General features: G+C 39.4%; 5 protein-coding genes and 1 pseudogene across 9 annotated transcripts in view; 2 read left to right on the forward strand and 4 right to left on the reverse strand.

The window, feature by feature from the left end:
* Positions 1-1,620: 1,620 nt before the first annotated feature.
* LOC149114176 (uncharacterized) lies at positions 1,621-3,760 on the reverse strand. Its single transcript, XM_089286034.1, has 2 exons — positions 3,756-3,760; positions 1,621-2,518 (listed from the first exon to the last, which is right to left on the reverse strand). Exons 1-2 carry the CDS (start codon positions 3,758-3,760, stop codon positions 1,825-1,827), a joined length of 699 nt encoding a protein of 232 aa, XP_089142160.1. The 3' UTR covers positions 1,621-1,824.
* Positions 3,761-4,133: 373 nt separating this feature from the next.
* LOC149114177 (uncharacterized) lies at positions 4,134-5,599 on the reverse strand (annotated as a pseudogene).
* A 3,537-nt stretch (positions 5,600-9,136) lies between these two features.
* Positions 9,137-24,534, forward strand: LOC110063192 (von Willebrand factor D and EGF domain-containing protein-like). Of its 3 annotated transcripts, XR_016206585.1 has the most exons (6): positions 9,137-9,836; positions 11,592-11,648; positions 19,629-21,904; positions 22,204-22,277; positions 23,190-23,343; positions 24,045-24,534. XR_016206585.1 is itself a non-coding variant. In XM_089287607.1 (4 exons), the coding sequence occupies exons 1-4, from the start codon at positions 9,359-9,361 to the stop codon at positions 19,740-19,742; spliced, it is 948 nt and encodes a 315-aa protein (XP_089143733.1). In that variant the 5' UTR covers positions 9,137-9,358; the 3' UTR covers positions 19,743-19,830. The 3 variants fall into 3 exon arrangements, 1 of the variants encoding a protein (XP_089143733.1); XR_016206584.1 differs by having other exon boundaries at positions 19,629-22,277; XM_089287607.1 differs by lacking the exons at positions 22,204-22,277; positions 23,190-23,343; positions 24,045-24,534 and adding an exon at positions 11,893-12,191 and having other exon boundaries at positions 19,629-19,830.
* Positions 24,535-35,180: 10,646 nt separating this feature from the next.
* Positions 35,181-59,764, reverse strand: LOC110063182 (NPC intracellular cholesterol transporter 1-like). 2 transcript variants are annotated; one of them, XM_089287561.1, is made up of 23 exons: positions 59,553-59,764; positions 56,628-56,874; positions 55,740-55,813; positions 54,689-54,808; positions 53,248-53,395; positions 52,311-52,411; positions 51,228-51,348; positions 50,508-50,631; positions 49,332-49,444; positions 48,783-48,845; positions 47,761-47,803; positions 47,056-47,122; positions 46,435-46,576; positions 45,206-45,343; positions 44,575-44,614; positions 43,491-43,658; positions 42,643-42,764; positions 41,540-41,695; positions 41,222-41,347; positions 40,460-40,604; positions 39,342-39,463; positions 37,862-38,153; positions 35,181-37,165 (listed from the first exon to the last, which is right to left on the reverse strand). In XM_089287561.1, exons 1-23 carry the CDS (start codon positions 59,657-59,659, stop codon positions 37,083-37,085), a joined length of 2,862 nt encoding a protein of 953 aa, XP_089143687.1. In that variant the 5' UTR covers positions 59,660-59,764; the 3' UTR covers positions 35,181-37,082. The 2 variants fall into 2 exon arrangements, with proteins under 2 accessions (XP_089143687.1, XP_089143688.1); XM_089287562.1 differs by lacking the exon at positions 59,553-59,764 and adding an exon at positions 58,804-59,153.
* A 1,203-nt stretch (positions 59,765-60,967) lies between these two features.
* LOC110063185 (centlein-like) lies at positions 60,968-67,235 on the forward strand. 2 transcript variants are annotated; one of them, XM_020770142.2, is made up of 2 exons: positions 60,968-64,440; positions 64,632-64,797. In XM_020770142.2, exons 1-2 carry the CDS (start codon positions 61,236-61,238, stop codon positions 64,661-64,663), a joined length of 3,237 nt encoding a protein of 1,078 aa, XP_020625801.1. In that variant the 5' UTR covers positions 60,968-61,235; the 3' UTR covers positions 64,664-64,797. The 2 variants fall into 2 exon arrangements, with proteins under 2 accessions (XP_020625801.1, XP_020625800.1); XM_020770141.2 differs by having other exon boundaries at positions 60,969-64,444; positions 64,632-67,235.
* Positions 67,038-71,243, reverse strand: part of LOC110063183 (phospholipid-transporting ATPase ABCA1-like) — a 43,362-nt gene continuing 39,156 nt past the window's right edge. Inside the window, exons 45-49 of the mRNA XM_089287543.1 lie at positions 71,049-71,152; positions 70,576-70,668; positions 70,297-70,402; positions 69,555-69,692; positions 67,038-69,125 (exon numbers count right to left, since the gene is read on the reverse strand). Of these exons, the coding sequence (XP_089143669.1) occupies positions 68,961-69,125; positions 69,555-69,692; positions 70,297-70,402; positions 70,576-70,668; positions 71,049-71,152 (606 nt within the window). The 3' untranslated portion in view covers positions 67,038-68,960. The remainder of the gene's footprint in view (positions 69,126-69,554; positions 69,693-70,296; positions 70,403-70,575; positions 70,669-71,048; positions 71,153-71,243) is intronic.

Here is a 71,243-nt window from a genome sequence, read left to right on the forward strand (position 1 = left end):
CTTGCCCTCAGGGAGAAGCATTTCCACGGCGTACTGGTGCCCGAACAAGCGCTCCGCCTGGGTGCGGTTGAAACCTTCAACAATGGCCTGATCGCGGTGAATGTCAACCCGCCCGCGACGGATGAAGGTTTTGTGCTTGCCCATCTCTTGTGTGACAGCGCCCATGAATTCGCGCCCGGGGTCAACCTGCAGCATTTCAGGCCATTCCAGAGGCGAGCGCTTGTAAATCTTCTGAAAAGCCTGGGCGACCTCATCAGAATTTTTCGAAGTCAGGGGTTCGGCCTCTTTGTAGCGGCTGGCCACGTCGACAACGGTGAGAGCAGATTTGAAAACTTTGCGGCCGCGAGGGAGCTTCTCGTGTGGCAGAAAAAGAAGGTCCGCCTGGTGGACCTTGTTGGACGTGGGAACGTCGAATTTCGGCCGAGGAATCCGCTTCGGCGCGGGGAGGAATATCTGCCAGAGCGCTTGCCTGATGAGCCACTTTTTTGCGTTTCTTCAGGTACCTTGGCGGCTTCGGATAATTTTTTGATCGCGGCGATTCCTTTCCAGTAGCCACCGGGGCTGTAGTAAATCTTTGAGAGTTTGGCGTCCATATAAGTAAGGCGTCAAAAAGTTTAAAGGAACCGGAAGGCTGCGTAGCCCAGAGCGAGAGCGCCGGCGCCCACGAACGCGAGTTCGCCCTTTTCTGCTGCTCGCTTGGCTGATAGAAATCTGAGAACTTGGGCTCCTTGGGGTGTACCATCTGTTCGTCAGGATGCGCCTGGTTGTAGAGTTTGAAGGCATAGTCGTTGTTGGTGAAGTTCTGCTTGGCCTGCTCCTTTGTTTGCGCGTTGGTCGCGATCCAGTCGAGAAGTTGTGTTCGGTCGCGCGTGTATTTGGCGTAAGCCGCTTGATAATCTTCGAGAGCTTTGTCGTGGCGCTTTTTTTCTTCAAGCGCGGCTTTGCCGCCCCCGCCGAGCGCCCTCACCAGATAATTGCCACCGATAAAAGCCGTGGCGTTCAAGACAGCCCCGCCAATCATGATCGCGATGCTCGCCATTGTATATCTTGTAATCTATTTTTAATTGTTCTCGTATGGCGGCGGAGGGGGTTCGTAGGGAGGAGGCACAGCGCATTTCTCCGGTAATGGGAATTCCTCAGTATCAAGATTCTCAAAATCGGAGTCTTGATTCTCAGAACCGGAGTCTTCGCGGGGGATGATCTGAACCCTCCAAACAAAATCTATGGCTTCAGTGGCAAAATAGAGCATACTGTATCCAAAAAACACCAGCGCAACCGTTGTGAAGGGAAAATGCGTGCTTTTCACCGCAAAGATTTGTTTTAACGTATTTGCGGTCGAAAATGGCGTGTCTCCATCTGGTACCTTTTGGTTCTTCAGTGGAGTCTTCGAACTCCCCACAGTACTGTTTAGTACACTTGTAGTACTTTAGGTCTATCGTGCGAAATGATAGCTGTTTTTATCGAAAATATTAAGCTTATAAGTTACCAGCTAATCATAAGAGCTTTACGACCGCTTTATTTTGACTAAAATCTCTACATAGATTTGGAACTTCACTTACTTGCATAGAGAAGAAAACATTTATTTATATTAAGCTGAATACGGCACTTGAAATAATTTAACCAGCATACATGTTCACTTGAAATGTGTTGCAAATCTTGCATTTTACTCACAATGTGTATGCCTTAAACCATGTTTTTGCAAATTATTTCACCAATAAATAAAACACCTGCTGAGCAACTTACTTGGAAAATGTAGCACAATTATAATATTCAAGTTTTCAGAGTAACATAGCTGTATTAGGTCTAAAGTAAAGTTTTCAGAGTTTACTTTAGACCTAGTACAGCTATGATTGATCCCTGCAACTGTGTTTCCCAGTCTCTCACTACCATCCTTGCTACGTATCGCACAAAATTGCGGGCATTACCAGAAGAGCTTGAGGCTATAATGCCTCCTTGGCGGCCATGTCTGTGACTTTCAAGGAGACAAATACCTGCATTCCTGACGCATAACACCATCGTCTTGTCTGGGGGCACAATCAGGACTGCAGCAAATATTGGATGCTGGCAATGGTAGCGTGCAAGATAAGATTCAAGGTCTTCAACAGTGAAAAAGCCCAAGACTGCAATTAGTTCAATTTTCTGAAATTCTTCATTGTTGTATTGAAGGACCTCTTCGACTTCCAGGTTTGGTTCTTGCACAGGCACATGAAACAAGCTGTAAATATGGTTTCCTTTGAGAACTAGCTGGCTGTAGAGACGAATTACCTGCGTAAGATCTTGAAGTCGTTGAGGAATGAAAATTTTACCTTCAAGAAAATGACATGCGGTTAGCATAGCAATAACTGTATAGGCATTACCTCCAATCAGACTCCCTGCTATGGTTGATTGGCAAATATTTGGAGGCAAGAGCCACTCAGTCACATCCACATGCTGGTTCGTGGTTACAGTTATTTGGTATGTTGGAGCTGGTGGAGTGTTACTCTGTGTGTGGTTTTCCCTGTGCCATGAACAGTTGCATCTAACCTTGAGTCAGATCCTTCATTTCCATTGTCCTGGCTAACAGCTGGTACTTCAGTGCTTGAATTAGGATTAAGAATTGCTTGCTTTGCAGTTTGACCAAGTTCTTGAACTTTCTCTTTCACGAAGTCCCTACATAAGGGGCATGAATTTAAGCCATTCAAGCAGGTATTGTGAAAGGAATGAAAGCTACCTTCTAAGAGACTGTCCGCGTAAGAACGGATGAGACAAATTTCGGACCTTCACCGATTGGTTTAACTTTTTCAGTGAAAGTCAAATATTATATCCAATGTATAAATATCGCATTTATTTGAATCAATTCGATTTTTTTCATTTTTTACGACACGGTTTCCAAAGTGACCTCGAAACTGGTTAATTTGCCTTGGCAGACTCTGAAATGTTTTGTTATAAACGTCGTACGCCGCCAAAACGAAGTTTTTTATTCTAACAAGCTGAATATTTTACATACAAAAGTTTCATCTTTCCTCGATATTTTAACGGTTTAACAATTTTGTTCTGTCAAAGTTGGCCGGAGTTATGAATTTTCTAAAATACCTCCTACCAAACTCTGGAATGTGTGAGGCGTAACATACCTAAAGTTAAAAGCTATTTTCTCAAATGTGGGACCTGGTCTAGAAACGAATCTATGATAACTCAAAAGTACTAACATCAATGTAAAAACTTATGGAATAAAATTTGTGGGCACTCTGCACTGCGCGTTGTACGGAGCTCCACTTTGCCAAATATTCGCCATTTTGACGGTAAACAAAGACAACGGCGGTCCTGCCTGTAACCAAAAAACATGAACTGTAAACGCTTGGAAATGAAATAATCATCACTACTGGTCAAATTGTGGATTTTAAATTAGATTAGCGCGGTTTAGCCGTTGTTTCGGAAACAATCTACCCTCATTTGGTATTGTAAACAATAGAAACGAATATTTTTTTTTCAATTCATATGCAAATTACATGTACTGTAGCCGGGTGAGTTTTTGTTGCAATGAGACGACCAAATGCTTAAACTGATTTCTTTTACATATTTTTAAAGGCAAAAACTTGTTTCGTACCCGGGGGAAAAAAACTGTCTCGGTCTCCTTGCAAGCTATTCCTCCCGGTTAGCGAGCTCTTTTCATTTCTCACGATGCAGTAGCGCAATGTTTGCTTTCAAGGCTTCACTTGTTTGTTTCATTTAATTGAATTAAGCCGCCAAGCCAGGTTGGCTCTTTTGTCCAAAACTACCTCATCTCGAGAAATTTCGTAGTACACAAAAAATTTCTGCTGCTGAAGTTAATTTAGTTCAAAAGGTTTTGCATGAGTTTATTTTCGCTGGGGTACAATCGGAAACAATTCTCATTCAAAATTCAACATGTCAATGTGGAAAAATGTTACTGCGCAAAAGAAATTCTCAAAAATATTTAGAAAATCAGAACAAGTTTCATGTCTGAGCAAATAATTTTTTCCTACCCGAGGAAAAAAATGCCTCAGCGTCTTTGCAAAAGCTACTCTTATGGTCCCGCGAAATCCGGCCTTAACTGATCTTGGAAAGGGTGTCTTAAACGTCTCTGAACCATCTCGACGGCGTAAAATAACAAACAGTCCCAAGAGCTTTATAATGTTGAGAAATTGTATTATTATTTGTTCAGAATACTTCGATTTACTGAATAATTCTTTTGATTATTTAACTAAAAGGCAGTTCATTCATCATTAGACCTGATTTTCAATTGACTCAGTTCAATTGGAGGGGGAAGGGGGGGTTGCAGGTGAGCATGTACGTTAATTTTTATTTTCTCCTGGTATGCACCAATACAAGCTTTGATTTGATGTTACAATTATAATGGATATATAACGAGGAGCTTGCACTCTGACTAGTATTCATTCCACTTCATTGAAAATTAACTTCGGCAATCACATTCTTGTAAAAAGCTCATTAGTTGCTCAATCAAGTCTCTCTTCTTGTCTCTTGATTTAAATGGAGTTTCAAAATGGCGCAAGATTTGTTTAAGCATTGGTACATTAAATTGGCTCAATTTATTTTCTTTCGCGCACTCGCACAGGTTGAAGGCATCGTAAGACAGAGCTAGAGGGTGTTGTGGCCTCAGTTCCTGAGTAACCTCTTCTATGAGGTACTGTCTATCAGCTTCTTCTTCCTCCCGCAACAAGTCTCTAGAATTAGGATCGACTTCTGTGGAATCTTGCTGCCTTCTTCTGGTCGCTGCAAGGCGGGAAAAGATACCCTACACTTGGCTTTTGGTCAGCCATTTTTTTCTATCAAAGAGCCGATTGTTTTGCTCGTCTGTTGCTTTCCGCATATCATTGGACACCTGCTGAGGGTCAGCTTTACGCCCAGTCTGCTCTCCAAGGTCAAATCTGGCCGTAAGGTAGTTTTTTTAACCTTCTCGGTGAACCTCGAAGGTCCTGCACGTGGCCTGGGTAAGGCCCAGCCCATACTGACAGCTTGGTCTGACGGCGGCGACGTGCTCACACTCTGCTGGTAACCAGGTGTACATGACACATCTTTAGTTATGTTGACTGACGTAGTGAACATGTCTGCCCAATCTCTACGAAGCTTGTCATAGAGAGTTTCAGACTGCCTCTCCTCTTTCACACAATGGTCTCCGATGTCCAAATGTGACTCGAGGTCTGAAAAGGTTTTGAAACTCTTAATACATCCGGGCTCCGAACACTCAAACATAACTTTTTCCGAATCGGACGAAACTGAGCTCTCGGCAGTAGTGTCTTTGCATTTATAAACGCGTGTATCTCTACAATCGAAAAACTCTTCACTTACAACGAGGCCAGTGTTCCCTTGGCTCAGTGATACAAGCTCGTCAAAAAGAACCTCCTTACCGAGGCCCTCTCCATACGACCTCCAGACACGAATATCCTTTTCCTCAAACTGGATGTTGGGTAGCTTGCTGAATCCTTCTACCTTGTTCACGTCTAAGGTCCTCTTGCTCTCGTCAACAACGCAGACACATACGGATGTACGTTTTACTGCTCTCTCTGAAAGCGCCCTTCTCATGTCTGCCGCTGTCAGGATATCATGGCCCTTCGTTGCAGTACCGTCGGATACATGTCTTCATCAGACATAAGGTTCGATCACATACGTCCTTGCCATACTGTGGCTCTGAGTAGTCGTAAGGACACACGGTTATACCCACTAGCTGACCGATATCTTTTGCTGCAGCAGTCAGAGAGTTGTTATGATAACTGCCTGCTTCATCCGAGCGCAAGTAAACCTGGGTGACGTGCGGCTTTTGGGTCTTGATCGTTTCTAGTGTGTTCTCTATGATCGAACAGACGGCGAACCAATCCTGCTGACATTTGTCGAACAGATGAGCGTAGCTATAGGACTGTGGTTCCAGGCTACCTGCTTTATCTGGATCGCTGGAGATGACTGTCGATATATGCCAACTCAATCCTCTCTTACCATACCAATCGGACTGCTTCTCGCGATATTTGAGCTGTAAGAATTTCATCGCCCAGTCCATTACAATTAGAGCGTAGTTTGGATTGTTAGTTATCATCTCCAGCTGATCTTGCTTGGCGGCTTCCTGGTTAATGGACCGCAGGATATGTGCCTTCCATTGCAAGATGTCTGTGCGTGCCTGCACAAAGTCACAGATTAGATCGTCTCATTGCTCTTTGCTGTAACGGTTCCAAGATGAGCCACTAATTTGGTTTTTCACTTCATCAAGAACATTTCGCAGATTCCGACAATCATCGCATGTTTCAGAGTGCTGGTGGGGGCAGCTTTCCTGGAAATCGGTATCATGCTCGTCGCTAAGGACGAATTTTCGGCAGTGGTCGGGGCATGCAGCCGTCTCGGACTTGCAGTGGACGCGATAACCAGTCTTCAAGTAACGTTTTGCGTCCTTCAGCTTTCCTTTGACTTCAGTGCACTATTGTCTTGCCAATCCTCCTTTCTCTAGATCATCAACTATCCTTTCAACCGTCTGCAAAGCAGCAGAACCATCAGCGGCAGTATTGTCAAGCCCTTGCAATTTAATAAGATACATTAATAAGTTTGGGGTCTCAAAATAAAAGCATTTCTCTCAAAGAGAGAGCGAACAGTGCGGAATGGGTTCACCAAAAGCATTTCTCTCAAAGAGACAGCGAACAGTGTGGAATGAATTCACCCGACGGCCATTTCCGGTGAGCAACGCGCGATAGTCCCTTGTTTTCCAGAGGACAAACATTAACTCGTTATGCTAGTACTGAACCACGATTAAGGCATTTAATGTACCCAATAAGACTGAAAAAGTGGGCAAACCATTGTCCCTCGTCTTCCGGCAACTTTCGGGAAATTTTCGATTAAGCAAATTTGCAGATTTATAGCAACCCAAAAATGCAATGAGCGAAACGATGAGTGTATGGTACAATGAGATCACTTTACTTGATTACTTTAGGATCAAGAGAAAAGTTGACCACCGATGCAGACGACTAGCGCATATAAACAGAACAATATGCCTACCCTTTATCCAGCTGCTTAGTTTGTCTGCGCCAAGTCCCTTTCACAGCAGATCTCAGATTAATTGGCAGATCTCGTTTCTTTTCCTTTACAAGCGGAGCCCTCGAAATAACTCAGAATGACTGTAAACGAGGAATGTAAATGAACACCTTAGAGTCTAGTTCTTATGCCGCCGATACCTTAATGCAAAACATACAGCGAACAGTGTCACTGATTCCAGTACAATGTACCATCACTGCCCCGTGTGCGAGCAAGAGACTTATAGGAATGAATTTACCAACCTTTAAGTTGCTTTCCACTGTTTCTTTATAACTGCCGACTGCTTGCAGCACAGTAGCGCCAGCAGCGGTTTTCTGAAGTGACGGCTTCTTCAGGCCTTTGGAACGACAAACGAGCGGAGATCCTGGAGATCGGCGGTGTTCCATTGAAGAGAACGTTTTTAACGGATTTGGCCATTCGAGATACTAGTGTTATTACGTCATTTAAAATCACATCTGCTGGTGTTATGCAATTTTTACTGGTTGATGAAAAATATAAACCGCAACAATCTGACAATGGAGCCATCATTTTCGGGCATGGCATCACGCGCGCGTTGATTTGCATTATTTTTGTAGCGCGTGGCGCTGGGAGTAAGTACGACCGCTTGCGGTTTATCCTCTCACGGCGGAAGACTTAAGACTTTAGAGCTCACTCACGCGTTTTTTGTCCCAGGACGGAAGCAGTTTAACTGATTGCTTTTTCGAAGAAGTCACAGTCAGGAAAAACAAACAAGTCACGTTTTTTCCAGCTAGGGACAGTGTTTTAAATCAGTTTTTAGCAAGCGAGACGCTGAACGAAAATCCCATGCAGTAAATGATCTAATGCTAATATTTCCCAGCCAGCGTAACTGCAGTCTGTCGAGCGGGTTTTCTGTCGAGCGGCTCCGTCGGGTACTCCTGTAGATTATTCGCTCTCGATTTCTACGCGAGATAGTTGATTCGGGCTGCGCCCTCGTCAATTATCACGCGATAGAAATCTCGAGCTCATAATCTAATTGCTTATTAGATGTTTTGGTGTGTAGTATCGCTGTATATGTTTACGAGTTGTGCCGTATTTTGACTCGCCTTATGGGCTCGTCAAATTAGAAACAACGAGTAAAAATATACAGCGAAACTATACACCAAAACATCTTATAAGAGATTTTTTATCCAACTGATGTAGTCAATAAATTTATCAGTGAAAGAGGGAGAGTGTGACAGTTTGGCGTGCGCTTGCCGACCTGTCCGGCAAACAGGTTTGCTAATTTACAAATAACTGTACAATATCGTTGTATGTTTGTATTGCTATTTGGACTGTATTCGCTGCAGTTGGATAGTAAGGATACTTATTCGATACTAATATGATATCGGTGACGCTGTTTGAAACTTTCTTCGTCACACACAGTTTTAGACTGCGTAAATGCTCTTTAGAGTCTCTGATCTCAATGGACCTTGCTCTTTGGTTTCTTTTCTTTTCTTCTGTTTTTTCTTACTAGCTCATTGTTTTCTCGTCTAATCCTGTGAGGCGAAATCCGTGAGTAAACTTCGCAATGTCAAGATTGTTCGCATCTGTGTGAACTTTTAACCTGGTTTTAGCGAAGAGAAAGGGAGTCGTAAAATCGATATAGGCCTTTATACAAATATCACGTAAAAACGCCTGAATATCTTTCCGGAAATTCTCAAAAAAATGTCTAAGGGTACCAAAAACTTTTCACAATATCTCGAAAAATCCTCGAAATATCTCGAAATATCTCGTATTTTTGTTTTAAAAATAAGCCGATTTTGAATGCCTTAGACCAAATTTTCCCCAGCAAGAGCTGAAAAGTATGTCAGAGATTGTCTACACTAGTATTATGGAAATAAAGCAACTTTCAAAACAACATGGGTGCAAAGTGTCACGTGGGAAACCTCTGAACTGGATTATTTCTAGCGTAGAATTATACAACTGAGTATTCTGTCAAGAAAATACCGAGGAAAAGCTGGAAAACAACCAAAAAAAACTATAAATTTTTGTAAATATCCCAAAATTTTCTAAATATTTTAAAATTTTCTAAATTTTTCTTAATATCTCGGAAACTTCTAAATATCTCAAAAAATATCCGAATATTTGTGTAGAGGCCTACGTCGATATTTTGCTATCGGTGTTACCTTTCAAGGTTGTAGCTATTCCTTTGGAGTTTTTCCTTTTGGACGACATAAGAACATCATCGATAAGCTATTGAGATGCAAAAAGTATTATCACTTGGGTATCGCAAAATAACAATCGTATCAGACGCATAGCTATTTTGGAGGAAAGAGGAAATTTGTTGTCGTAGACGAAGCAAGAGAAGCGTTTGATAAGCATTTGCCCAAAGATGAGCCTTGGCTGGTTTCTTCTGAAATGTATTACTCTTGTATTCGTTATTTCGCATTCATATGGCCAACAACCTTGCAACAACTGCTGTCAGAGGCCCAATCACAAAGAGATTGACAATTCTCGGCGCAGCGTGGAGAGTAAGTGGAAATCAGGTCAAGTTGCATTGTGTGACAAGGATCTTGCAGTTGGATGGTACCGTTTTACTAGCTTTGTCGGGGGGCAGATGCCGACCAACAAAGTGAACATAAACCGTTGTGGCACCCAATCTCCAGTTTGGCTAGATGGCACCACTGGCAACCATCCCGCCAGCTCTACTGACCCTGTGGTTAGCATCAAAGCCTGTGTTAACTTCCGTAATTGGAGAAATGGTTGTCGCTTTTCGTTCCACGTAAGCGTCAAGCGCTGTTCCGGAAATCCTGACTTTTTCGTTTATTATCTTCAACCGACTTACCAATGTGACTTCGCCTACTGCGCTGGTAAGGAAATGTAAATTGAATGGAACCTATTTGAAATTTTTACCATGTAACACCTTGCGTCATCCTTTACTCTTTTTCAAAGCAAAATAACTAATAAATCCCTGCCAGTTTCATGAGTATTTATATCCCACTTTGTTTTGAGCAAATCACGCTGAACGGCCTGGCACATTTCTCGAAGTTTGTTTGTCTGTCTTTTTCCACAATGCTGAAATCCGAGGATAGAACTGCGAGTCCCGTGAAAATAATTAGAGCATCAAGATTTTTATAACTCACCATTAAAAGGGTTGCTCGGGTCGTTGTTTGGCCGAAATATTAATTGCGACTAAGAGATAATCGAGACTCATCTGTAAATCACTTAAAGTGCCTATGAAGTAAAAAATAATTGCTGCTTATTTGAAAGGCTTTTCAAAGTAAAGAAGAATGGCGTTTCCCGTTTTGGAATATCTCTTTTCTTTCTAGAGATATTTACGTTTTTGTATTATGCAAATGAGCAAAGTGATGATGTCGTAAGAGGTTCCACTTGAACAGTAAAACACTGAATCAAGAATATCTCTAGAAATATTGGAGCAGTGTTCTTCAAACTTGGCACCACAAATGTACACCACAAAAGAAACAGAATGACTCCTTCTGTGTTGTTGCCATGGCAACACTTTTGGCTCCAGTCTCTTTCTGTGAAAAACCAAATATGCCAATTTGCAACCCTTCGAAAAGGGACAGGGGATCTTGCTCGGAACACACATGATTCCCATATTGTCTTAACTCTTCCCATTAGATTGTTGGGAGTGGATGATCCTTGTTTAAGATAAAATCTGGTAACGTTAGTTTTAATTAAAACAGGACCAGCAGCATAACTGTTGCCATGGCGATGGCACGACGGGTGTCATTTTGTTTCTTTTGTAATGTACATTTCTGGTGCCAAGTTTAAAGAACACTGCTTTAATATTTCTAGAGATATTCTTCATTGAGTTTTGAACTGTTTTAGTGGAACCACCTATGACGTCATCACTTTTAATACAAAAACGTGAATATCTCTAAAACGAAAAAAGATATTCCAAAAAGGAAAACGCTATTCTTCTTTATTGTGAAAAGCCTTTCAAATTAGCAGCAATTATTTTTCACTTCATAGGCACTTTAACCATTCCTTGGCTTATCGGAGGCAGTGTGTGCAACAAGCAAATCTATTTGTGAATGGAATTGATTTTTATACCGTCGCCTTCATTGGTTTATAAAACGTAAATGGTTACAAATCTGGGGACATTGCAGTGTATCATAGGCATCTTTATCTTTGGGTAAAACTTCAAAGTTACTTAAAATTCCGGTCCGGTTCTAATTTTTACTTGCCTTTTTGTTGTCTTATTGGATCCGCTTTACTGACAGACACCATAGAGAATTTTGTTGAAAAGCGTACTGGTAGCAATGTTTATTAGTGGCGTAGTAAGATATGAGGCCACTACAAATCTCATGATATAGTTCTTGGGTCTCAGATCCCTCAATTAAAATCAATCAGACCCTAACTTCCCTAACTCTAAATCCGTTTTCTAATGATGTAGAACGATAAAAGAGGTATGGTGCATTCATTAGGCTAACGACGGTGTTGAAACAGGGAAACAGATAATTGGATACTTTATTCTCTTTGGATACGTCTCAGGTTCTTGGTTAAAGATGAGATTGTAACCGTAATGGTAAAATTGCACGAGAAAAAACGCTAATGTATACATGCCAGTATTACGTCACATATGTTTGTTTATGTTACAGGAGATGGTATACCTTGTCCCTATGGACAGAGGGGTACATCGTTAGCAGCATGTAATGGTGAGTGAGCTGCTAATGTTTTATTTCGTTAAAATAAGTCTCGGTTAAATGACTCGCTTGTGTTTCTACGAAATAACGTTCTAACAGCAGTTTATTCCGAAAACAGGAACAGCAACATTATTGCAATATATAAATATATTCAATAAGTTAAAGAAAGCTTCTCAAGAGTTTATTGAAAGTTTCCTTCTAAAGTAATCACCTGTTTAATACAATAGACTTTCGAATTATTCTGTTTTTCAATTAGTTGCACCACAGAAAATATCCAGCATCTACCTAGGCCGTCCTGAGATAAAAGTCAAAGACTCTCAAGAGGAAGCAGTCTCTCTGCTCTGTGTAGTGCCTATCGATAAGACAATAAGGCCATGGAAGAATGTTACATATCAAATTGAGTGGTATGCAGACGGCAAGAAAACAGCATTTACAGAAGAACCGTTCTGTAAGCCAGCAACAGGGCGAAGGGAGAACAATAAACCATACCCAAATGAAAAAGAAATTCGTTCACTTCTTAAAGGAAGTGGTTTCCATTATGAGCCTGGACAATGGGTAAGAATTTTAGGTAATTCAAAAGAGCAATGGACAATTTTAAAATTGAAATTACTTATGGCCTCTAAGTAGAAGTGCGGCTGAAATTGAATTCACAGTTACAGGTTTTACTCTTTAGGGCCAATACATTAGCAAGCGTTGAGTCAGGTAACTCTGTCTATCCGAACCGTATTTTAACGGCTTACACTGAAGGAGAAGCAACTACTGATCCTCAGCTTTCACCCTGGCTCTTAGGAATCTCTCGAGTATTAAGACGAAATCCGATAGAAAATCGAGCATTTCAGTTCGTAGTGGACAAAAATCTGGAACCAGGAAAATTTTAAGTATTTTACAGTTCTTTTAACATTTTGCAATGAGATGTAAATAATCTTGGTACAAAGTTTTTGTCCAGTTGGTACTCAAACTTCTATTGAATTCCGTCCTAAAGCTTTGATCAGCATAATGAGATCACCACGTCGCATAAAGTTCATCACGTTGTCGTTTCTGAAACGCACTGTCTCAGAATTTCAATGTCTTCACAACATGAGATTACCCCGTCAAAATTAAAATTTGCGTGACTGGATATTGCTTAACAAAAAAATTTAAACAATGCACAAAAATATTTGAGTGTTTCGAAGACAGAAGAATGATGTGGTTTTGCGTGTGCGGCTCTCAAACTTGTTTAATAAAATGGTGCGTCAAATGACGATTTAAACGGAATTTGGTAATTTGCATATTTCTTTGAAATAAAAGGATATTTTGCCAAAAAAAACTATCCAGTAGATTTTCCCATGCCCTAGCCTATCTACCATAAGAATATGAGCGAAATGGAATTTTCGACCCTCGCCGCGAAATTAAGAACTTGTCTGATTTTTACAGGCAGGCACTCTTAATAGGTTTCAATAATTGATACAAAATACATGGTGTACAAGACTAACCAAGAAGCAGAAAAAGAAAAAGGAAAAAAAAATTAAACACACTAGCGCACTGTATTCGGGTAAAAGTGTTTCACTAGCTGACATTGTTCATCACATTCTTCTTGACTCCTTAAGACGAAATCCGATAGGAAATCGCGCAATTTCAGTTTTTTATGGACAAAAACCTTGTACCAGAATAACTTTAAGTATAGTACAATCCTTTTTCCATTTTTTAAAAGCTAAAGGTATAAACAGGAGTTGTCTGAAATAACATCAAAAACACTTTCTGATGGGAACTCGAGAAAGTAAATTTCAAAGTTCAGAGAAATTGTCAAAACATAGGTAAAATTTCATCATCAATTTCATTTCACCAGTACTTTCAAGTGTTTCATATATTAATTCAAAATTTGTTTTCGACATTTGGTGTTGTCAGGAATGATTTCTTTTGAGAAGATATTTAAAACAGTCGCATTGAAGTTTCCAATACAATGTAAATAATCTCGGTAAAAAGTTTTTGTCCACTTGTTACTCGAACTTTTGGTGGATTCCTTCTTAACACCTAAGCTAGTACATATCTGAACTGAAGGACTTTAATCTGCATTTGATAATGGCGACAAGATAACGCCGAAACGTCATGTTATAACATTTATTTCTCTCTTGAGGGACAAAAAAACTCGTCCTGAAAGCTCGGAGCCATGCTAGAATATTGATATATCGAACGTGGCTTATTACCTGCCCGTTTTGTTGAACACGTCCATTTACACGAACAGGAAGCATTGTTTGAATGAAGTATACAGAGCACGTTCTTAGTAAATGATTCTTCGTAATATATCCTTGAATCTCCAAAACCCTAAGAGATTTGAGACTTGTCATACTGTCAGATGGCGATCGACATAAACAATGGCTTACCTCTCCAGAAACACTTTCTTGCTGTTCATGCATGCTCACATGCCAGTTCAGAATCTTTACAACGAACTTAAGTACCAATAGGTACTTTCACACCGTATCAAATTGGGGAAAGAGCACAACGTTTGCGAAAAAACGGCACTTTCTTGAAGAAATATAATATGGCGGACGGAACCTCAAAGAGCGTGATAAATGTATGTATGTATAAATTTGCATGCACAAATGTGACACCAAAACGGAGAAACGGAGCCCATTTTATAACTCATGCGCCATACTTCGCATGAGCAATAAGCTGCCTCGAAAAGTCGTACACATTTCGTGAAGACATGTCTATTAGGTTTTCAAATGCCATGAACACTGACTTCGAACTTTAAATAAACAACTTCAGTATCCGTTACAGTCCACGATAAGCTTCCTCGACGCTCGGAAGTCCGCGATATTGCGCAACACTCGAAAGAGAGCACATGGACGAACATGGACATGACGTCATTCGCCCCTGAAGAATTTTTTCTTTTTTGGGGGGAGGGGGGGGGGGGCAAATTGGTGTCCCCAGATTCATAGATCTCGAATTTTTCTGCATTACGCGATTAGAACTTCGTTCTGTCGAACGCAAAAATTGCCATTCTTGAAAATTTGAAATCTCTTAAGGGATTACTTCCTTTTCTGTTTAGCTGATGTTTTTTCTTTCCCTTCTTCTGATGTATTTTTACTGCAAGATGATAAAGCAACTTAACAGCAGGCTTCCGGTTACACGTCAGCGTCGTACAATTAAAACACAATATACTTTGTCCCTTTAAATGGAACTCATAATGAAGAAATGGGAGCACTGTTCTAATGCCAAGGAGTATTCTTAAATAAACTAGACGCTTTGCTGCGTGTACCTCGGCAGTCGTTATACTGAGAAGCACTAGCTATATTTCAATTGACCTAAATGTTCTGCATTTGAAGTCGTACGAAATTCAATCGAATCGATGTGCTCAAGCTATTCTGCTTTTGATTGCATTTCTTGGAATCGAGTAATAGCTTATTACTCGTTTGCAGGTCTTTAAGGCAAGAAATGAGTCAAGGTCTTTATATCAGCCTATAAACGTTTCAGTCTATTTTCCTTAGCCTTTGTCTTTGTTATTTGCGTTTCTCAAACAAACGAGACGTTTTGAATTTCAGAGTTATGGTGGTGCGTGACATAGGCCTACGAACACGTTTGTCAAAAAACATATACTTATCTCGTGATTTTTAGCCCATTCAGAAGTTATAACATTAAGAAAAGTGCTTATGTAAATGCTTGTTTGTTCAGTACAGATAATCAGCCGCCTAGATAGCCAAAGTAAGTTCCAGATGTTTACACTATTTTCCGGCCGCAATGTTGGCGTACCACGGAGGTACACCAACATGGCGGCTCCATACTGGGCTCTGTAAATTTGTGCAAAATATTTCGACGAATATCTGAGCTTGGGAAAAAACACAGACTTTGAAATTAGAGAAGTGTCATCTATATTGACCTCCTATAACATCACAATTTCTTGATTTTATCCTCTAAATGGTTTTCAAATAGTTTTTTATTGTGTCAGGATTGCGTGACAGTGCAAGCCAAGAATTGTTTTGCTAAGGTCAACATATCTTAGTTTCTTTCAGCTTAAATGTACAATAATTCGCTACATGGGTTTCACTCTTGTAAAGACACATGACTCTGTTACAAGAAAATAACGAGAGAACATCGTTTAGTTCGAGATTTTATCTTTATTATACTTTACGAAGTTTCTCAGAGCGTTTTACTTGGGTGTACTCGAACAGATACATTCGTAAACAAATTCCCTAATCTTTCTGCTCTTGTTGCTCAGAAGTTCTTGAGTTCGTGCTGGGATTCTACTTGGTTCACGATCACGTCTAAAACTACGATGACGCTTCTGAAGATGCTTTTTATCAAGCTGAAGTGTTGATAGCCCCGGTTGATGGCTCCTTTGGTATAACATGATTTTTGATAAATTCACTCAAAATGTTCGCACGTAAATTGATCTCTCGTAAGGCTTGCAGACCGACCCGTTGCGAAAACGCTTAAAAAGTCCTTAAGTGTGGGTCTGCCGCGAACGGTGCGTTCGTTTGTATGTGATTTCATCGCCCTAGAAATCAAGGAATCCGTTCTCACTTTTCACGACGGCAAGTTCTGTAAATTCCATGTGCTGTACGCATGCAGTGGTGACGCATGCGCGTTAGAGACCAGACGGCGATTTGTAACTGAACGAGGAAAAGCAAAACAAAATCAGAGGCTCCTTCGAGCTACCTCGTGGTATGTGGTAATTATTCTATGAAGTGCTGTCCTTTGCCTCTTTTGGAACTAAGAAGTGTTCCATTTGTAAGGTGTTTAGTTGAAAAGTGCATCATGTTAATAAGCAGCCATTAGTGAGCATGTTTATAGAAATAAGGTCTTCATCGAATATAAATAACATTTTGACAGGAAACATAATCCTTTAGTGTCTTTTTCTCTGTCTGGATTATGAACATCAGCAGTGCAAATATTGTTTTGACAATTTGTGATAATTTCATTAGTTTCCTCATCAGCACTGGATGTGTTAGGGTTTTGAACAAACTCACCCTACTCTTCATGGGTTGCGAAGTTATGCCATCTACCCATGCATTTTGCTTTTTTATGCCTTCAGTTTTGAATAATTCACTAGTGTGTACAAGATATTTGGCTGCATCTAATACTTTCTTAGGTCTGACATTCTGAAACTAATAGTGATGCTTGTAACCAAGTCACCTTTTAAGTTTTATTGGAATGGTCCGTGATTCGCTTCTTGGCCTTGGGAGACAATGAACAGTTGAATTTACATCACTTGGCACATTGATAATGTTTCCATGAATAGACAATTGACCACCCCTAGGTAGCTCACGGATTTGCATAAAAGGTATACGAGGTGATATTAGTCACTCTTCTAGTAATGTGAAATTCAATACATTAGGCTTATAAGGCAAACCCATCTTACTGGCTTTAGAACAGCTGGGTAACCTGCCTTGTTTTAGACCTTTTTCATTGCAAGTTAGGCTTTTTTAGACTTTTTTTAGACTTTTTTTTTATTGCAAGTCATGCAGATCCATTCAGTGTCATTGACACTTTTAAAACCAGTAAGACAGGACTCAACAATGTCTAATGAACGTGCCCTATATTTGTTTGGATCACATTTCATTAAAGAGCACTTGAACCACAATTGGTCACAACAAGTGCATACATATTCTGGGCCACATGCAATGTTTTTGTAAAACAAATTTATCATAGAAATTGCATCGTACTTGTTTTCTTGTGGCTGCAAGTCACAACTGCTACATGTTAGTTGCGATACACTTGCCAGAGCCTCAGTCTCTTGTCTTTTTCTCACCGACTGTTTGACTTATGTGCTGCGGGTTCTCTGCTTTTCGTTTTCTGAAGGAGCACTGCTCAATTTCTCTGACATGTTCTGGGTTCAATTTTGTTCTTTTAGCAGCCTGGTGTTTCTTGTTCCTAGATGTTTTGCTATTAATGTTGCAGCCTTGTACTCGCTTTTGATTCGCATTTGTCCTAAAGTTATCATCAGCTCTTCTGTCTTTCATGTATTCTCTCATGTATTTTCTTCTGTAAGCTTTACGTTTTTCACTGTTATCAACTGGTTTGTTTTCATCTGCATTTTTTGTTTGTTTGCTGTTGTCTTATCTCCATTGTTCTGTTTTCTACTACGGAAACATAATGAAATTCATCTATGTGCCCAATGTAAATGTTTAGGGCATTTGTAACATTCACTGGTTCAAAAACAGTAACTGGAGAAAAAGTGGGATTTGATTCAGCAATATGAATTGATAAATTAAGACAATTGGCAACAGCTTGAATTATGATTGCATCAGCCCATGTTCCTTGACATGACATTCTTTCCAAATAACCTTGCCACTGAGAATGCTCAGTTTTACTCTCTATAAATTATTCAGGATGATTCACGAAATACTGAATGCCAACACTGTGCACATAGAAATGACTATTAGGATTTCCATTGAGTTGATGTGATACCCCTCTAAAAAAGCAATCACCACCTCTTCCAACATCAAGTGCAGTTCTGCGTAACTGAGACAATCTGAGTTCTAATAAACAAACAGAATTTGTGGGTGGTATAAAAGGTACTGATTTGCAATACTCATTTCCAGGACCAGGATTTGACTCCACATCTCTACTCAATGATACGATTCTGCTCAAAAACTGATACCTTTTCATTTGGAGCTGCCTTAATTTTCTGAAAATATTGCCTTCAGCTATCATACAAGACAAAGGCAAGTTTTTATGCTCTGGAGTCCTTGTTAGAAAAATACACAAGCTTAAACTTCGTCTAATGAAATACTTTTTGCCATCAGAGAGTCTGGTAGCCATTTTGTAAGAAATTCGGGAGGGTTCTCTTTCACGTGTCATTCTAAACTGAGGATGGGAGACAATGGTACTGTAGCTCTAGAATTCCTTACATTCACATTTTTATCTACATTTCTGTACTGGCAATTACTTGACGACTAAACTGGTATTTTATTTTCATTTTCAAACTGCTCGGGTATTGTAGGATTGCCTTTGATAATTATTTGCTCCTGACCTTAGTGTACATGTATTTTAGGTGACATTAGGTAACGGATCATCCGTTTGGCATTTGTTTGTTGTTTGATATTTTGTGCTTGTTATGGTATTTGTTATTTGGCGTATAATTTATTGTATTTAGCATTTGTTTGGCAGCTGTGTTCAATCTCTATAGCTTATCACAGTTGTGGCATTTAAGTCCCAGCGAGAGGGGAACTTGACGAAAGCTTCATCGATGTGCTTTTTCATGTGACATTTTCCGAACAGCTCCCTAGCGAATTGCGAAATATGTATTAAAAGCGCATTCAATTTTAAATCACACGTCCTGCGAGTATTTTTAGAAAATTCAAAATGCAATACAGTAGAAGGAGGGCAGATTACCTTTTTCCCCAGACCATAAAACATTCAATCCGAATAGTTCGTTTTGTGCATCCTGTTCCTCGTCGTCCAAATGTATCTTGCAGACATTGTAACTTTTAAGACTTTAAAACCCATTTCTTTCCACTCGAGCTTTCTTGAGCACATTTCCTGTTCGTTTGTGAGGTCTTCAAAAGTGTGTTTTGATCAAAGATGGAGCGAAAGGAAGGAAAACTCGCCTTGGCAATTTTTTCGTCGGGCTCGACACAACAGACGCCATTTTGTGAACGTGTACTGTCACCTTTGTCCCACCCCCTCCCTCCACATATATGAACATAAAAAAATGATACGACTTTGTGGACAAAATCAAACCTAGTATGGGGGACAGGGGGAAACGTGTTTAATTCATGTATAGTACGGACTTAATGCATAAATTAATTGTCTAACGGGAATGGAGTGACCAATCCAACCATCACTATACCTCATGGTATGAAGTACATACCATGAGGTAAAAAGGAGCCGAAATTTAAACCCAGGCCTTACTGCCTGGGCAATAAAAAATACTAACCTTGGTGAGCTTCGTGAATCTAACCCAAGGTTCTAGATGTCTTATTTGTACCATCACATGATTTTTTTGCCAACGTGCTGCTTAGGTTGTCAGATGACTAATTTCTTAGCAAGTGCGTTTACTTCTGTTTATAGACCAACCCACGATCACTGTACAACCACAAGCTCACGAAAAAACTGAGGGAGACACCGTTACTTTATCTTGTAAGGCTGATGGTAATCCAGTACCGACAATATCATGGACTGTAAATGGCTCCCCAATAGATGTAAGAGGCAATTCCAGGATCAGTTTTTTAGAAAACAAACAGCAGTTGACAATAAGGAATGTGGAAAGGACAGACAGCGGAGTCTACAGATGTGTGGCGAGCAACAAATTTGGAAATGCTACATCCGATGCTGCGTCACTGGATATTCAATGTAATGACATATCTGATGTTGATTCAGTTACCAAATGTGGCGAAAGCTCTAACTCTCCTTACAGTACAAAGTATTTTATGGTGCATTTTACTCACCGTATTTGTTTAGTTGGCTGTGAGCATGTAGTTCAATTAATATCGCTGGCATCGAATTGCTATGTCATATCATTACGGACAATTGGATTACTACGCTAAGAAGTGGCGTCACTTCAACATATAAGATAGCGTGATGATAGCATTACTACTAACTATAGAGGCCGTGAGAAAGTAAAAGCTAATTTTCCCATCTAATTTTTTGACTCCAGTGGACAGCACAAACCAATAATGATTAATCATTACATGTATATTCTTACGTTTTTATCCACTAGTTGAAAAAAAATCTAAGCTTTTACGTTCGGATTACAAAAAGAAATGTTCGAGAGTCGTTTTAAATCGAATGATGGCTTCAAGCATTAGAACTAGTTAGCGACCAGTCCTGAACTCAATAACGGTGGACCAAATAAGACATTGCTAACCTGGCACCTTTCTTTTAAACAGAAAAAAACAACAACAACAACAACAACAGGAAACATTAACAGCAACTATCTTCCATCAATATGTTTTTTTTTTTTTTTAACCTTTTCTTTTTCTTTTTATCTTATTTTATTTTATTTCTTTTTGTTTTTGTTTTTGTTTTTGTTTTTGTTTTTGTTTTTGTTTTTGTTTTTGTTTTTTTTTGTTCTGTTAGTTGCACCTGAGATCTCCAAACATCCAAAGGATACTCAGGCAGTGGAAGGACAAGATGTTGTTTTGCATTGTTTGGTAGAGGGAAACCCAAAGCCGAGTGTTAGATGGACAAAAAATGAAGAAGAATTGAATTTAGCAGCAAATCCACGACTAAGCTCAGCTATAATAAACGACACACATAATTTTACAATAACTGATGTTCATCTACCAGACGCTGGTCAATATAGATGTCTAGCTAATAACAGTGTCGGTCAAACTACTTCATCCGCCGCGACGCTTACAGTGGCAGACTATTGTAAGTATTCAACCCAATTCACCAATCAATCAAAAACCGCGGCAATGGATTTTCGTCTTTTTCGACTTCAGTAGGAAAGAAAATTTGTTAATTTCCTAATACAAGCAAGTTGCACTTTGGTGCAGAAGTCCGGGTTTTGCTTGGCTGAAATTACCAGCTTATGCTTTCGGAGTTAAGGGTACAGCACGTTACAGAACTTTACGACTCGAGATGTACCTTAACGAATTCTAATTCACAAGCCGGATTTTTGGTGCATAGAACCGAGTCTTAAGCAAAAACACGGCGACCCAGATTTTTAATACAAAAATCAGGACCGTGCCTTAATTTATCTAAGCTCACAACCCATATTAGCAGTTTAACATATGAGCTGTGTCCTACAGAAACTCGTAACTTGGGTGTTTCAGTGTAAGCTGAAAACTGAGTTGCTCCTCATTTGAATTCGCGACATGCATTTCCACTGTTCAAGAGGTACTTTGTCGAAATGCACAAGACGGATTTTTCAACGTGGAAGACCAAAGTTTCAGCTATAAGAACTTGCCAACCAGAATTTTTACTAAAAATTCACATTTGCAAGTATTTCACTGAAATTCACAACTCGTATTTTTTTCTCGTTTGTGTAAAAAATCGGAGTTGCGTTATTCGAAGCAAAGCACAATACAATTTTGTTGCAAAATTATAGTTGCGTTGCTTTGTATTTGTTCCAAAGATGCACTACTTGGATTTTGGAATGAACTTCAAATCCTTGAGCCGCTTTATCGAAATTTACAAGTCGGATTTTCAGGGTAGAAATCCGAGTTGTGAGTTTATTGCAGCAATGTGAAACCCATGTCATTTTTTACTTGAAACATTAGATTTGTGCTTTATTGAAATTCTCAAATATAATTGTAATTTAAAATTGCTAGTTTAAGGTTTTGTGAGTTGTTTCTCCAACCAGGCCCACGATTCGGCTGGAATGCTTCTTTTTTGATAAGATGGTAAGGAAAGGTATCTGGTAGTTTTTAATTGTTATTATTATACAAGACATACATTTGCATGGTAGATCTGTATTTATGATATACAATAATTTATCAAATTATAAATATATAAAAATAAATAACTAAATTTATAAATTTTATATTAATAATTTATAAGTAACTTGAAATTTGCAACGTATTGGACTAATTTATTTAATTCCATAATCTCTGTATCTTAGGCTGCTGATACATATTTTATTTATCATCATCATCATCATCATCATTATTATTGTTTTGTTTTTTCCTTTTTTTGAGAGAAGCCAGATTATACCAGAAAAAGAGACATGGATGACCGCTTATAATCATCTGCATTATCTTTAAGGATTCGTCAAGGGTAAGGATGTCGTTTAGTCAACGTTTTACAGCTCTGCCAATGCTCGTGTAACCAAAATCCTCCTAAGGTACTCATAACGCGCGGAGAATTTTTGACGAATTAACTTTGAGGTGTTCGAAAATATGGCAAAACAGTGTCTTGAGTGTTAAAGATATCTTGTCAATCGAAACTTAAACTCGGAGAGAACTCTGAGAATCTGTAATCAAAGTACGGACGTAGCCGTCTGTTCACATTTCCCTTGTACAGTCTGTTCACATTTCCCTTATACAGAAGGATCTGTATTCAGACTTGAAGTTTTGTAATTTTCAGCCTAGCGATTTTAAAACACGTTTGCATGAGAAAATCACCCTTCTCCAGTCCTCTTAAGCTGTAAAATACCTTCACTCTCAGTGCTTGCTTTAACAGAGAATCATCATTCCATAACTACGCTGAGCAGCTACTTCTAACGGCCATTCTGCGCTGTAGCCATAATTTGTAATCGATCCTTGGGCATCACCAACAGCGAAAACACGCTGATAAACGGTTTTCCTTTTTTCCTTAGCATTAAAAAAACGCGTAAGCAACAACAAGAACAACAATCTTTATTCACACTATTCAGGTACAAAAGAAAGGTATGACAAGAAAAAAAGAAACTATAGAAAACGTGACGATAGAGATTATATAATTATATGTTCGATTTGAGTCAGTGTGCAACAGTCAAAGTAGCAAAGCTTTCGAGTTGGCTGCTGCTTATATACAAATAAAGAAAGGAAGGAACCAAGGAAACAAATAATAATTAAGACTAAACTAATTCACAAAGCAAGAAATGAAAACGGGAAGAAAATATCACATTAAAGATTACTTTCAGGAAAGTAACAAAACGATATTAGATAACAAAGTGACCACGCTACCTCAATATTTGTGTGATTACAGGCAGAAGCTGAACGGACGCGCAAAGGAAGTACCTGCCTCCCTCCTGAAAGTGGTCGTAAATGGGCTCAGTCTATAACATATTCATTTCGAGTTTAGGCTGCACGGATGAAGGGTGTAGGTCCAGCAAGCAATCTTGAAATTGCAACAACTGAAGGTTAGGATATAGCTCCTTGTCAGTTGTACTTAATAATGTACACTATTATTTTGAAATTTAGTGAAACATCTAAATAACAGTAAGCTGAAGGTGTACTGTTCAAACGAAGTGAGATTAGGCCCTAGTATGGCATCAATGCCTAGTTAACTAATTAACGTCAGGTTTTCATGCGTCTGTCCTGTTATTGATCATGAATTTCGTCATAACATTGTCAACGTAGCTGTGGATCCGCAGAAATTGTCAATAACAGGACAGACGCATGAAAAACTGACGTCAATTTGTTTTGTACAGTAACAAATTGTCAAATTGTCCGCTCTCGCTCGTTAATACATCGCATAAATTATAAATTCATATATCTGCCCGCTTATTGACGATGAAAATAAGCTAATGAGTACGCGAGAATTTCTACAGTTACATACTGGTGATCATTATTTTGTAAACCAAATGGTGGCGATCAGCGAGCTCGCTTATTAGTTACGAGCCCCTAGAATTAAAATTAATGGAGCAAGTTGTACTGCTTCTAGTCACCTGCTAGGACAAAAAAATGACCAAAACGTTTTCAATATTGATTGGGCGTTTGTTTGATACCGTTATTGTAGGAAGCATTGGCAACATAATCCCTTGAAGTATGACAATTATAAAATGCTGGGTACTATTGTAGGCTACCTCATGTGAAAACACCTTAATACACTCTTTTACAGCTTTTATCGAATGATCGTCACACCCTTAACAGATGGGCAGAACCCAGGAAAATCATCAGACGAGTAATACGTTAAAGTCATGCGAAATTACGATAACCAAGTAAAAGGAGAACCTTATATTACGGCTGAGTTCGCCAACGATCAGTCAAGGGCATCATTTCCTGTTGGTGACGGGAAGTATTATTCTAGAGATGGTGTTACTGGAGCTAAGAGAAAGCGCAGAGAAACATGAGAGTCAGTTCACAACTAATGGTGTTCAATTCACACATTGACGCAAGCAGCGCTGTCTGGACTCTTATCGACAACGACAAATTAGGCAATCAGATTGCGAGATTAGCAGCAATTGTGGTAGGAATTAGTTTTTTTTTCTGAAAAGTAGTCCACATTTTCACAAGATCAAGCGCAAAGTTTCGCTTTGTTCGACTGAAGGACAGTTTCTTCAAGCCTTATAATCAATTATGTAATAAAATTTGAGGCTGTTTTAGACAGATTATGCTTTTCTTACGATAGCGATATCAGAAAAATAATCACTTATCTCACAAAGCGTAGGCATTTTTCGCATAGTACAAAGAAATACGTCCACAATAGCTAGGGTGGTAACATTGCAGCTGAACATGGACTGGTAAAGGGTTCTTGGATCACAGAGGACACTCCTGCCAAAAATATTATTGATTACTCCCCCAACCAGATCTTGATGTTGATGTTTGTCTGCCTGCTGGGAAAATTTGCATGTATTCAAGAACTTTTTTTTTTGTACGAGCTTACAGACCTTTCTCGTTGCATTTCACCTAAGGCTATAGGTAAGGTTTCTTATGATATGTACAGCACTTCGTTTCCAACGTGGAACCGCTTGTCTCTACATCAAAATAAGTACCATCTTTTTAACAAGATGTTGGATTTTTGGTTCGCAAAATATCGCAAAATATCACAGAGATGCAATGAAGAGGAAGAAATGACTAATATTATATTTTCAACTTCAAAGAAAAATTAGTTATGTTTAAAGCCAGTCATTGATATGATGCTAAATACCCTACATTCAGCATAATTTACAGGAAAATATCAGTTATTATTTGGGTCACGATGACTTCCCAAGTTCCCGAGAAACATCCGATATCCTATGCCCAAATTTTGGGAGTCAAATCCTGTCAAGATATTTTGAAATTACGGTATCCCGCACCATAGTTTGGTCAAATTCCAGATCCCGATAATACCTTCCAGACCCAGCTAAGTGTAACAAAGTCAATTATCACTACTGACCAGGTGAAGGTAAGGTAAACTCTGCATACGAGCCACGTTGCCCATCAGGCCGGAGCTTATCCGGGTTCCTTTAGCATGAAGCGACTAGGAGTACTTCTACTCCCCCCTGGATGGGATGCTAGTCCATAGCGTGGTTACCCTCAGCATTAAGTTAGCCAGTACCCATTTATACACCTGGGTGGAGAGAGGCACAGTGAGAGTAAAGTGTCTTGCCCAAGAACAAAACACAATGTCCCTGGCCAGGGATCGAACCTGGGCTGCTTGATCTGAAGATCATCTAGTATACCTGGAACAATGCTTCCATGTTATGAATCATTGAATATTTAAATGAAAGTGATCAATGCTGAGCCTTATGTGTTTTAAACACCAGAGACATGACCCAAATACCTACTTTGGTACACATAACGAAAATAGCTATATTTGTTCTGAGCATTAATTATTTCCAGGAGCCATAATCGGGGACGGAGACCGTAAGCGCGCCATTTCAAGTATTGGGGTTGTCCCCATGATATGGGACAATAATTCTATTTTTAGAACAAATTGCGCCATCACCTGCGGCACACGCGCGTACATGCTGCGAGGATTTTTGCGGATGTCGCGCGGGGGAAATGGCTTCCGAAATTCCCGAAATGTCTCATGTTTTTGGCCCACAACGCAACGCGTTTACGTCTATTGGAATTTTTCTTAAGTATTTTCGTCGTAAGCTGCTCCAGTTTGAGTGAAGTAAGACAGTGTCGAATTTAGGTATGTTCCGCTGTAAGCTTATATATATCGCTGACCAAGTTGTGTTCCGACGGATGCTTCTTTTACATGAGCTGTACATTACTCCACTTTAAATTTCACATATGTTGAAGATTAACAGCTTTTCCATTACTCAGCAAAAAAACTAGCTGGATATATTTAGATATAGCAGAGCTTCAGGACTTCATAGTTTCCTAGCTGCTCTTGCCACACGCTTGCGAGGAATTTGTCAGTCTATCGCGACCGAAAAGTAAAACAAAATAATTGCTAGTTTGAGTTTCGCTTGAATTGTAAGCAACGTTCAGTTTGATGTTTCATCAAAGCTTAATAACTTTACGTCCGTAGATACTGCTCAGTTTTGTTCGTTTAAAAATCCAGTAAATTCTCTGTTGTCGATGAATGAGAGCGTTCGCCGATGCGTGTTTTGTACGGTCAGTAAACATGACAAATTGTACTTCCGCCGCACTTTCGTGTGAAAGCGTACATCGAACTCAAACAATAGCTCTATAGTTTTCAAATATGTTTAAGATTGATAAATGTTTGAGAACATGGTAAAAGCTAAGCTGAAAATATGTGAATAAAGCGGAAATAATCAGCAAAGTTACGATGACGCTTTCTGTAATCAACTTGGAATAACGATTTCGATTTTGTTGATCGAGTTATCATAACTCCTTATCTATTTTCATTTTCGCAGTGTAAAACTTCACTATGCTTATGTTGAAGAAAGACACATGATGTTAGTAGCCTTTTTTGCGTTCGTGAAATTTGTTGCAGCATCTCAGCACAAAAGATAACGAAAGAAATCTTTGTCAAGATTTGTTGACATTGAAAACACCGACTCGGACTTGAAAGTGCACGAGCTGCACTATGCAAATGAGCTAACTGTGCGCGTCAGACTTTCCTTTCAAAAACGTTTGCAAACTCACCAAACAAGCAGAAACAATAAGAAACCATCAAAACAGGTTTTGGTTATGATTAACCATTGTCTGAGAAACTCACAAATTAACTCGACACCAGAGTAGAGAGTTTTCTTGCTATATATATTCTTAAGCATACGCGTAAGCTTACAACTAGCGTGAGCAGATCTTATTATTCATTCCCAGCGCGAGATTGAAGTCTTGTTTTCGACCCTGAAAAACCCACCTTTTCCGTTAGCTCAGAGCATAAAACTACATATAAGCGCCCTGGTTCGTATTCCCTGCCTTATTCCCTGCCATCGCTGTGAAAAATACGCAAGCGAATCTCTCAACTGTCACCATTTGATCACGTAACGTGACAACATCCACGCGAGAGCCCCTGACATGTCGTGAATCCGCGCGGATATATGACGTCAGGATGGCGCAATTTGTTCTAAAAATAGAAAAATTGTCCCATATCATAGGTGCGCGCGAATCCCGAGACTTACGATCTCCGTCCCCGATTATGGCTCCTGTTATTTCTTATAATGTATGAATGAAAAAAAGTTTAAAAAAAATGCAAAATTGCTATTAGAGGAATCCAGAGGAATGAGAGTGGTTCAAACCAAAGATCCTCAGACAGTGGAAAGGGAAGGAATATTTTCTGGAAAATACAATTTGAATTACAGGTATATTAGGCAACAGCCTATGAATATGAAACAGCTCTTACAAAATCATTTGCTTTCAGCATTTTCCATTTGATCAAGAGTTGTAACATACAGATACTTGACAAAGAAATTAAAAGTCCTTAAATGAGGCAGAGGAATATTTTCAGTTGGATCGATGTGGAAGCTTATTTAAGGGAGAAGTTCTTGAAACAGCCTGTGGGAAATTCAAGTACTTATGACCTCAATTCAGAATATGAATCGTCAGGAGAATTCAATGTCATGATTGTTCAAACACTTGAAACCTGAACCAAAAGGGCAATGTAAAAATCTTTCCTTCAAGTAATCTTAGAAAGCAAAAATCCACAGCACTCCCTGAAACATAAATATTAGTATCCATACAAAATTAATGACTAATATAACTTTCAATTAAACAGACCAAAGGATACATCAGAGGCTTCAGCCATGAAACTTTTGTTGTTATTACTATAAACATCAAGATCCAGTAGTTTAGATGATGGCAAAACGATTTTTTTTGGCAACAAAGAATCAAACTACCATAAGGCAACTTCTCCACAGGTCAGCTGCCAATCTTCCAGCCGTGTGATTATGCTAGAACTATCGATCTTGAATTATGTATTTGGATGGAGAATGCTCCAATAAATATTGATTAATATGCACTGAAAGATAATTGTGAAAGACAATAGAGTGTTTACATTAGTAATAGATGTACAACAGTAGCAATGAAATAATCAAAGAATGAGTGGGTTCGAATCCCGTTCAGAGCCTGAAATTTTTTCAGGTCATTTTTCCAGTAGTGTTATGGCTGCATTCGCATCACTCATTCTTTCATTGTTTACAATAGTGTTTACAGCGTGTTTGTATAAATTAATTGGCCACAAATAGCCTTGCATTTGCACAATAACAGCAACTATTATTGTACTACAGAGCCAGCAAGAAATATTTATGGGAAATAAATTGTTATTTTCATGAAACGTACCAGCCTCTTCAAAGAAAACCGACACACGCACTGGTGGACACTCACGAAAAATATGTTTCAAGAAACTAACCTCTGACATATCTCGCGTTAAAAATAACTTTAATGAATTCGTTTTAGACTTAAGCATAATTTAACATAAACGTAAATGAATATATGAAATATTACGAAGATTATAAGTTTAACTTACAGTCGTAAGTTAAACTGGATAGCTTATAAAAGATCACCAATTTGTTTTTACCACTTGGCGATTTCGAATTTTATGAGATGTATTGAACTGAGAAAGACATTGGCGAACTAAACCAATCCGTTTGGCGACTGGAATTTCGCCAAAAAACTCCACCGGAACGAAGGTGAAACGGCACAACTCCACTGCGAGTCAATGAGAAGCTTGCCGTCTCACAACAAAGAAAACCTCATCGCGACGACGAGTTATGTATTGCTAATCAACTTACGGCTTTGGAAAAAGATCTCCTGTACTTTACAGCACAACACATGACCTAAAGCGCCTTATTTTACCGACAACCTTTCGAGAAATAGTCGACTCTCCAAGATGAACGCCATGAACGCCACTGACAACTAACAGGTCACCTGACAAACGACAGTTGACAATATAGTTCATTCGCAATGCACTATGGGAGGGCCTTCCAGCCCCCGCTGTCGAAAAATGTTCGGAAATCTTTGGAAAATGTGTGGAAACGTTCGTCTGGACTTCGGACAAATTTTGGACTATCTTCGGAAATCTTCGAAAAGTGGTCGGAAATCTTCGGAAAATCGCCACAAAAGTCGTTATGTATTGTGAATATTTTATATTATAAAGAGAAAATTGCATGGTGGCTAGGAGATGCGAACTTTATCTTCTCGTGTCAACACTCGAAGATAAATTTCGTATCTCCGCGCGACCATGTAATATCCTCCATATGTGTCGATTCTTTGACTTATAATATTTCAATGCAGAGGGCATATCAAACTTCCAAGTAAAGTCTGTATATTAATCTTCATTTTGACGAAAAATCGAGAAATTTCTTTCATTGACATTTCTGCTCATCAAACGTCTGGTTTAGAACGATGCTGTCGCAAACGAGGAAGCTGACAACCTCGTTCCCAGGGCCTTGTTCATTGCTTGAGGGCGCGGCGCCGAGCAAGGGAAAAGGCCCTGGGAACGAGGTTGGGAAGTTTAATAAATTGTCCTCAAGGAGTCAGGAACTTGTTCGAAAGGCCCACAGACAAACACAAGTGAATGGTGAGCAAACAAATAAGGGGTGCTCGAAAAAAGGTACCTGCGATCCAGTATGCGTTCCCTGTTTCCTCTTCCATTTGCCCCTTCGACTTAATCACTTTTTTTTTTTATTTTGCAGTCCGTATTACATTTTGACAACGTTAGGTGGCTCATTTTGTGTTCCGTTTTGTTTCATTTCCTCAGAAACGGTTCAGGGGGGAACTATTTACATAGTGATTTGTAATATCCAATCAGAGTAAAGTTCGTAATTGTTAATGTAAATACGGTGGAAATTCGGTCATCGCCACAAAATGTGGCGTTCCGAACATTTCAATTGCTGCTGTATTCGAAAATGGGGAATTACGACTGAAACTCTCGTTTCTCGTTATTAAAATACACAAGAAAACTACACAATGGACTTCTATTCGGATAGTAATAGTGAAAAGGAAGTTTATTTTGGAGGTAGAGAGACCGCCAGACCACGCGATTTGTCCACTAAATATAAAGCGATGTTTTAAGCCGATGAAAGCAGTTCGTTTTGTTTAGTTCAACGAAGAAATGGTACTGTTTTCCGTTTCAGAGTGATTTATTGACATAGTGAGTATGAATGTTATAAGCTAATAACGCTTGTAATTCACAAGGTAAACATGTTCAACAAAAGTAACTTGTTGTTTCGTTTCCTCAGAGACGAAACGGTATTGTTTTCAGTTCGGGGTGAACTATTTATATAGTGGGGGTACTATCCAATCAGAGTAAAGTTCGCAATTGTTAATGTAAATAGGGCGGCAAAATTTCAGCCAAAACTCGGTACATCGCAACAAAATGTGTCATTTGCAACATTGCAGTGAAACGCTCGTTTCTCGGTATTATCTTACACAAGAAAACTGCGAACTGGACTTGATAGTGATAGTGAAAAAGAAATATATTTTCGATGTAGAGACACCGCCACACCACGCGTTTTGTCCACCAATGCGATATTTTAAGCCGATGGAAGCAGTTAGCTTTGTTTAGATCAGCAAAGAAATGGTACTGTTTTCCGTTTCAGAGTGATTTATTGACATAGTGAGTATGAATGTTGTCACGGTAAACGCTTGTAATTCACAAGGTAAACATGTTCAGCAAAAATAACTTCTCGAAACTAAGGGACCGTTCATTTTTTATAAGGTAGGGGGGGCTGGTGGGATTTGGGGGGGGGGGCCATGCGAAAAAAAATGGCTTTCAAGGGGTGGCCATCCCAAAAAAATAAGGGAAAAAGGGGGGGTCACTTGAAATACTTTAGTAAAACTTTAAAATGGCATAATGCTTGAATATCAAAAAAATTGCTATAGAATAAACATAGAAGGCAGGATATAAATTTATTGCAAACTTTCCTTCTGCTTTAAAAAAACGTTTGGCGACAAAAAGCATTTGTAGCTACTGAAAAGAAGTATTTAACACTGTTATTTTCGAATGCAACTTTCACTGGCACTCATCTTCATCTCCGCTGTCGTCGAGTTCTTCGTCGCCGCTTGTGCTGCTATGGGAGTCTCTTTCACCAATGCTGCAAGAAGCAGCAATGCTTTCCGTCAAAGTGTACTCCTCAGGGTACATGAAGGTGTAAACATAATCTCTGACTTCCCGGTCAAGGTTGGTGGTGATTCTGCTTCTTGCAGCATTGGTGAAATAATTCCCTTCCAAAAGCTGTGCGATGTATGGCCCATCTCTTCTAAATATCGACGTGGCAACATCCTCAACTTTAAGACACTCTTCCGGGACGGCCGTTCTAGGAGGGTACACAAGGCATTGTGGAAGATCATTTCCTAGCGGGTTTCCAACACAGATTCCATAAACTCGTTGGACGTTGTTTTCAGTCCGCTTCCTCTTTCTTTCATTTGACTTTCTGCGGTTTTCTTTTTTCCTTCTCCTTTTGTTGATGTGCTGTTTGAGTATGCCTTTGAATATGCTGTTATAATTGCTCTTCTTATTTTCTAGTGCTTCCATGTCCTGCGTGACCTTCGTCAACTTAGCTTCTGTACATTTGATCTGTTTTACATTAAAACTGTGGGCAAATTTTTCGCCCTGCTTTAAAGCAAGCCCATTGGACTGAAAGAGTATGGAAAGAGAGCAGAAGAAAAGGCAATGTTAAGTAGGGAGGAGGATTATCCTTGGACTGAGTTGTGCGAAGATCTAACCAAGCTTAAAAAGTTCCGTGTTCCAGACCTAAACAAGTACTCAAACCACCACGGGCTGAAGCAGCATTTGAAAAGCAGCAAGAGTGAGAAAGTAAAGGCAATTGTAAGACATTCATGCTTGCAGCAGAAGAGTCCTCTCAGAGCTGGCCAGCCAACACTGAGAAATGCCAGGACATTGACACAAAATGACAACAGGGCAAGTGCTGACAGCAGTGAAATGGATGAAAGTGACAATGATGAGTATGACAGTAATGCCATTGACTCTGGGGGAGAAGATGACTCAAGTGACGTCATTCTTGCATTCATCAATTCAGATGAGGAAGATGCCAATGAGAGGCCAAATGCCACACGCTCAGGGCGAGCCATAACTAGGAGATCCGAAATTGACTTTTCTTTCTTTTGATTTGTTTTTTAAACAACAGCTCTCTGTCGTATAGAGATTGTAAATATTGTCTTCATAGTGAGCACAATAACGTGAAGTAGGGGGATAATAGAGAAATATTAAAAAAGTTGAAATCTAAATATTGTTTGTTCAATTTTTTTTTTGGGGGGGAGGGTCATCCCAAAAAATGACCGCTATAAGGGGGGGCCATGTGAAAAAATTGGTAAGCTGAGGGGGGGTCATGCGATTTTTAAATGGTGCTTCCCAAATCCCACCAGCCCCCCCTCCCTCATAAAAAATGAACGGTCCCTAAATTTTATTTCGTGACACGGAAAGAAAAGGAACTAAACTAAAATGTCATGCAAGTAGAAATAATTGGCGACTTAAATGTTCGCAAGTCTTACTGAAACGATGTATTCTAGAGAAACGAAGATATCTGTTTCCATGTTTGATTTGAATGTGATTAAGATCACAACTACGGCGACATAATTTTGGTCAATCAGAACAGTTGTCAGGAATAACAATCCCGCCCCTTTTCTGCGGCTGTTTACGGGAAAAGAACACGCACTTGGAGCGTTTGGACGATACTACAGATACGATATATTGTGGAGGGTAACTAGTTCATCATATTGTAATTTAATTTACGTTGGTATATATATTGCATAATAGGCACAATATGGCTTTTTTATGAGGTTTTCTTCATATCGTTGGTGTCGACATTTTCCAGGTTTAGTTCTATTTCTCGAATTCTCCGCCACAATTCCAGAAGTTTTACTTCTTAGAGCGCACTTTTAAAAAGAAGAAAATTTGTATTTCGACATACCGCGGCATTTCAAAAGTTGTTTTCCATGAAAACACCGATAGCATTTGTATTTTAGCTTCATAATATTCAAGCGAAAGTGGAGGAATAATTGCACAACTGTCGTCACACATGAGAGGGTGGTAAAGGGCATTTTCGTGACCCGTGATCGGCCCTTTTTATTTCCTGTGAAATGTGAAATAGCCATTTTTTTTCATCGTGAATCCTGATTTCCATAGTTGCTGTGAACCATGATTTTCCAAAACGTTCTCTTTTATTTTCCGTGAAGCGTGAAATGCCAATGTTATATTTTTCGTGAATTGTGAAAGGGCTGCTTTATTTTCCGTGAAACGTGATTTATACCCCCCCCCCGCCCCCCCTTTACCACCCTCACATGAGGCGTCCTTTTTGAAAAGAAAAATATTCGGCGTCACTGACAACGAAACGTAGAGCGCCGCATCCATTCGAATCAAGGACTGCCCGGCACAGAAATAGAACAATTATGCGTCAAATTCTTTTGCCTCTTAGCTTTATTTAGCCTCACACACAATACTTTGAATTTCTGAAAAATTTGGCGGGGCTGTGCGGCCCGCTCAAAGCACTTACCTTATTTAAGACCAAAGTCTGCGATTTTTCTAACCTATTTATGGCCTGACCCTTAGATTAATACCCTGTTTCAGACCTGCCGTAGTTCTCTAGTTAAGAATGATGTTAAAGGTATTGAATGGCTTTAGTTGCTGGTCTTATCGATAATGATGAAAAAAGTAGCTTCTTCTTAAAAAAAAACATACCTAATTCAAGACTAGAGTGCAAAAACCATACCCAGTTTGGGACCAAAATGACCAAAATCGATTCTCTTCTTCTGACTAAAATGTCTTAAAAAACATGTCCTTCTGACGCTGGACATACCTATATAGCCGATATAAGGGAGCACCCCCTCCCCTTCCCCTAGGGCAGAGTCAAAGTGAAGTATCACAAGTAAATACATTTCGAAGCACGTTTTCCGTAATAACCGATGCATTTTTTGTCAACTTAAATTGATAAGCCCCTGCTCTCTTACAATAGGTTAAGTACTAAACCTCACCTGGACGAAATACTCCAGGCTCTGGCAACTGAGCAGATCAGTGCGGTGCAAAGCGGCGCAATAACACATATCCCCCTCACCCCAGTACTACCCCACCTTCTTTTATCGTCGTTCTTGATCCGCAGAACTATAAATGCCGAGACTATTATAGCTTTTTGATAAAGTTTAAGTATGAAAAGCCAAAGAAATGGGCCAAGATAGCGGAAGAATTTGATTTGGAAGATAACTGTATTTCAGAAGCCTTTACGTTGCCCATAAGAGTTTCTAGCGAACCCTACTTAAGATCTTTTCAATATAAAGTACTGAACTCCATTCGTTTTACCAAAGAAATCCTTTTTAAAATAGGCTATATTCCAAGCCCTAACTGTTCCTTTTGTCAAGATACCGAAGAAACTAGAAACCATGTATTATTTACTTGTCCCTTTTCGTACTCTTTTTGGATGGATGTTATTGCCAACATTTTGAATAATATTAGTGGTTGCAGATGTCTCCTACTAAGTGACGTTGTCATAGGAATCTTGAAGGAGAGGATGGATCTAGTGAATTATGTACTAATTCTAGGTAAGAGCTATTTATGGAGTCGTAGGCATAAAGATGTTAAACCGTCGATTAGTCACTTTAGGAGAATTCTTAAAAACAAATACGAAACTGAAAAATATATTGCCTTCAAATCTAATAGAATTATCTCTTTACGTAATAAATTCCGTAATGAAAATAAAATAAAATAACCTTCATAGCTTGCCATTTTATATCCAGACGAAAAGGCATCCACAGTTCCATTTTAAGATCACAAATTAGCTAGACAGCGCATTTTGGGAAGGTTGCAACTTTTCTTTATCGCTGAAAGGTCTCCGTTACATTGGTAGCAACTTCACTGTGGCAACGCCACAGTAGTATATTTAATTAGCAACGCTTCAACACAACATTACCAAGGATATGTCATTTATTGCAACATTCTGTATATACTGTAATAACCTAATTATCATTCTAAAATGCAGACGTTGTATAACCCTTAGGTATAAGGAAACCGTCAATAGAGGAATCTTTCTTTACAATATTTGCCTCATTAGAAGATAAGAAATTCAGGTTTAGATCGCACTACAAAAAATATCAGTTCTGAACATTGAAAGGGCATAACAAGATTAGTTCTGCTAAGGAATTTGACTCCGATGTATCGAGTACTTTTTGTGCGACGCAGGTTTACTATAAAAATTCAAAATTTAACAAAGAATTTATGGGCTCATTAGCGATTTTGCCACCCATATATTTGATAGTTTTTGAATGCCAATATGTTTTCCAATGTAATTATATTACACCCAAATAGTAGAGCTAAAACTTTCATCATGCACTACGCTTCACAACTCAATAACTGTTAAGTGAATTCGTTTCGTTTCAAAGTCGTATGAGGCAAAAATGTAAACAATGACGTCAGTAACGTCAGCTTTAAAATCATTCATTTTCAAAATAGCCAATGGGAGCTAATGGGTTATGCTAAAAAGACGTTACACAGTAAATACAATCTGTTGTCTCGATATAATGGCTTCAGTTGGTTAAATATCATTTTTAGTGCGTATTACCGCTGTACAGTTTCACTGCGATTTCCACGAGTTAGACTCGCGTCCAGGTTCCCTAATCAACAGGAAATCACAACGATGTTACACACTAACACGCCAAATAAAATAAGATGGTGCGAGAAATAATGTGCTATATTATGAAGTCTGTGATATGATATCCAGTTAAACATTTCACGTTTTTTTTTCTTACGATATTCGTGCAAGCAAACGTTATAAATAATTTATACATCTGGTATTATACTTGTTCAACAAGCTATTACGTGAAAACATAATAATAATAAAAAAAAATTAAAAAATCAAAAGTTAAATATTGACCAGACAGTTAATATGAATAAATATTCACTCGACTGCGACCTCGTTCAACTGAAAAGCCACGGTCTTAAATAAGATGCATTCTACCAATGATCTACTATTTGTAAAATTATAGTATATCAAGAAAACTACCTCAGGTCCCGCTCTGTATTCGCCCCGTTACCCGCGGGTAAGACTAAGAAAAGTGCCTCTAGAAAAACGAGTGCATTAAATATTGCCTAGCGTTTTGACGCCGCCAATTCAGCTGGCGAATTTACACTCGACGCTAGAAAATTGGCTTCTTTCGCTTTCGTTCTCAAGGTTTGTGTTCTCACCGCCGAGCAGACCCTGGAAACAAACTTACGCACAGCTACGCCAATGAAAAGAACCACTCGCGGTTTGAAAACTTCCACAAAGGCGAATTTGTTTAGAGCACTATGCACCTGTGTTCCACACAGGGCTGAAGAAATGTTAATTTTACATTCGTACTACTAGAAAATTAAAGTACAGTGGAGACCCTCCTTAAAGGAGCTACGTCACGGTTTGCGCATCTTGAAAAGTTTAGCCTCAATTGTTCAAATTCGTCGTTTGTAATCCGTGTTAATCTTCTCCATCCTTAGCCATCCTTGTTCCTTTATGGTTGATCATTATCTCTTTGGTGTTTTTCTATCTTATTAAATTGTTAATTTCAGGTTTCCTACCATTTAAAGGCAATTTTTTATGTGGCCAAAATAACTCAAACTACCGCGACTGAGCTCCTTTAAGGACAATCTCTATGTTACGGGCAGTTCACTAGTTCCAAGGGAAAGCACAACATAGCACTAGTATGTGCTATACAGTAAGGAAGCCGTAATATGGACGTTACGGTGACTGAATTTTCTATTGGGATTATCAGGAAAGCTAAAAGACTTCTGCGGGTGGAAAATTACAACACGTTATTTACTGTGACGTTTGGGTTGGTTTCAAGCCTTGTCCAGATCTGTTGCAACACTGGAGCGAAATCCTTCATTCTCTTTGGAGGTTGCCAAGTTAGCCACATCAACCCCTAACACACAAAGACCGTAACGTTAGAAAGAAAGAAATGGGAAGAGGATAACGAGGGTGCGATTTGGGTGGGTGGAGGGGGGGATGGTTTTGCTTCCCATGTTGTCCAAGAACCGGCTTACATTTACCTCCAAACACAGCGCAAAGTTTACCAGGCCTTTTGTCGGACCCTCGACGCTGTCTCTTGATGTTTTTGAGCTTTACCATGATTCCAAGACAACGCTTTTAAATTCTCTCCCGCTTCTCTCATATCGTGTCAAATGCCCCACCCCAATATCAACCACAAACGAAAATTCTCTCCCGGGAAAAAGTAACTGATCAAACGCCCGGGGGAGATGGTGATGTTTCCATTTGAGGTAATATATCAAACACGAGACAGTGTTTCATCGGGATATCCAAACACCGAGAAGAGAGTTGAAAATACGACGTACAGCGGAGTATTTTTGACGAAATTCGAGGTGTTTGGTTAGCCGATGAAACACTGTCTCGAGTGTTTGATATATCTTCTCAATCGAAACAAAAACTGAGAAAACGGAGAAGTAAAATCGTCAAAATCAATGCTAATTAAGACCGGGTATCCAAACCTCCTTCAAGGTTGTGATTTTCTTTGTTTTAACTTGATGAATTACTAATGAGTTTGAGTATGATACATTAAACACATCTTATGCTTACTACACAGTACATTTAGCCTTTTCACCTTCATAGTCAGCTACGGGAATGCGAAAGTCGCCATTCTTAGTGGTCTCCGCTACTGGTTGACTGTCCCTCTTCACGGGTGACTTCTTACCATTAGCCACAGCCAGTTCATAACTAGCATTGTCTCCTGGCAACCCAGCTGGATGGACCGGCGAACGGCGGCCATCTTTGTGGTCCGGCGCTGACGGATGCGCCAGAGCAGATTCGTATGGTGACGGCCCAATCGCGCTAAGCAGCACGGGAAGGTAGCATAAGCCGTGAAACAGCCCATATAAGACTACACAGAAAAACACCTAAAGAGGAATATAATAGGCGAACTTGTAACTACAAAGTACAACGACAAGGAGAATTCTGGTCAAGTCCCCTGGCCTTAGTCTTCGCAGATTTAGACCGTGACTGATAAAAGTCACGCAATCTAATAAAAAAGTCACGCAATCGCATGAGAATAGTCTACCGACGGCCAATTCCGTCTATGAGACGCGCCTACCGGGAATCACGGTAGTTGTATTCATCAACACAAATACCCAGTCCAAGATGATGGAAAAAAAAAAAAAAATTACCATGATTCCCTGCAGGCGCGTCTCATAGAGGGAACTGGGAATTAAAGTATCATCTGTTTTTTCTGCCGAAAAGATGACTTTCACACACACGTTCGCGCTAATTGTTTCTGCGCATGATGGCAGATGGCCATTGCCATAGCTTTGCCAAGATTTAACGATCTTGGACGTTCGGTGACCCTATTTTTCTTTTGATGGATCATTTTCTCCACCGATTTTCTACGTTATGCGAAAAAATGAAGAAAAACTTTCGATTAAAAAATTGAATTTTTGGCAAAATGCACCATCGAATTCCGACCTTTTAAGCTCTTCGCTGATCTGTGCAGTGGTTTCATGTCTCTTGAAGGGTTACGTTTTGTGAAGATGTTGCAACATTTGGAATTACGAACGCAACAGATTCACTTATACAAAATATTACTAGGATAGTTTATCTCCGTTTATTCATCTTTAATATTTTAAGCTAAAATCCCTTGAGACCATGCTGATTTACGCGCTCCAATTTTTCAAAATGAGACTAGTTTTCCACGCGCTTTATCTCTGAAACGGAGTCGGTGGCGCTAATTTTTTTTTTCATTTCTGAAACAAGCAATTCATTAGCTGTCCGCAGTAGAAGTTTGAAGAAAATCTATCGAGTAGAACATTTTCGCGCGAACGTCCTTAAGTATTGTTTGTCAGTACAAATACTCTTTCTGCTTAAATTTCGAGGTCAATTGCGAGTCCTTTGTACGTGTACTTGTTAACAATTCTAAACCTTCGTCCAGGCCCCATTTTCTTGCAAGTGCTGCTACGAATGTAACAAGCGTTTAGCAAAATTTCAATAAAAACGAGAATGTTTGACTGCATCTACTAAAACTCCAGCGGGATGAAACATCTTGCCGCCAAATAACCTTTACACATTTCACTAGTGAGTAATCTAGTGCTTACCTTAAAGAAGGTCTTGAAAACGTACGAGTTGGAAAACGCCAAAAGCATTACGGCTAAAAATGTACTGAAACCTCCATTCCAAACCGCTGGTCCAATATCCCGCAGGGTAGCGCGGGCTCGTTCTGAAAGTTAACGAAAATAACACTCTTTAATTGAGCTTGTTATTTAAAGTTTACACTGATCGAACATGGTTTTGTTGAGTACCAATCATGACAATTGACTGTAAGTATTTTGTTATTTTGTTTTATTTAGCTCCTAGATATATTGCATAGAACATTCATGAGTCGAGGAATTTTAAACACCATTACTAAATACGCCTTCTACACGAAGCATTTCCGACCTCGAACACGAAGATTCCTTTCATATAAAATACAAATAATTTTTGACAGTCATCAGCTATAAATGCTTCCAACTTTCAAAACGATTTCTGACTGCTATGAAAAAGGATTTTTTTCATAAGGCGGAATTATTATTCGACCACGGCAACTTCCGACTTGGACGCAATGTATTCCAACCGTTGCTGACGTCGTTGTTACATTTTGCCTTATTAGCATACGACTTAGCGTAGAGAAAGTACCTTGTCTTGTAAGTTTTTTTAGCGAAGTGACTCCAAGCATTTAACGAGTGTGTTAAACTTAGGAACTCCGAACTGTTTAGATCTTTTCGTGTAAAATTGAAGGCGATATTGCAAATATTTCTGGGTGAGAAAAGTGCTAATGGACTACACATTCGTTTGAGTTCCTACACCGGCGTCACACAAAAAGAATCTCACACATCGGGGGCAAATTTCTTGGGGCACTTAATCGTGCAAACCCTTTCAATATTCAAAGTTGATATTTTTGCAAAAGGATCAAAAACTGAAGCGCTTATGCTAATAAGCCAAGCACTGTAAACAAAACTTTCCCTATACTACAAAGTCAAATTATTCTCGACTGGAAAACAAACTACCTCCGACCTTATCTAGTGCCCAGACCGCACTCTGTTTGACACTGGAAAGCGAGAGATCTGGGTACAAGATTACAAACTGTCTCCGGCCTAATCTCGTACCCAGGTCCCACTCTGATTGACACTGAAAAGTGGGAGGTCTGGGTTCAAGATTACCTCCGACCATGACTTACGGTATCGTGTTCCAGGTAGAATCATAAATGTGTGTGCCACGTGCGAGGCGTAATCCACAGACAACCCAACTGCCAGGACCAAGATAATGGTGGTCACAGTATCAATTGTAAGACCCCAAAAGTGCATAGTGCCTGTGATGTTGACCTACAAACAAACCGGTAAAATATTAGTACAGTAAGTAAATTACTTGAATTAACTGGCTATACACCTGGGTGGAGGGAGGCACTGTGAAAACTGTGTAAACTGGCTTGACCAAGACAAGAACACAACACAATATCCTAGTCAGACCACTTAATGTAGAAATGAGCAAAAAACTCACACGATGCGTGACACTGCCGAAAAGCTGTATATATGGCTCAAAATGCTCTGAAAAGTGCCAAATTTGTCCTGACGTTTAGTTTAGTTTATCAGAACACACTTAATGTAGTGTCCAGGGCATAATTACTAAGTCATCGCGCCCCCCGATAGCCTGCCTCAATAGCCAATCACAGCATTTACAAACCATGTAATGAACCAATGAAAAATCGAGTAAAATACACGTAACCAGCGAAAAGAGCGGGAAAACGCGTGCGACCAAGTCATATTGGTTTGTTACCTTGTATCTGATTGGTTGGATAGAAGGCAGGAGTTTTTTTTAAACTACAGAGTGTAGTAAAGGAAAGTGGTACAACCGAACGCAGGTACAGGGACAAGAAACCTGGCTTATTATAAACATTCTTAGTAACACGCATACCCAAAGTTATAAACCACTGACCACATACCAAAGTAAAGCCAACGCAAGTGAAGACAAGAAGGCAGGCCCATATGTTAGCAAGGACAATCAGTGTGACAATAAACACTGCCAACAGGGCTAGAGCCATGTTACGAAACAGCTCCTCTGAAATCACCTGGAGGTAGACAAATGAAAAACAAAGTTATTTTTTGGGTAATCTCTTAAAGCTTCCTTTTTGGTAACGGTTTACTGTAGGAACTATACATTTATATAACTCGGTAGCAAGACTCCAGAGAAAAAACTGGACCCAAATAAAGTGTATAACGGGCTATATTATTATTTTTCCTTTACACGACATTTCTTATACCTTATTTGTTTCCCATCCCAAATAAAATATTGAATAAGGAAAGGCAAGATTCTCGTCTGAGAAGACTTCCTCCACTTTCTCGCGCAAGTCCTCCATAGCGTTTATCTCTTTCCGTGTTGTGTCCATATCTTTGTGTCGTAAACTCAATCGAGTGGCCTGGCAAATGAGAAAAACTTGGTCACTGATCATCTCAATACCATATTTTATACCATGCCATAGAAAATACAACCAATCAGAATACAGGAAAGCCGTTGTATATTGGACGGTATTACACCTAACCACGACACGTATGTCTCATTGATTGTGTTGGCCACTGCATTTTCTATGGCAGGGGATAAATTCGTTATACAACGCTCTCTCGTGGTATACCATGGAATATCCCACTTGTCACTTGTATTTTCTTGGTGTATACGCTCGCCGAAAGGCTCGTATGTATACCGAGAAAATAAGTGACTCGTAGGATATTCCATGGCATACCACGCGAAAGGGTTGCATAACTAGTACAACACCAAAAAAGAAATATTCACGAGAATTTTTAACGTGCGCGTCATTTTAAGGTGATTCCTTAGTATTGCATTGCGCATCCCTACTGCGCACGATTTCATTGTCATTAGCGCGCGCACATGATCGCGTTCACGTACACAACGTAAGAGATCTCCATCAAGCATGGTGACCTATATTTATTATTGCACAATTTTGGTGAGCAAATTATCACTTTTAAGGTAAAAATTAAGAAAAAAAATTGTTCGGAAGGAAAAAAAAGATATAGCTACAAGACTGCACAGCACCGTTACTCGAGGATACGAATTATCACCTCGAAAACAACGATCCGAGGAACGTTTTGAGTCGTTTAGAATTGTGTGATTTTTCCATAAATTCGATTTCCACTGAAGCATTGGTGTCAATTTTCCTCATGAAGATGAACTAAGTTTTCGCGTTTATTTTAGTGGCGTTGATTTAAATACAATAAAACGAGTAAATCAATTTCCCACATATGGTAGCTCTGAAATACAAACATTTAACAGACCTTTCTAACTACCTTAAAATTACCCTTAAAAGCTAAAGATTTGAAACACACATTTTTTTGGTACATGAAGTCTTACCGTGATTTCTGGCAGAGATCCCGTCCCATTCTGCACGCGGATATCTTTTCGATAACTGATCCCAGGCCCCTGAAGAAACTCGTTCAGCCACAAGTAAAAGTTTGCTTCGCTATTTATCTTCCCTAATATGAAACAAAACCAAAAATGCAGTTAAGTACAATATCAACGACTTGCTTAGTCTTACACGTAAGTGTTGCTTTCACACGACCAAACGTTTCTCTGCTTCTGAAAGTAGATTCCCGGCCCTTCTAAGAGTATATTCCCGGCCCTTCAGTACTAATGGTTCTTCCCCCTCTCCCGGGGGAGAGGGGGAAGAATACGATACGGGATTGGAGAAGACTGTGCTGGTAGTTCCAAACCCTTACCCCTTTATATACCGTTTTTGACAGAAAAGGTAATTATTAAATTTAACGTCCCTTGTACAAAAAGGTGACTCGTTCACGGTAGGTGAAAGGGTGCACTTTCGTACGGGATGTTAAAGGGGTTCTACACCGTTTAGGAGTGTCTGTTTGAGATGTTCTGAAAGTTTTCTCTATTTTTTCTACACTCCAACCCGGGAAATCTCTACCCCTATGTATATCTCCGCCCTTTAGGGCGGAGGCCCCTTCCCCCCGCCCACCTTGCCTCCACACGTTTCTGAAGTGGCTACAAGTTAAGAGGCCATCATGGGTAGTTTACAAGGTGTGTTCAATTTGGCATTTTCTATTTTCAGTTGGTCTAGTGTACATCTCTGACTCTGCTTTGACCCAGTTTCAAAGTTTTCTCCAGCCCTGGGAAGGAATTGCCAAATTACATGTCAGTCCGCAACTTATCGCGATTTTAGATCATTTAAGTTTAAATTCACTTACAAGGAGTGGTGTTCTGGTCGAAGTACCCTCCAGGCTTCTCTTTACGGGCCCAGTTAATGTATTCCTCGTACCAGCTAGTCACTGAGCTCGAGATCACATAATTATCACTGGTTGCAACAGCATAAAGGCCGTGAAGTTTGCCTTGATTTTCATAATAGTTAAACTTTGCTGCATAAAGAAGAAAAGAAATGAAAGACTTTCATTCCAGGGATAAGAGTCAACAGAATCATCAGAGCATAGTTAATATGAACAGAGTTAGCAGAGTTTTTAACATTTACTTCCAATTACAAAACAGCTCCGCAGGTACCCATGAGGGTCAACTGCCAAACTCTTGTGGAACACAATATTTCTTTAGTAAAAACAGCATCGAAACGTTGCCCCATTTGTACTAAACATCGAACACGTGTGAACAAGACACAAATTTCTGTTACTAAACCTTACTTCATCGAGCAAGAAGATGGAAAAAAACGTGAGGAAAAATGGCCACGAGCTCATGCCCTGGTTTCACGCAGCCACTTTTTCTTGCACTACGTTTTCGTTTCTTGCCCGACAAACTAAAGGAAAAGAGATCTCTCGTGAAATTATGAACATAATCGCCCCAAACAATTCTCGGGAGAAAAAGTCAATGGAATTGGTTATTGGTCAACTTAGCTGACATTTTGAGGAAGTCGAAACAATGCCTACCAACCCTCTAGCTCTCAAAAAAAATGTTCAAATGTTGTTGTTTATAGTGGTTAACACGCTTAGCTACACCTAGCTAGTTCACAGTCATGCCACTTAAACTGAAAGAAACAAACATATCAACTAAACATAATTGGCTTAAAAATCCGAACTGGCAGGAGGCATTTACAAGCATGACCGAGGAGTTGAACTAGGGTCTACCGAGAAACAACTCCAGCTTAGTGGTCAGGGCGGGACTTAAACCCGCGACCTCCGGATTTCAAGTCCGACCCCCTAACCACTCAGTCACGCTGCCTCCAAAAATCATCTCTGTCAAAACACCCCTCTTGCAGCTTCGCAGGGACTTTTCACGGCTATCTGACATTTATTTTTTTTCACTCCATACCGTTTCCAGTTCACCCACCTGTGTAGATATTTGATGGAGCCCCATCCACGGGGAAATACTGCAATAGGATGAATAATAAAACCTTTTAATTCAAAGCTCAAAATACATATCTCTTTACTAATTGCCATACATTTCTTTGAATATTCGTTCTGAGAATTTGGTAGTTTATCAAGACAATATTACATGAATCAAGTCGTTCGTTTTCTTTATTTTTGTCATCTGTTAACTTGAAAATCTTTGTCACTTCCGGAGACCAGAATTCTTTTGATTAGTACCAAGATTCTGAACCTCTAGTTCGTTCTGAGCTTTTGACCATGAGCAGAGTTCTCATTTTCAATTGACCACAAATGGGATTTGAGAACATTCTTGTCCCTAGCGGTTTCGACCCTCTTGGTCAACAATGAGAATTCGGACCTGAGATACGTTTCAATTTTTTGAGCATGCGGAAAATGCACATTTTGATTGTCAGTCAGCCAATCAGCCAATCAGCCAATCAGATCTGAGTGAAATCGACACAACTAAAATGACCAGAAGTCAGACATCGGTGGACTTTTCAACTGAAACTGGCCTGGGAACCAGAAATGCTTAGAAATGTGTTGCATCTGTGAGTCAGATCGAGATCACTCAGATACCAAACAACAGTACACACCTTAGAATTTGTGACACTGTATTTGTAGCCCATAGTATCAGGAGGTAAGAACCACACTTGGTCGAAATACTGCCTCAGCATTAGTGTGCCATAGAGATTGACACCAAACAAACTTCCTGTGATGACAACAATGATAATCTGCAAAAGAAAAATACAGTTGATTAGAACTTTGCCACTGAATAGTAAACACTACAGTAAGTGACTGAACTTTTCAGTTCAATCAAACATTTTATATGCGGTTAAATGCAATTTAATCTAAGTTAAACGTGAAACAATGCTGGTCAGCAGCCTCCCCTGTTGTGGATATGCGCAGTAGTTGGGGTTTGCAGGGGGTCGCGTGGTTTTACAGCTTGGCTTTTGAGGTCAGCTCGTTCTCACGTGCATTCTTGCCTTTTCGACTGTGCTTGGCGACTTCGCTCCCTACCCTCCCTCCCTTTCTGGTAAGTATGAGGTAGGTATCATGGTTCCACTGTTTTTTACAGTGTGACGGTGCCTGGTGGTTGCCGCTCACAGGGTTGTCATGGTTACCCTACGTGCCCGGCTCTTGTGCTCGAGGCTCCACTATCTGTCCAGGCACCATCCCCAAGCTCATCTATTGTTGATGAGTTTAATGTCAGATCAAAACTCGAAACAGCTCTTAAAATTAATCTGTAAATTCTTTGTTTAGTTCTCTCTGCTGTCTTGCAAACAGAAATGACAAGGCTGGAGGCCTACTTGAAAACCTAATAAACTGGTTCATTTAGCCGTTAGGGTTGCTGAGAACAACCGAGTTTTTTATTATTATTATTATTATTATTATTATTATTATTATTATTATTATTAACAATAACTTAAAGGAGCTAGGTCACTGTTTGCGCATCTTAAAAAGTTTAGTCTAAACATTTCACGTTCATCCTTGGTAATCCGTGTTTACTTTCTCAATTCTTGACCATCCTTGTTCCTTTCTGATTTGTTATTATCTCTTTGGTATCCTTCTAACTTAGTAAACCTTACTATTTCCAGGCTTCCTTCAGTTTAAAGGTAATTTTCTTACATGACCAAAAGTATAACCCAAAATGGCATGACTGCAGCTCCTTCAATGACAATACTCAATCCAAACCCAAATATACTTGTTGTATTATTTTAGTATTTAGCACCATGAAAAATAATTAAAAATAAAAAATATTTATTTTTATTGTCAGCATTGTAAACAAAGATTCCTTACAAGCTTCCAAACTTGGAACACATACCTTTCCTGGAAGGGACAGTATGACACGTCCAACATACTTGTCTATGAACTCCTGCAAGAGATTCCTCTTGCCGCACGATGACTCTGAGTAATTGTCTCCTAGCCTGATACAACAGCAGCAGCCATCTCGTTTTTTACCTTGTCTGCAGATAGTTCAATAAAAACAGTTAAGTTTAGAAAACACCCTGTACAATACACGTGCAATAAAATTTGATTTCTATTAAACAATCGGCTCAAGGTTTCTATCACGTATAGAAATCGAGAGTAAATAAACTAATAATAATTATTGTTTTAGTATAAATCTACTAGTTGTTCAAAACTTTATCTAAATCCTCTTCACAGACACTTCGAAAACGGCAAGAGGCCCCGATCATTTTGTTCACAAGGGCATACTGCTATGCTACTCACTATCTATCACAGAATAGATTTCCAATAGAACACAACTGAGTGGCTACTAAACCTTGATAGAAACATCCAAAGAGGTCTATTTCTTCAGGTGTTAAAAATCTTCCCGTTAGTATAGGCAAGGATCATTGGCTAAAAACAGTTTAAAAGTTTTCTGAACTTGAAGTCTAGTTCTCTCTACTTCTTTCAAGATCGAGCAAATGGAAATTACATGTACCTTCGGGCATCCAAAGCTAAGAATGCTGCAAACAAAGTGGCTTGAAGGGCAAAGTCTGCCAAGATACCTGCAACCAGAATACAGATTTTAATAAAACCTTGCAAATAATACTTACAGTATTCATGAGGTGATTTGATTGAGAAAATGATCCCAGATGCTTGCAGTGGGCTAGATTATAAGGACAAAATGGCCTAAGAGTAGCTAGTGGACACAGGGGATCATGTGCACTAGCAGCGTCCGTGGTTGAGTGTCGATGGATACCCTCCCTCGATACCCTCCATTGATACCCTCCATCAATACCCTCCATCGATACCCTCGATCGACCCTCAATCAACACCCCACCTCAGTTGACACTCGATTGACACTCAGTGATTGAGGTTATGCATTGAAAAATAAATCAATATAAAAGAAGTATTTTTTTTTCCGGCATTGCCTCAATCAGAATTTTAGTCTGGCTACAGCCATGGTTATTGTAATGGAAAAGGATGTTTCCAATCAAGCCATCTCTTGAGGGAAATGATTTTTATATGGTTTAAGATGTCCCAAACTTTCATTTCTAAGTGCATCTATAACAGGGACTCAAGAAAACAAAAAATTTCAGAAAGTTCTCTACTGACATTATCTCCTACAACACATATATTTTACAACTGTTACTAACACTAAACTCCAATAAATTACAAATGATGTAAGTTGCAGCAAACACACCTATTCCAGCATATATACAAAATGACCTCAAAGCTGGTAATATCTGTGAATGAAAACAAAAAGGATACACTTTAGACTTGAATTACATACAGATGATTTTGTGAAGGTTCATTCAACAAAAACCAAGCATGACAATGCTGGAAAGTTACATGTATATGGTGGCTCTTGGCAAAAGCATAGTGTGTAAAGGTCTTTGTGGCTTCTTTGCTTCAAACTGGCTTTTTGAATTTGATGTAACAACTAACAAAAAACACATTATGGCACCATATTGCTGTGTATACTGTAGGTCATGACTAATTTATGCTAATCTGTTGGACAACCTTTATCAAAATAATTGTAAATGTGAACAACTACTTAAGTATAGGTAATCATACGGTTTCGAGTTCAATTTGGAATTAATTTGCACGAGTGAGTTTTTCAAAAAGCTGAAAGTGCACGAGCCGCTTCGGTGAGTGTAATTTCAGCTTTTTGAAAAACTCACAAGTGCAAATTAACTCCAAATTGAACGAGAAAAACCGTATGATTACTTATTAATAATATAAACATGAAAAAATTTGCGCGGAGGAAGTGCCGGAAGATCTTCCTTGGAGCCATTTTTTCTTATTTGAGAAAACTTTTTTCAAAGTTTCAACACAAAATTTTTGTCATCATTTTACCTGATATCATTTTCTTAGAAAAATTCCTATTATCTTTCAGTCAATCATAATCCAGAATTTTGATGTGTAATTTGCACTGGTGTTACACTTTTTGCACTGATGTTACACTTTTTGCACTGGTGTTACACTTGAACTGCACTGCTCTTAGCCAATCAGAATCGAGTAATTTTTTCATGTGTATTATTATACATGTAATAAATGTTAAAATACACTGGGCAGCCATTAGTCAGCATAATTTATCACAAATAAATTATAAATAAATTATAACAATTACTTATAATTAATTAAAATAACTTATCAAGTTATTTTATAATTATAAGAAACAACCAACCAAATACATAAATTAAAATATAAATAAAAACTCACAGTGCTCGCTCCTATCATGAAGGCCAAGAAATCAGTCAAGGATGTTATTGTAATTGAGCAGCCCTGCAAGCAGAAAAAATAAGCACATTCATCATACAGTTGTATAACCCTGCCCAGAAAATTGCATAAAAAACAATACTATGGGGAGCAGGGATCGCACACTGGTTAGAATGCTTGCCTCCCAGTGACCATTGTGGCATAGGGGTAACTTTGAATCCTGGACCCAACATCATATCTGGGTTGAGTTAGTTGTTGGTTCTCACCTTGCTCTGAGGGCTTTTCTTCAGGTTCTCTGGTTTTCTTCCCTTGACAAAAATCAACACTTCCTAAAATTTTCCAATTTGATTTGGATATAGTAACTGGACAGCATCTGAGTGAGATGTGCCACTGCAATTTCCTGTTTATTTCACTCTATTTATTTACTTGTTTATTTTTTATTAAATATTTATTTATACTATGACCAAACGATGTGTATTAACACAATGTATGTACACATACATGTAGCAACATGTAGGCAGAGACATCCACCTTTGAATCTATTGTACTCACAGCATGTTTTAAAGTAAGTCCAATGCGTTCTGCGACATCACGGTTGTTATGAACATCGGGGGGCAGGTTGTCCCATGCTTGTACTATAACAAACATATCATCGACACCAATACCTGGAAATAGAATTGTGTCTTATTGCTTCAGAAAAGGCATATTACTCTACTCCACCACCAGTACTATGTAAATCACAACTAAAGATTCCTTATTATAATACATTGTACCAATTTCACCATGATGGCACTTAATCTACAAACATTTTTACCATTTTATTCTTCCATTTTCTCCTTAGTTTTAGTTTTGATTGAGAGATAAATATCAAGCACTTGAGGTCCACTGTTTGACCACATTTCCAAACACCTCAAAGTTTATCAAAAATACTCTGCTGTGCATTGTATTTTCAAATCTCTTCTTGGTCTTTGTCATGTTGAATATATTACTTCCCAAACTTAACAGATAAATTATTATTTACACCAACCAACCCCTGGTAAAGGGAAATTGGGAGACCCATGAACAAAACAATCAAAAGAACTATGTAAAAAAGGTAGTAAGATTCCAATTTTTCCCTCAATGAAGATTAAAATAATGAGCCCTTCTTTTTGCCATTTTCTCTCTGATTCTCATTGTGCTGTTCCAGAAAATATCCATACCCATCCCACAGAAAGTTTTGTAGCTTGAACCACTCCCCCCACCCCTCCAGAAATCCTTTTAGTGTCATACTTTCCTTTAAAAAAATGGGCTTTTGAAACCCCCCTCCCCCTTGGAATTTCCATTAACCTTCCTTGCTGTGAGTATAGATATTTTCTGGAACTACACATTGCTTTCCTGTGGTGGACATGTTTTATGAACTTGCAAAGAACACAGGGTAACTCGGCACGGAATAGTAGCCAACATAAGCACAAATCACAGTCAGTATGGTACAAATGATTAAATGTACCTGTATTGGTGGGTAAGGGTAATGTTCTCCTCTATTAGTTTATCACTTTATGACTCTAGCATTCATCATTAATCACAAAAGTACTAAATATTTCATTTCAGAATTTTCCCCAAAAACCACGAGATTGGGAGTCTTGTCATGAAGCTGTGAGAAAAGATAAAAAATTGTGACATTCATGGCAGAATAGTGAGAGCTGGCAGGTCTGATTATGAATAGTTTCTTAACAGGCTAAGTGATCTTACCAAGTAAGAGGAAAGGCAGTGTGGAATGAACAGGTCCATAGAAAACTCCAAATGCACTGGCCAGTCCAAATGACACACCAATGGCTAACCCAACACACACAACTCCAAGTAAAGCCAGCCATGCCTGGTAACAGAGAACAAAAAATTCATCCAGGTTAAACAATCTGTTTAGAAAATACTTGTGCCACCTATGGATTAAACCAATCATAAATACACTGAGATCCCAACCCATGGCCAGCCTGTTAATGGCCACCTTGTTATTAAAGCCACTTTATTCTAGCCCAAACAAAAGCTCACTCCTGAATTCATTTTGTTATTTTAAGAACCTCTTTAAGATGGCCAGATTTTTGTGGCCCGTTGGTGACCATGCAAATTTACGGGGTTCCACTGTAACAGCAAAACCAATCTTGACTAGCTTGCACACAATCTTTTTGCAAAACACACTTGTTACAAGTGCATGTGCTTTGAGTTTTGATTGGTTCAGTAGATGGTCTCTGTCCTGTCATTAGCCAGAGTGATTACTTTGGCTTTGGTTTAATGAAACACAATAACAAACAGCTCTGTTGATAAATGATAAATGCATTTTTATCAATGGTAAACAATAGCTAGACTGCAAGCTGTCTCTCTATTTCCCCAGTGTGCAAAGAGTTTCTAGCCTGCAATGAAGCAACAAGAGATGCAAGCGTGTAAACGTATGTTAACTTTTGTCAGTAGCATTACCTTGATATGAAGACGGGTGAATTGTCCAAGCATGATGGCCACATAAGCAATGATCAGCATGTATCCGATGGACAGAAGTTGAACATCACCTTCTATAGTCCCGCCTGAATCCTCCTGTAACCTGTCATTCCAATCAAATTTAAACATTCATGAATTCAACAATAAGTTTTGGGTTAACTGAAAATGAATTTTTGACACCAATTACATGTAACTTCTTATTTTCCATTGTCATATTCTTTGTGAATCACAATATGAAAGAAAAGAAAAAAAATCTAAATATGGTTAGAACAAATGCAAAAAAGAAGATATGAAATATTTAGAAACAGATATCCTGGGATATTGAGAAGGAAAATTGCTGTTTTTGAAAAAGGAATTAACACGATAAGGGATACAAATTATTTAGGCCAATATTTATTAATAATTATAGGATATGGGAGACAACCCCAGCCCCCAAGTTGAAATGATTTTGTAAGACAGTTTTGAAATACAATAGAAATAATTTCTTTAATTTTTAAATTAAGTGTCAAAATCTACAACATCAGTTGACATTTTCATGGAAAAAAAATCCTATTAGCTTAGCTTAGCTTATCTTATCTGATAATTGTGTACAACTTACGTACAGTAACACATCTTCCCTTTGTGATGTGAACTTCAATTTTATTTTGTTTTCTTACATACAGTTACAATTTATTGTTTGCCCTTGCAACTATAGCTGTAGTAATATTCCAGAATTAATCAAGGCGGGGATTTTGGCAGCAACCAATGAAAGCTTCCTTATCAAACTACTTAAGTGTCACACTGTCAAAATTAATATAAAAAATAATAATTTTTGAACATTGCCTTTTTGTAACTTGCTCAGTATCTGCGATCAATATGGAAACCCATATTAAGATTCACAATGTTACTAGGAAGAGTAATGAAAGGGTGCCTGGAAAAAACAGTCCTAAGTGACTTTTGATAAATTGCTAGATTCTCCCTCCAAATTGCTTCATATTTTCTTGTGAAACACAAGGAGAGTTTGACATTACATCAGAAGTCACTTTAAACCTTATCCTGTGCACCCCTTGTGCAAGGGAAACTTACCCTGTCTGGGTAAAGTAAAACAGTTCTATAGATTCTGGCAGCTCTAAGTTGTCCATCAATTTGTTGAATTCCTCTTCCCATGCCTCTGTCACTGGATCCTCCTGAGGATAAAATAACGGTATTTAAGAAATAGCCCCAGCTCCAGCGTGGCAACTGCGACTTACCAGACAGATGCACAGTCAAAAATGTCCATAAAAGCATTTTGATGCTTCATTGTAATGTGAGACCACTACAAGGTACCACAAGGTGTGGCAGAAAGTTGAAAGCTCCAGCAGTGAGGCAAAAATTGTTCAAATTGGAGCAGCAAGGAGGAAGATTTTTCCAAGCTGACCAGAAAAGAGGAGAGATGAACTATATCCTTTTTTGCATTGGAGGGGGAAATAGAGCAGTGAATTCAAATTTCGGCTGGAAAACGGCCTCACGGTACAGGTCTTTTGAAACAGCTCTGTCCAGCCTTGACTTTGTCTATACATGTATGTATAGAAAGCTGCTACAAGCACTTCAAAAAAAACCCAAAACAATGAAATAAGCCAAATGGAAAACAGAAACCAGGCAAGGTGAGTATATTTTCTTTGTTTTGTTCCAAAAAAGTAACATTTTATTTTGTTGTACGTTTTTATCCTTTGTTACTTTAAACTCCTTACATTGCGTTTTAGAGTGCCCAAATTCTCAATGGCCGAAGTGTAACACAACACCGCACACTTTAGGTGCTCATGTCCCACTCGATAAGCGTACATAAATCATTTTAATATTTGATTGATTCCTCCAATCATGAGTTTGGGAAGCCTGTGGTGGAGGTTTGGGAGAATGAGAAATGCTGTGGGAACAGCCGACAGACCAATGTTTTCACAGCTTTTTGGAGTTCTCCCAAACTTTCACTTAATAACTTTTTATAGTTAAATGAAGTAGACTCAAGCAACCTTTAGGTTCAACCTACCAAAGCTCCTGTATTTTTATTCAGTTCAGGACTGAATTTTATTCCGTATGACATCGACATCGCTTCTGCTTTCACAATGTGATCTGTTGAATTCCGTTTAATCCCACCAAGGTATTGGGACAACACAAATCTCTTTTTGGTAACAGGACTGAAAATACAAAACAAATAAAGAACAAAAACATTAATAAAGAAATAACCAAAATGAACCCAAAGACAGTAAATGAATGGTCTGCAAATAACAAATGGCTCAGGTACATGTATGTACCAAATTGTAGCCTGTTTTTGGGAGCTGCCACGAAGAACAAGAGGAAAAAGGGTGAGGAGTTTGTGACCTCACCCACTTTCTTCTCCAAATCCCCTTTGTTCTTACACTTGCCTCCTTCTCCTTTTGCTCAACCCAACAGACAGAGAGCCTGGAACAGGCTAACCACAATGATAGAAGGACCAAACAAATGAATGAACAAATAAATGAACACCACAATTATTTCAGGGTTACAATATTAGGTACTGTGCAGGCTTTTAGCCAAGATTTGAAAAATAGGCATCTAAAATGTGCTATGGGGTCTACTCAAATGAACAATAATATTTATAATTGAAAATACCAAGTGAAAAAGAAAACAATTGTCTTTAAAAAGTAGGCACCTTCAGAACTTCGAGATACCCATCTGGCTAAAAGCCTCATACCATATTTAATAATAATATTACTCTTTCCATTTAATTTCTGGAATATATTCTGCAAGGAAGAGTTTCACGCCTTGCACGAATAGGATAATAATAACAAATGACAAAAAACTTTGAAGTTGATCGATCATTTTCATGTGATGCCATCGAGTTCTAAAATCCAAAATTAAAGAGACACCAGAGTTTCTATCCTCATCGGAAATTATATACTGTATAAGAAGTGTGAATGAATATATGTTGACAACTTTACTGCTCAATGGCGTCCTTCAATTGGAAACCACGACATTTTGAGTTTCAGGGTAACGGGGGTGCATGACATACGGTGTAGAGCTACAATTATATTATTGCCCTTGTCCAAACTTAAATTATACCATCTTATCTTGTGATTTTTAGCCATTTGTGAAGTAAAAGTAGTAGGAAAAGTGTTAAATATATGAGCATACATGTATGTTTGTGCACTTCAGATAATCAATGGCCTAGATATCCAAGTAAGTTCCAGATGGTTACACTATTTTCTGGCCACTATATTGGTACACCACAGAAGTACACCAACATGGTGGCTCCATACTGGGCTCTGTAAATTTGTATGAATCATTTCAACAAATATCTGGCATTTTGGAAGGCACACAGACCTAAAACTTGGAGAACTGTATTCTTTATTTATCTTCTATAAAATTGCATTTTCTTGACTACATCCACCAAATGGTTTTTGCTTTATTTGTTTTTATCTGTAACAGTGAAAACAATCTATACAGTGTACCTTATGAGTGAAGGTTGGTTGACCTTGTTCAGGATGTCTTCCTTTGTAAGACTATTAATGGTAGCCTCGTCAAATGACCACAGCTCCAACAAGCCATTAGTTAAACACACAGGGCCAATTCTAAAACAAATAACAGCAATCATGAACAGTTGATAAACATGTAGATCTGAATTAACAGTGGCCAACAGAAAAGTACGAGTCCAAAAAAAGGGGTTGAACTTTATTCCTTACTCTCGCTTCCTACCCCTACAGGATAAGTCTGCATATGAGCCACGTGGCCCATCAGGCAGGCGCTTATCTCCAGTTTCTGTAGCACAAAGCAACTTAGCATATTTCTACTCCCCCGTGGATGTGATGCTGGACCTCCCTGGTGGGGACCCCCATATAAAAAGGAAAGGGCTGTTCATTGAAAATTTTGAAAAGAACCCCTACTGTAAGAGGTAATAAGGTCTTGTTTTATGGGTGTGGCTTGAAATTTTTGTCACACCTTAGAGGTACCAATTCTAAAACAACATAAGTCATTATCACCCTGTTGTATTGTTTTGGCTCAGTGCCCTTTGAAATGGTACCGCGAAAGCTCCCGCTGTGGACCTTTTGAAGCTGAATACCCTGAGAGATATCAAAATTGCCTTTTAAAATCCTAAAAGATAAGATGAGCACTCCTGTCCTTCTTATATGGGAGTCTCCCCCTGGGGCTAGACCATCGCAGGGTTACCCCCAACATAAAATTTCACAGTACCCATTTATACACTTGGGTGGAGGGAGGCACTGTTAGAGTAAAGTGTCGTGCCCAAGAACACAACACAATGTCCACAGCTAGGACTCAAACCGGGACTGCTCAATCCCGAGTCAAGTGCGTTAACCATGAGGTTACCAAGTCCCCCCGCCATCAAAGTGTAGCAGCTGTCACTGTTTTGGGGCTAGGAGTACATATATTGTTTCTGTTGTTTGGTTCATTGTTCTCTCAAAGAGTATCAAGCCATTTATGTGAGGCCTTGCAAGAGCTCCTACCTGACCCAGTAAAAATGTCAGTAAGATTTCTGTATTTCACCTGAAGCAAAGTTTCTCCCATGATTTGTCTGTGCCATTATCCATGCCCCTGACCTCATTATGAATCATAAGTGCCTAACAAGTAAAAAGAAATCATGTCCATTAATACATGTAATAATAAAATTAATAACAAAAAATACATTACATAGCTGAACTGGTCCACAATGAAAAAGACTGGTTCCCCTTACGGTCTGAATTCTGCAATACAGACTGCTACGATGTACTGCTTACAAATTAATTTTGGCAAATTACTTTTTCAACTCATTACACAAAGTTAACAGTTTATTGTCAAGTAGAAATCTGTTTACCTTCATGTTTGGAGGAAAATTTCAAAGACATTTTTTATGTTCACGAAAGTAACGTGAGAAAATATGTAAATAAATGCTCACCTTTCTTGCGTGTTTGTTGAGAATGGATCACAGAGGTATATAAATTTAGCCGCAGATTAAAAAGAGCCATTATAATAAGTAAGTTATTGAACTAGTATTGGAGAATACTGTTCCTTTTTTTTTTCCAAGTTTATGGACTTTGCCAGCAGCAAGGTCCATAGACCTGCAAGAAGAAGATCTAGAACTGACCCAATATTTCTTCCATATGGACCAGTTATGTTAGTACAATTACATACTAATTAATTAATCAATTAATTACACAACATGCATCCATTCGGTCATATAACTGGGAAAGTGGGAAAACAAAAGAAAAATGTGGGGGTTGACTGGGAGAAAAAAAGTAGGAATCTGGGTCTTTCCCACACAGGTCTTCTACCCCTTATTTTTTGTTTTCTTTGTTTTGCTTTCCTGCTTTTTCGATGGTCCCCACAAACTTAATGACTTAATCTTTTGAGTAACTATTTTGAAATAAGATAGCATTAATTTATATCTTTCTTTACCTTTTTTAAAGTGGAAGGTGTAAGAACATCTTCAGTCACCAGCAATGCAACAGAAGCACGCATTTCTAATGGAAAATTATCATCAACCCAGTTCTTGTGTTTCTGAGCTGTGGAATCTCCAGGAGTCCATAACTTATCTCCACGACTCTCCTGAGTAAAGTTGACAAGCCCAGCGAGACATGCACCACAGACACTCAGGCAAATTAAGATCGTGATCCATGGACTTCCACCCACTGCTTTACCCAATCTGTGGAAAGATTTGACAGCTTGAAAGTGTGTTTTTATTTACCAAAAGCTAGTGTGAAACAGATGATTTTCTCTGCATCATTGACACTTTCCCAGTTTGAGACTAAGACAACTAAGATTTTCCCCAAAATACCATAATCATGGCAAACCCCTATACCAAGATTAGGTTATAGCAGTCTATCTTTGGCTTTTGCTTGGTGTGAAATCGTCTAAGTCTGCATTTAAGCTAGGAGACTCATACAGCCAGTGTTTAACTCAAGTTTTCATGGCACAAAGCTACTTAGAATATTTATTTTCTCCCCTGGATGGGATGGCTAGTCCATCACAGGGATCTCAACTGATTTACCCGTACCCATTTATATTCCTATGTAAAAAGAGGCACTTTCACAGTAAAGAGTCTTGCCTAAGAGCCAACAAGATCATTTACAGTGTACGACTTCTATTTATCTTCAAAGAAAAAGATCTTCCAAGGATTCTTAAAAATATCTCTGAAAGATCTTGCAAAGATCCTAAATAAAATGACTGTGTTTTTCCAGAAAACATCCATACCTCCTCAACAGAAGGGGTTGTTTCCAAACCCTCCACCCCTCTGGAAATTCCAATAAAGCTTGACACATTTCTTTAAATGTTTTGGTCTTAGAGAACCCCCAGCCCCACCCCCTGGAAAAATTCCAATCCTTTATGTGGGGGAGGGGGGGGGGGTATGGATATTTTCTGGAACTGCACAATATCAGATTGTAAAGAAAAGATATTGGCAAGGATCCTCCAAGATTTTCAAATATCTTGGCAAGGTCTTTGAGGAAAATCTTTGAAGATCCTTAAAGACCCTCAGAAACACTAGCATCAGAAAGACAAAGATCCCGAAAGACCCTCTCAAGAATGTTGAAGGTCTTAACAGATCTTTGAGGATCTTGGCAACAATACCATTTTTAAAGCTTTGGTTAAGATCCTTGATAGGATCCTCAAAGACCATTGTCAATATCTTTGGAGATCCTTGAAGATTGTCTCATGAGAAACAAGTCAAGAGGTGGTAACTTACACACACTTTTGAGCTGTGCTGAATTGCTGAATTTTTTAAGGTTGAATTTAAGATTTATCCTAAGCAGAGGGTCGCACAGGGGGGTTCTATGGCACGGTTCATGAACGGAAAAAATTGAGGGTCACGGATCAAGGCTATAACAATTTCGTTTTCCAGAATCGCAAAAATAAGCAAGTAGGATACTCTTTCTAATAACCTGCTCTTACACTAGAAAAAGTGTGTGAAGAAAGAAAAATAGTGAAAGGTTAAGTCAATGCTCCATATTGCAAATCACATGTCTAAGTCACTCTTGATAGACGACTGTAACCATTCGGAGGACCCGCATCTCAAAATCACGTAGAATTGAATGGTGAAATTAAGAATATCGGTGAATAATTCAAGTTCTTCACGGGTCATGAAAAACCTTTAGGTCCCAGATCATGAAGAATAATTTCGTGAACTCACATATCATGGAAAATAAAATCAGCTAATCAGGCATCACAAGAATACTCCTGTACGACCCTCTAAGCAGGATAGAGATGAAGAATTGAAACTAAAAAAGGTTATGGGAAAGTTTGTTTACTCAGTCAACACGATCATAACCAATTTAAACTTTGTAATAGGACAGCCAAATAAAGCTTGTTTCCATTAATCAACACAGCTGTGCAAACCAAATTGTTTTGCTATTTAGATATGTCATTATTTCAGACACAACCGCCAACCATAGTTACAATAATTATTACTTCTTTTTGGATATACTGCTTTAAATTAATATAATTAATAACCCATCCTTGGATCTTCAATCCCGAAATACAGAGCGTCAAGTTCGTTAGCTGAAAGTTTAAACTGTACGTTCTTACATTTGACACTGAAGATCAACTTACATTAATTGAAGTGTAAACATTTCCTTACCTTTATGAACACGAAACACAAGCAGCGGCGCTAAGATATACGTATATTGAGAAAGAATCGGGATTTTAAAACAAGACAGCTACATCAAGCAGGTGTTGTGGTGGAAGGCGGCCATGTTGCAAACTTGGGCCAAGATCAGGCAGAAAGCACGAAACATGCATTGTGCCTCATTTAACTAATTTGACATCAATGAAGATAACACTACATTCCGAATCTAAAGTAGACGTGAGTTTCTCTAACAATTCGCCAGAATGAAAGCCAAATTAGACCGAAAGTGATCTGCGAAAATCTTGTTCGTGCTTCAGCGTTACGTAACATGATGTACTTTCTATCGAATATTTTCCGCAATCACCCAAGAAGGCCAATAAAAATAATCTGTTACTTATTAACTTAGCCCACACTTTGACCCTGCTCGATATCTGGACCAAGGACGTAGAAGTGCTTTCCTCAAAAAAAGCAAACAAGACCAAAATATCGCCAAGTTTTCAACTTTGGTTACGTAAGTTTGAGCAAAAGTGTCAAAAGCCATTAATTATACCAATGTAAATTTTTTTAAATTTTACTTTAAGAAGCATTCAGAACTGACACAGACTTCGGTCGGCGAAGTTAAAATACTTGGTTTTCTCCTTTAAACTTACATATTCGAACTACAGATAAGCTTACACTATATTAACCGCGATTATCTTGAACGTAAAACTGCCTAACGGACAAAAATACAGCAAAACGGAGTAGCTTATAAACTTACTCACCTGTAAAAACCTTTCTCCAACGAACCAGTGATAAAATTACTTATTTTGGTCAAGCATCCGCAATTTTGCTTTTCTTTTTCGGTGTTATCAGCGTTTGGACCATCCATTTTGCTTCGTTTCCTGCCGGCCTGCTGGTTTTCACACACTTGAGTTCTGTCAACACTCGAAAGCGGTAAGATGACAAAGCACTATCAATCAATTCCGCACCAGGATGGGGTAGGTAAGGATATCAAGGAAACTCATTTTCCTAGTCATTTATGATAGTTCTGTAAACTAAAAGAGGCTGTAAATAACTGCATAAGTGGAAATATTTTGGACAGGGAATAGAAGAGATAGTATAAAAATGGTGTTTAAGAGACATTTTGCAATTTATTCTGAGAGATAAGGGAGGGGACCCAGAGTAATCCTTGGTATTCTAGCTGGACTTCGTTGACGTCATTATGCAAATTTGAGCAAAACTACAAACAAACAAGAACAGATTTTGTCGTTCTCGACCTTTGCTCATGGGCTATTCCCGTGAAACTAGTTTACGTATAACCATGGGTTTGTCAGGAGCCCGTTAGGTTTAGTGGATATTCAAAGATGTTAACACGGCTAATTTTATTTGGAACGCTTAACGTAGCCGTCGAATGACTCACAAACTGCGTCAGTCTGTGCGTCATCTTCACGTTTTTCTGTGTGCCGACTAAAAATTCAAAACATGCAACTTTCTCGGCTACTCGAGTGCGCACATTGAAATCGCTTCAATTCAATACGATATCTTTATTTCGCATAAAAATAATATTATTTTCAATTAGAATATATTTAGGTTTGGAATTAATAGTGTATAAATTCAGTTATCAGTATTACATAAATTCAGTTATTACAGCCTCGGCGGTGGATATTGATCGAGCGTTATTTCACAAACTAGGTTGTTTTCAATGAGACTGGATCCACTGGATTTTTGAGTTAGCCCTCCAGCCTTTTTACGTTTCACGGCTCCCATATCTCCTTTCGATCTCTCAGTTTCAACTTTCTAAACCTGCCAAGGATAAAAATTGGCAAATGTTAATTTTAAAAGACTTCTGAAGTTAGAATTATCTGTATATACGAATTTATCCACATCTTTGCATTTGTAAATTCTCGAAAATACAGTTGTCCTGACCAGAAAGGCCAGACAGAGCATATATCATAGTATGCGAACTTGAAAGGCCGGTTACCAGGCTGGACAGGTTGAAAAGCTGGTATCTCTTACCCTAAATTTGTCTAGAGGAGACTGATTTTTCTTTTCTTTTCTGGCTAAAGAATAATCCTTGCCTCTCCATGTCTTTGAAAATTTCGTTTTTCTTTCCATTCACAATTTTTGTTTTGGTCCATTCCTTGCATTACTATTTGACTGTTTCCCCACCAACCAATTAGTACCCAGTTCGTCGCGTTCTTTTGTTTCCGAGAGAGAGTAGACCTCAAAACAAATATGGCGGCAATGGCGGTTAGAAGAATCCCGTACACTTATTCTGCTTTTGAAGAGTTTTACAGCTGTTTTTACCAACATTGTCACAAATAATGATTTCAGATCGAAGATGACAACTCGATTTTCAAGTCTGATTGAAAGAAAACTCAAGGAACATGATGAATTCGACGGCTGAGTGTGTGATGTTTCGATAAAATTTTGTAGCGTGCTCTTGCGTGTTCGCAAAGTTCAACATGGATGGAGCTCATCAGAAGAAAGCTGTGGAAGATCTGATGGCCGAAAATCGTGCCATCTTAGAAGAACTTGCTCAGTGTAAAGCTGATAAGGATTTTGTGTGGAATCTATGGCGAAGATTGCAGTCGGCACAACCAGAAGTTACCTCTGTTGTGAGCATGGTCATCGCACGTGAGAAGGAAAAAAGTGAACAAAAGGACAAAAAAGTTTTGGAAATATTGCAGATGAAAGACGAAAAGATCAAAGAACTGACTGAGAAAGTACTATCGGCAGAAGATGAATCTCACTACAGCAAGACAAGGTACCACGATTTGCTGATCGAGAATGAAGAGCTCAAACAGAAATTAGACGAAAGAGAAAGGGAATTCACTTCAAGAGAGAAAGAAATGAGTGAAGAAAACAGTTATTTGTCCAGTTTGTTGAAAGCTCATCAGTTACAGAAGGAGACTGATGACCAAACTGTCAAAGAGAACTTGGATCGTATCGAAGAGGAGAAGAACCAACTTAAGATCAGAATAGCAGTTTTGGAGAAACAGGTCAGCGATTTTAGCGAGGAAAAGTTGAAGATGGCTTCAGCGATCGAAGTTAATGCTACCCTTGAGGAGAAGATAAAATCCTTAGAGAATGAATTAAGTCTCCTAACCTTAAAAAGTACCGAAGTTGCGAAGAATTGCGATGAAGCTGAATTAAAATTGACCGACAAAGAAAACATTGTGAAGGAGCAATTAGAAACACTGCACGAAAAATCTGAAATGATTGCACAACTAGAAGGCGATCTGGCGGCTGTGAAAAGTGAACTTGGACAAGCAAGAGAAAGTTGTAATCAGGTTACAGCTCAAGTCTCAGAGCAGGCAAGAATTATCCAACAGCTCGAGGATAATCAAAATAGCAACAGAGTGGCACTGATGGACAGTGAGCAAGAATATCGCAAAGGACTTGCTTCGCTGCAGAAAACTGTTGCTGATCTTCAGGGGCGATGCGCAGTTTACCAAGAAAGCGAAGCAAAATTGTTGCAGGACGTTGATAGACTCAAAGAGAACGCACTTAAGCAAAAAGAAGATCTTAATGTCAAGGAACTGATCATTGAAGAATTAAAAGATGCTGTTAGAGATGGTATTCGATCAGGAGAAGTTTCGAGGCGCGAAGAAGAAGAAGTCAAGGCTGATCGTAGATCTACTCAGAAAAAAGTTAGATTAGAAGCAAAGACGAGTGAAACACTTCGTCCCAGATTTCAACGAGAGAAAGAGCCAGGAAGCTTAGAGGAACGGCAAGAAGGAGAACTTGTTGACCTCTCTAATGAAATAGTCGAAGAATCTGGATCTGAAGTCACGAGAAATCAAGAATCGATGGAAAGAAGGCTAGAAAAAATTTTAGCACTTCGCGAGCTCGAAAGCAGATTGGGCGAAAGCCGAAAAACGGTTGATGAACTTAAGAAACTGCTGGAGCTTAAGGAAGCGGAACTTGTAGAGACTAGACGCGCTCATTCGCAGCGACAGCAGCGTTACAGGATGCTCAGGGAGAATTATCAACTTGTATTAGAACAGATCAAGACTTACGAAGCTTCAAACGCCGACGGAACCGGAAGTGTCACGCCACTCCCGGACAGACCGGAAGAACGAGAATTGAGGCACTTAGACAGTGACCAAGTGTGGAAGGAACTGGCTCATTATAAACGTGGCTACGAAGAGCTGGCGAAAGAGAGGCATGATGTGTTAGAAGAGATTGACGTCCTTCGAGTTCAACATGCCCATAATATTGCAAACATCCAAGAACTGCGAGTTCAACTTGGAGAAGAAAGGGAAGAGAATTCCGCTCTTCAGAGTAAGATTGTGTCCGGTGAGCAAGCTTTTGATGCGCTTCGAGTTGAAGTGGAAAAACGTGAAGACCAGGTACAGAGCTGGCAGGAGAAAGCTCTGCGCGGACAAACTATTAGCAGCGAGCTTGAAGACGAAAACCAACTTCTTAGACACGAGATTAAGGCGTTACAAGGACAAAATAAAGCGCTCACTGAGGAATTCAGTGGCCTTGCTGGTGAGTTTGAGAATCTTAAAAAGCGTTATGATGAAATGGTAACCAAAGAGATGAACAGGAAGACTACAGAGGTTGAAATCCCAGATGCTAAAGAAAAAGCGAGTCATGCTGAAACTACAAGCAAAACCACTCAGGCTGAGACAGAGCAACTTGCTAAGCAGCACGTTGAATCTTTGAGTAGTTATGACGAACAAGTGAGGCGCATTGCTGACAGAATTTTATCCAGTCCCACCAAGGAAGCAGAGGTGCCAGAACAAACACGTGGCATCACACAAGGCACACAGACGGACAGGATCCCTCGTTTTGCTGACTCTGGCGTTAATGTGAATTTAGATGCGGAAGATGCTTCATCCATGGATGAAGAAGAATCAATCGATGTCAAAGGCAGTGCAAAGAAAAGCATGGTGTCTAACGAGGGAAGCGCTCGTCCGCAGCGAACTCCACAGCCCAAAAAGGTGTTAAGAAAGACTCCGAGACGAAACGAGTGGGCAAGCATGAAGCAACGGATTCTTAGTCTAACACAAGAGGTTTCTGCACTGCGTCAATCCAAAGATAAAGCAGTGAAGGCATTGAATGTGCAAAAAAACGACTTTGAAAGCTTGCAAACGGAATACAACTCGTTACTGAGTAAGTTACAAGTCAGCCGGAACTCCGTGCAGCAGTTGACTGATAGTCTGAAGTTGTGCTTGCAAGAGAAAGATCTTTTGGCGGCGGAATTGAAAGAAAAGAATGAGTTGGAATCCAGACCGACTGCTTTGTCGATAGCAGAGTGGAAGCGCTTAGAAGAGGAATTGCGACTGGCTACATTGGAGTGTATTCGCTTGGCTAATATTGTTAGAACTGTAGGGAGTGAAAACGAAGACTTACGAACAAAGCTTAAGGAAGCGCAAGGGAATTGTTCAAGGCTTGAGCACGCGGTAACGCAGAAGAAAACACTGGTGGATGAAATGAAATCTAAAATAAGAGACGTTGAAGAGAAAACTAAGAAAGATTCAGAAACGGCCAAGAATTTGGAAGAAAGGCTCTCGCATTGCAAGGAGAGGGAGAAAACTAACAGAGTAAGAATCGAGACACTGGAACACAGGTTGGATGGCGAGAGCCGCGAGAAACAAAACTACCATCAACAGCTGCTGAGCTGTCAGAAAGAACTGAAGAAGAAAACACAGCAGCTAAGTAGGTATGCTTTTAAAAAAAATGCGACGCAATAACATCGATATGCGACGCCATAACATCGTTTTGAACATTGATCTGCTAATGTTGTTTTTAGGTGAGAAAAGAGGGGGGATTTTAAGTATTAAGTAGTTGCTGTGCTAAAATTATTTTTGCGAGGATAACGTGTAATTTGTGTGGTTTTCTGTTTCAAGGTCCCAGACTCTACGCAACCAAGCTAAATTAGTCATTAGCGAGATGGAAGCAGCGGCGACGATGCAGCTTCAAGGTTTAGCCAATCAGAGCGAAGCCACGATAGCCTCACTTCAGCGTAAGTTTGATAAAGCCCAGGAACGGATAGAAGAGTTTCAAGCGTTCGTTAGAACACTTGTGGAAGAACTGCTTATGAGTACTCGCACGATGCGCCGGAAACTGGAAGAATTTAAGGAGAAACAGTGGCAGGAGGCGTCAAAGACAGCCATGAAAGAAGCTCAGAGCAAGGCGTGCTCAATTCTGAACATATCGTCGGCGGATCTTGAAAATATCATGGACGAAGGTGCTAGTCAAAAGTTGGAAGAGGCGAGATTGAGGACAGAGCAGGAGCAGGCGTGGCTAGCCGAGGTGGAATCTGCATTGAAACGTCAAGGGACGTTTGCCGTACCGCTCTTAGAAGTATTACTGGACTTGGTGGACGAAAGAGTTGCCGTTGAAGCGAAATTTGCAGGATCGTAGATGAAATAATAGCTTGCGTCACTGGCTCTCTTTGAAGCGCAAAAGTACAAGAGTCAATGCTTGGTAGCTTGCGAACGCAGACGTATTTCCGGCTGTCGCTTGTCCTCGCCGAAAATAACGTCTGCGAACCCGAGCCAGGAAACGATTTCTGTGACGTAGGAATTTTAAGCCAATACAGTTTAGCTCAAGTAGCCCCAGAACTACTGCGCGAGGTATTCGCTGCGAGGAGTACTCGAGTTTCATTCTATCATGGAATCTGATTGGCCAAAGAGAAACAAAAGTCATTACGTCACAGAAATCGTTTCCTGGCTCGGGTTCGCAGACGTTATTTTCGGCGGAGACAAGCGACAGCCGGAAATACGTCTGCGTTCGCAGGTTAATGCTTGGAGAAAAACCGCGAGAACGACAGGGATTGGAAAAGAACGGAAAGGAACTCTTATGATGAACCATGACTCGTTCTTCGCAATTTTGCAGCATTGACGGCTACTTGCTCGGGCAAAACGATGACGCACGTACTTTTGTTATGGTTGAGCTTTGTAAGTGCTGTGCCCTTTAAAATAATGTAGCTCTCACTGCTATTTATTTCATGAAATCGTATCTTATGCTTTTTGCTATTAGTGAGAATTAAATTACTCAATCGCAACATAACCCTGAATTTCAATTGTGACTCTAGAATACTGCTGAAATTCAGACTACCGATGTTACTAAGACAAAGGCATTCCTTTTCACCGTATCCAGTTACCAGACGATTGAACGAAGAGTTTTGTTGTAGATGACATCTTTCCTAGCCATGCTGCCTCCAAATTTTTCAACCAGGTTCCAAATCATGAACAGCTTACCAAATATGACAAAGGCGTTAATTAATTAGTGGCAAAAGCTATTAGCATGAATGGAGCTTGTCATATTTTATCCTCTTTATATTATATAGCTGCTAGGGCCTCCAGCTGCGTTCGACTGGCAGGTTATAGGCTACAGGTTCGACTTGGAAATGTTTTTGAGTAGCTTGTACCGTTCATCTATATCTTTCTATCCGGTATTATCCAGTTCAGTTGAGTACAAACAAGGCACGTGTACGAGTTCAAACATTCCGCGATATGTGCTCTGGGAAACCAGTTTAACAGGTTGACTTAATACATTTATTTATCCTAACCGAACGAGAGCCTGAAGCGCAGTTTCAAAACCTGGATTTCGGGAAAGAAAAAAGTTCAATAACATACTTGGCAAACGAGATTTGAGTGTGTAATGTCGCTGTTAAGTTTTACACGCCACTTGAAATAACGTGAAAAACGGGTTCGCTAAAATGCAGCAAGAATAGGAAAAAATATACAGCTATACTACACGCTTTAAGAGTTTCCCAAGATACATACTAGTTATGCAACCCTCTCGAGTGGTATACCATGGTATACCTCTCGAGTCACTTGTATTTTCGCGGTCTACATACGAGTCTTTACCACGAAAGAGCGTTGTATAACTATTTTATACCATGCCATAGAAAATGCAGTGGCTGTCACGTTCCACAACCGATGGAACTGGATTATTGCAATGAATGGATACGACACACGAGTTAAATCTAGAAGTCCGCCATGCTGCTTTAATAATCAACTTCCCAACTTACATTACGCGCTTAAGTATATTATGTATGATGCACCGAAATGTACCCTACAAACACTACAGTGGCCAACACAATCAATGCGACATACGCGCGGCGCACGATGGAGGACTGGGGTGTAACAATATACAATGGCTTTCCTGTATTCTGATTGGCTGTATTTTCTATGTCATGGTATACCTTTCTTCCAAGCCACGTGGCGTTACCAATACAATACTTTGTCTAAAAGGATAATCTTAGGATAGATAAATCTAAAACGAATAGACGTTAACACGTGTAGTAACATTTAACAGTTTATTGGAAAACTCCAAAAACCGTACAGTTTCTCCTTTCAAGAGAACAAGTGCTAAGCAACATATTAGTTTATTTTCAGAATTAACTACGCCGTTGCCTGTTTTCCAAAAAGGTAATGGCATTAACGATAAAGAAAGTATAACAAATATAAACATGATCTAAAAATAAAAGATTTACAAAGTAATGTGTTTACCACACAACTAGCCAGACCTTGCCGCAGCAGAAAATCGGACGAAATTTAACTACAGTACCAGACTCTAGTTACCAGGCTTCGCACGGTGATTTCCTACAGCGGTGCGTACTGGGTAATATTTCAAATTCATTAAAAATAAAACTATGATAAATTAATGGCTGTTTTGCAACCTCGCCCCATGCTAGTGCACATTTTATAAGATGCACATTTTATGTACTACTTCCAAAACTGTACATTTTACAGTGAAACCTATTTAAACCTGAACGGAAATATTTTTAGAAGGTTGCTGTTGTGAAGCCTTCGTCAAAATGGCTAGCTAACAAAACAAAATAAATGTTTTCTTCAAAAAGAAATCCTTTAACTTTAAAGGAAATCAAGTTGTTATTCACTGAAACAAAACGCAGAGTCCTTTCTTATTATAAGGATCAAAGCAACAAGCTGGTTCAAAGATGTTACCGTGTCGACCTTTCTCCGGGGGAGTAGAGTGCCACTACCTCCATGACCCCCCGGATGAGATGATAGTCCATTGCATGTAGGTCATCCCCCCCCCGCCCCTCCCCGCAAGCTTTCTGTCAGGTTGCCCTAACAATTCGCTGGTACCCATTCATACTCCTGGGTGGAGAGGCACTCTGAGGGTAAGAACACAACACAATAACATTGGCCGGGGCTCGAAAGCAGACCGCTCGATCCGGAGTCCGGCCCGTCAACCATTCCAAGCTTCGAAAAACGAGGAGGATAACTTCATAGAAAACACATTTTAAAGGAAGTTGTTTCATGACCAAAACAAATCTCTAGAGTATTTGCTCCCGCGGGCTGCAATTCCAGTTCGCTCCCAACAACACAACATTCCAGAAATATTTCAAGCGTTCAAAGATTTACGTACGAGTCTCACCGCAATGACTATGCCAAATTTTCTAAATATTTCTTATAGGCCGTCGCATACTTTGATTCCTCTGGTTAAATCAAGGTTCCATTCGTCAAATATCTTAACCAGCTACACAAGTTTTAAACTAATTTCAAACACGTCCCATACTGACGATATTTGGTTCGTCGGTGGAAACATTGCGTGACGATCCACAGCGTTGCGTGACCTGCCAAAGCGTTGTGGGCGATTCAAGTAACGTTTGCGCAAAGACGATACGTGAACAGGACTGCACAATATTAAGTGCTAAAAAATTCAACTTAAGGATTAAAGAAAACTGTGTTTTTTGGTGTTTTTGATGTAAGTTAAATAGTAAAGATAAGAAATGTAACAGAAAACTGCAATCTAAATTGTCCCCAGTAACGGCTCGCTTTTCATACTTATTCCTAAAAATTTAACTGAGGTTTACTTAATATGGTTAAACCTCCACTTGCAGACACTACCCGCTCATGGCCACCTCTTATAAGCGAATTCTCAGTCATCGTGTCAGCCATTTTTGAGCCTTCTATATAACAAAGAGATCCCTTCCCTAAACGAACACTTTTTTAGGTCTCAAGGGTTTCTGCTTATAAGAGGTTTCTCAGTGCTACGAATACCGGGGAAAATACCGGAGACATTTAAACGTATACTTATTTACAGACTTAAGTGTGGGTAGAAAAGAAATAACGAGCAACAAAAACAGGGGGTAAAGTAAGTATCCCCTGTTAATCCAATCCCCGTTATACCCGATTTGACGAGAGCACAAGTTTTCTCCGATAAATCCTAAATTTGATTGGTTATTTTAATTTGGAAACTCAGACGTCCTCAGAGCCTGGAGTGAAATCGGACATTCTTACGAAGGTCACCCTTGGACCCGCCTCCTCGTCATTGTAAGGCGGCTGTTCCTCCAGCTCAGGGGCAGCAGAAGGCGCGTCTTCACCCATGCCGTCCGTTTGATTTTTCGCAAAGTTTATAAACACCTGTAATGAGATAAAGTGCACGGTTTGTTTTAAACCTTTTTACCACACGTAAAATTTCATACTTAACAACGATAAATATGGCGCGAGAATTGGAAGGTGGGAATATTTTCGGAAGGGGTAGATAACGGAATTATGCATTACCCGCTAATAAAGCAACAAGATTTCGCACACCACTCCCCTTCAGGAGAGAGGTATATTACGTCATCTTAGGTCGCAGCCCGGTAAGCCGTTATAAGTTCTTTTTTACATGGCTGTGTCTCACAAGGACTGGGAGCTACCAAATTCACGAATTTGATCGGCTAAAATCGTTTATTGACCGATATTGATCGATATTGACCCATACAGTCCTCCTGCTCGGTTAATAAGAGCTAAGTTTTGTTCTCAATTTGCCCACTAAACCTGACAAACAGGAAAGAACTTTCAACAAACCTGATCGAGTGTTGTCTGTGAGACTGAGTAATCTTCAATTTCGAAGATCTTGCGGTTGGCCTCCAGATGACCAAATACGTTCGAGAGCAAAAGGCCTTGAGATGGGAACTGATATTGCAGCTGGTTGTGATGTTGATCCTAAAATGAACCGAGAAAAGGAAAGTGGTGAGCTGATGAGAAATGGCCAGGGACAGTTACGATAAGAATAGACTGGAGAAAGAGGCAGGTAGGCAGGCGCTACACAGATAGCCAGATTGCTAGGCAGACAGACAGACAGACAGACAGACAGACAGACAGCTAGGTAAGAATAACAGTAGATAGAAAACTAGGTAGGTAGGATAGAGACAGACTGACAGATAGACAGCTAGGCAGACAGACAAAGACGGACAGCTAGGTATTAAAGTAAGAAGGTACACCGGTTGGACAGAGACACAGACAGAGAAAGATAGACAGACAGACAAGCAGAGAAAGTCAGCTAGGAAGGCAAGCAGTTCAGCAAGCAGTAAGGTAGACAGACAGACAGACAGACAGACAAAGGCAGGCAGGTAGATAAGGAGGGAGGGAGGCAGGTAGGCAGGAAGTGAGGTATGCAGGTATGCAGTCAGACAGAAAATTGGTTCAAGTTGTTGGCGTGTAATGGTCAGATGATAGATAGGTAACAAGACAATTAAAGTAGTCAGACACATTGAGGAGTGAAATGAAATCAAGTATAACACTGCGAGTGATGATACGATAAAAGTACCTTCAGAACTGCTGTAGGGAACAGGCCTCTTATTAACTCTGATACTCCCTCTAAATCAGGATTTTCTCCTCCAATTCGCAGCGTCACTGTGTACCCATCTCCAAATCTGGAAAATGCAGACATACGAATGCTTTTAAGATGGCACGCGGCACAGTAGTTTTACTCGGTATTTTGTACATCCAGAGGGTACTACAGTTACCATGACAACTCCAACACGAAAAATTTGTGTGACCCTCACATTAAGGATAATGTGGTACGATGCGTTTTGATCAAACTTACTTGCACTTGAGATGTTGTGGACTGCCAAGACATTTAAACTGTCCATTTACCATGATGGCAACACGGCTACACAGAGATTCGCACTCTTCCATGCTAAAACAAAATTGTAATAAAAACGCGATCAATTGTGTAACTTAAACTAAATCTAAATTGATTGCTAGTAATTCTTTCTTGTCCAGCAGCACTGCATTGATGAAATATTGTTTTCTCTTTACCGCGCTAAGGCAAATTCAAGTAAGAATGTTTGAAAAATAAACGACGTAGGAAGAATAAGGAAGAATTCACTGAGCGCGCGTTGTTGCCAGAAGAGTTGCTAAGCAACAGGACGATATGCCATGACTCTTTGGCGACGTAACAACTTTCCGAGAGCACGAGAGTGCTCGAGCATCCGAGAATGACTGGATGACAACAATCGGGAAATCTTCGTGAGTCTCCGAAGATTGTCCATATTTGTCATGTCTTCGCAAGCTTACCTATGAGATGTTAAAATCACTGTGCGCCCCTCTTTCACAATACCAGTAATGATATTCCACAAGAAACGCCGAGCTTTTGGATCCATACCAGTGGTAGGCTCGTCCTGAAATTGAGACAAGGACTATTAGAGAAACGTAATCAACTAACAAAACGCGTTAAGTTTCTCGCAGAAAATTTTCCCGTACGACCTTTTT

The sequence above is a fragment of the Orbicella faveolata genome, unplaced genomic scaffold (assembly GCF_042242905.1).
Source record: "Orbicella faveolata isolate gen_17 unplaced genomic scaffold, um_ofav_v1 contig_14, whole genome shotgun sequence".
Lineage (NCBI taxonomy): Eukaryota > Metazoa > Cnidaria > Anthozoa > Scleractinia > Merulinidae > Orbicella > Orbicella faveolata.

Excerpts from the sequence above, each read along its gene's own strand:
- LOC110063192 (XM_089287607.1), top strand. The coding sequence starts at position 9,359 with ATGAGCCTTGGCTGGTTTCTTCTGAAATGTATTACTCTTGTATTCGTT. Across the intron at positions 9,837-11,591 it reads TGACTTCGCCTACTGCGCTG|GAGATGGTATACCTTGTCCC; the intron begins GTAAGGAAATGT and ends TTTATGTTACAG. Across the intron at positions 11,649-11,892 it reads ATCGTTAGCAGCATGTAATG|TTGCACCACAGAAAATATCC; the intron begins GTGAGTGAGCTG and ends TTTTTCAATTAG.
- LOC110063185 (XM_020770141.2), top strand. The coding sequence starts at position 61,236 with ATGGATGGAGCTCATCAGAAGAAAGCTGTGGAAGATCTGATGGCCGAA. Across the intron at positions 64,445-64,631 it reads AAAACACAGCAGCTAAGTAG|GTCCCAGACTCTACGCAACC; the intron begins GTATGCTTTTAA and ends TTCTGTTTCAAG.
- LOC110063182 (XM_089287561.1), bottom strand. The coding sequence starts at position 59,659 with ATGGATGGTCCAAACGCTGATAACACCGAAAAAGAAAAGCAAAATTGC. Across the intron at positions 52,412-53,247 it reads ATAAAAATACAGGAGCTTTG|GAGGATCCAGTGACAGAGGC; the intron begins GTAGGTTGAACC and ends TTTTATCCTCAG. Across the intron at positions 47,804-48,782 it reads TCATGATAGGAGCGAGCACT|ATATTACCAGCTTTGAGGTC; the intron begins GTGAGTTTTTAT and ends TTTCATTCACAG.